Genomic DNA, 53,000 nt, shown 5'->3' with positions numbered 1-53,000 from the left:
TGATTTTAAATGTAAAAATGTACATGCATTTCTATTAGGTCGATCAAGACCTAATACATCAATTATGCCCAAACAATTTGACTTGAAAGAAATATGATAAATCTAAATAAATAAAAGGATGTAGGTCAAATGTCATTTACCACAAAAAGCCATGAAATTCGTTGGAAACAATTTTGAAGATGTTATCCACAAACGTTTCAATACTACATGTTTGTTTTTTAAATGTGACCTTATTATTGATCAAAGGAATTGGCCATGGAGACACACCATATGAAAGCAGGGCGCAATCAGACGCCCTTGATAAAACTATCATTTGTAGGCAGAAAATTGACAATTCTTTCCCAAATTAACGACCCCTTTTCTAAAAATAACACTTCTGCATCGGAGTACAAATGGTTAGATGGATTAGAAGAGTTTGTTCCTAATTCAAAATGATATTATTATGTATTATTATTAAATCCAGCAATTGAAATTGTCACTAGTCCAATACTCCTTGCCAATCTGTCCAATTGTTTAGGTATCACAAGGACTAGAAGAAATTTGCCATTTTAAAACGTTTTGCTATATGTCATTGTACGGACGGGTGAAGATAGACTTGGCAAGACTCTAAGGCAATTATTATATATAGTTTAAATCATAGTTTCTGGATTATGTAAATAATAAAAACAAGTTGTCCGCATAAACGTCTGGCGTCTTTGTACTGTCCCCTTATCGAGACTTGCTTATTATAAGGATAAGTTACTACATATCTATGGACTTATCTTTCAGTACAGACTTTAGGCAAGACCAGATTGGACTACAAATGTTTGTTTCTATTGCTGATATATTACATATATTTTACAGCCGCTTCTTATAACCGTAGCTTTGTATGCAAAAAACATTATGCTAGTGTCATACTTTGTAAGTACTTTAATCATAGGCGATAGAAAATTGATCATACGGTGAAAGCTGACTTTCTGCAACCGATTGACCGCGTCTGTGAAGATAATAATGACCTTATCAGCATATAGAAAATCCCCCGACCAGTAGGAGACGTCAATACCTGTCACAATGACTGTCGAGAGTGGGCGGACGAACACAAGCGTGTTAAGTGCAACGGATCGAGAGATCGAAACATATCAAGAGAACAGTTCAGTGGTTAAACAAACGGATTCCGCGTTAACGAGATTGAGCTAACGATAGTGATTATGATAATAAGATCCAATTTAGTAATTATTAGCTTTCAAAACAAACATACGTTCGGTTCAGAAGTAAAAATAACAATAAAAGACTGTTCTCAAAATAATTAGTCCGTACCGCAATTTTGCATTTTTGGAACTATCAACAAGGTAATTACATAAAACGTCCTTGGTAGTAGGATAGTGCTAAGAGAGTATAACCGATGCACGTCATTGTTGGTAGGATAGTACAAAAAGGGTAACCGATGAACGTCCTTGTTGGTAGGTGAACGTCCTTGTTGGTAGGATAGTGCTAAGAGGGTAACCGGTGGACGTCCTTGTTGGCAGGAGAGTGCTAAGAGGGTAACCAATGAACGTCATTGTTGGTAGGATAGTGCTAAGAGGGTAACCGGTGGACGTCCTTGTTGGTAGGATAGTGCTTAGAGGGTAACCGATGAACGTCCTTGTTGGTAGGTGAACGTCTTTGTTGGTAGGACAGTGCTAAGAGGGTAACCGAAGAACGTCCTTGTTGGTAGGATAGTGCTAAGAGGGTAACCGGTTAACGTCCTTGTTGGTAGGATAGTGCTTAGAGGGTAAACGGTGAACGTCCTTGTTGGTAGGATAGTGCTAAGAGGGTAACCGATGAACGTCCTTGTTAGTAGGATAGTGCTTAGAGGGTAACCGGTGGACGTCCTTGTTAGTAGGATAGTGCTAAGAGGGTAACCGATAAACGTCCTTGTTGGTAGGATAGTGCTAAGAGGGTAACCGGTGAACGTCCTTGTTGGTAGGATAGTGCTTAGAGGGTAAACGGTGAACGTCCTTGTTGGTAGGATAGTGCTTAGAGGGTAAACGGTGAACGTCCAAGTTGGTAGGATTGTGCTAAGAGGGTAACCGATGGACGTCCTTGTTGGTAGGATAGTGCTAAGAGGGTAACCGAAGAACGTCCTTGTTGGTAGGATAGTGCTTAGAGGGTCAACGGTGAACGTCTTTGTTGGTAGGATAGTGCTAAGAGGGTAACCTGTGGACGTCCTTGTTGGTAGGGTAGTGCTAAGAGGGTAACCGATGAACGTCCTTGTTGGTAGGATAGTACAAAAAGGGTAACCAATGAACGTCCTTGTTGGTAGGTGAACGTCCTTGTTGGTAGGTGAACGTCCTTGTTGGTAGGATAGTGCTAAGAGGGTAAACAGTGAACATCCTTGTTGGTGGGATTGTGCTAAGAGGGTAACCGATGAACGTTCTTGGTAGGATAGTGCTTAGAGGGTAACCGGTGGACGTCCTTATTGGTAGGATAGTGCTTAGAGGGTAACCGATAGACATCCTTGTTGGTAGGATAGTGCTAAGAGGGTAACCGATGGACCTCATTGTTGTGGGATTGTGCTAAGAGGGTAACCGGTGAACGTCCTTGTTGTGGGATAGTGCTTAGAGGGTAAAGGATGAACGTCCTTGTTGGTAGGATAGTGCTTAGAGGGTAACCGGTGAACGTCCTTGTTAATAGGATAGTGCTTAGAGGGTAACCGGTGAACGTCCTTGCTGGTGGGATTGTGCTAAGGGGGTAACCGATGAACGTCCTTGTTGGTAGGATAGTGCTTAGAGGGTAACCTGTGGACGTCCTTGTTGGTAGGATAGTGCTAAGAGGGTAACCGATAGACATCCTTGTTGGTAGGATAGTGCTAAGAGGGTAACCGATGGACCTCATTGTTGTGGGATTGTGCTAAGAGGGTAACCGGTGAACGCCCTTGTTGGTAGGATAGTGTTAAGAGGGTAACCTGTGAACGTCCTTGTTGACAGGATTGTGCTAAGAAAGTTTCCAATGTATGTCTTTGTTTGTAGGATTGTGCTGAAAGGGCAACCGGTGAGAGTCCTTGTTAGTAGGATAGTGCTAATGGGGTAACCGAAGAACGCCCTTGTTAGTAGGATAGTGCTAATGGGGTAACCGAAGAACACCCTTGCTAGTAGGATAGTGCTAAGAGGATAACCGATGAACGTCCTTTGGACAGGATTGTGCAAAGAGGGTAATCGCAGAACGCCCTTGTTGGTAGGATAGTGCTAAGAGGGTAACCGGTGAACGTCCTTGTTGGCGGGATAGTGCTAAGAGGGTAACCGGTGAACGTCCTTGTTGGCGGGATAGTGCTAAGAGGGTAACCGGTGAACGTCCTTGTTGGCGGGATAGTGCTAAGAGGGTAACCGGTGAACGTCCTTGTTAGTAGGATAGTGCTAAGACGGTTATCGATGAACGTCCTAGTTGGTAGGATAGTGCTAAGAGGGTAACGGATGGACGTCCTAGTTGGCAGGATAGTGCTAAGAGGGTAATGGATGAACGTCCTAGTTGGTAGGATAGTGCTTAGAGGGTAAAGGATGAACGTCCTAGTTGGTAGGATAGTGCTTAGACGGTTATCGATGAACGCCTTTGTTGGCAGGGCAGTGCTAAGAGTCTCCCATTGTTTCGAGGTCACTGATTTTGATTTAACAGATTTCGCTGACCACTTTAATCTGGAAACAATGTGTGAAACTCATCTCCGGAGAGCATGAAAAGCCCGTGTTTGTCGTTGTAGTTGAGCTGACTTCAGAAGGTAAACAAACAGAATTAATGACTATCTTATAGACTGGCTCTACCCTGAAGATATACGTATTACATCCGACTATGTGATGGACTAATATATATGATGTAGAGTGGTTATCCTTTTATGATGTCCCCTGCAGTCCTGTGTTACATATTGTTCTGTGTTGTAAATATACTAGTATAGAGATACTATACGGCTAGATTCCCCCGGGCTATATGGAGCTGTTGAACTGGCGGTGTGTGCTATTATAAACTCTCATATGAAGTCTCAGAACTGGTTGAAATGGTTGAATATTGAATGACCACACAAAGCGGATGATAACAATGAAATGAACTGTGCCAATCTAAATAAAAAGGAAATGGTGTTATCCTTATATAAGCTGGGAAGCGATAGAATAACCTTTAAATCCATACGTCCATGTCAGGTTTCTATTTCCAAATAATAGTAATTATGTATTGACGTATTCCCACCCAGCAAGGCTCGGTGAAGCGTAGCCCTTTACCAATCATCTTCAAAATCGTTTACCGTCACCAACACTCTAACATGTATCCCATGGGTATTCGGAAATAAGTATCGATTTTGAATCCGACGACGAGAGTCAATAGAACAGCGGATGCAGAACGGTTGTCTGAGGTAACGATGGAGATAAGCAACTTAAGGCGACGACAGTAAACAAACCAGCATCTCCATCCTTGCCCTGAAGACACAGACATCAGCGACAGCGCCACGCATGCACAGGTAGGTGCTAACTTCATTGTCTGTGACACAGAGATATATGTATAGGGTATTCTTTGATTATGCCGTACCCACCTTTTTTGTGGTTAGATTTTAAATAGTGGCATCGTACTTTTCATTTCATGTTTTAAACCATATATTTGATTCCGCTGTATGTATATCAGTGTGTACTGATTGAAATGTCACGAATTTAGCATGAACTGAACACGGAACATGATAATAAGGACATTAAACATGGCGTGGGTTAAAAGTCAAACCTCAACAACGCTAACGCTGTTTGATTCGCTTTGCGCATGAACAACATAGAACAGTCCATGAATCCCTAACTTTCAAGACAGTGATGTCTTCTTAAAAAAATAATAATGTGTTGTAACCTGCCACCTTGACGGCTGAACACGACGCACACATCGGTAGTCAGTTGAGTTTTCTCTGAGACTTTAACGCCAGTGATCCTGTTTGTAACGTTGAAGACACAGTATAGATATCATTCTAACAGAAGAATGGTATCGACGTGACCTCGGGCCAGTCAACAGTCCTCTTCCACACTAGAATACGCTAATGACCCATGTAGGAGTCAATAAATATTTGACCTTTATATAAAGTTGGAACTAACGAGGCGTCAATAAATAAAGGCTGGTGTAAAGTTGACAAAACAAAGAGTATAATTTATTTAGTTTTCTTAAACAGGTAGTAGATCATCAGGCACGTGAAGTGTACACACATTTAAGCTATAGAATAATTGACCGGGCCATCAAAGGCACTGGGGTAAGGTGCCACGCGTATGATGCGTAACCTTGACGACGCCGGTAGGTGACAATCTCTCAGAAGAGGTTTGGTCAAAAACGGGACATATCTGAACTCTAAGCCCTCCTTTCTAGAAATCCATTTGTGTATTGTATACTGAACAAAATAAATTGCGAATAATGACTACTTTGGTGAATATGTTTGTAGTGACGATGAGCACACCATTTCATGAACATGTCTCCCAAAATATTCATGATCCCTGACATTTTTGTTCAGTATATTTCAAAGAGGCAATTCTCAGTAGATCAATGAGACGCGGTTTTCAGTATTTGAGTGAGAAATTCTTCTAATATCTCAGTGAGACACGGTTTTCAGTATTTGAGTGAAAGTCTTCTAAGTGTCTCAGTGAGACACGGCACTTAGTATTTGCGTGAGAGATTCTTCTTAGTATCTCACTGAGACACGGTTCTCAGTATTTGTGTGAGAGATTCTTCTCTGTAGATCAATGAGACACGGTTCTCAGTATTTGAGTGAGAGATACTTCTCTGTAGATCACTGAGACACGGTTCTCAGTATTTGAGTGAGAGATACTTCTCTGTAGATCACTGAGACACGGTTCTCAGTATTTGAGTGAGAGATACTTCTCTGTAGATCACTGAGACACGGTTCTCAGTATTTGAGTGAGAGATACTTCTCTGTAGATCACTGAGACACGGTTCTCAGTATTTGAGTGAGAGATACTTCTCTGTAGATCACTGAGACACGGTTCTCAGTATTTGAGTGAGAGATACTTCTCTGTAGATCAATGAGACACGGTTCTCATTATCCAAAAGAACAATTGTTGTGTAGGGGACATGTCCAGCTACTCGCCATTTCTTAAAAATAATGTAGCCGAGGCCGATTATGTTTAAGGAATGGAGAGTTACGAGGATAATCCCCTTTTTAAACGAATCCCCATCTACACATGACAAAAGGTTCTCTTGTTGAAATATTTGAAACATAAAGCAGAACTCTTTGTAACCTTTATTTATAAAGTTCAAGTCGCCCTTCCGCGATGAATGTGTTCTCTGTCGTTATTTAAATTAATTCAAATATTTGTTCAAGAAAATGAAGAATTAACCACCGTCAGTTCTTGCAAAATAACGGAGCAATTCAACACTAGCAGGAATGTTTGTTTGCTTTATCTTTAACACCACGCTCAGCAATATTCCAGCTAAATGTATGCGACGCTGGTCTGTAAGTAATCGAGTCTGAACCAGACAATCCAGTGATTGACATCATGAGCATCGGTCTACGCAACTGAGATACGGTGACATGCATCAACCAAGTCAACTCACACCCCTTAAGACAAGCATGGGTTGCTGAAAACCTATCCTTTACCCGGGTCTTCACGGGGGTCACAGATGTATTTGAACATCATCTTCTTGAGATACAGTTGGCAGTATCTCAATGAGACACATTTCTTACTTCTCAGTATGTCAATGCGACTTAGTTCTCCGTATAGCAACGAGACACAGTTCTCAATATTCCAATGAGACAGATCTCAGTACATATCAGTCTCACTTATCAGTGAGAAACATTTTCACTTATCAATGAGACAGCTCTCACTTCTCAATGAGACATTTTTCGACTTGGTTGAGGCATGTCATCGATCTTACATTGCGAGGATTAATGCTCATGATATCAATCACTGGATTGTCTGGTCCAGACTCGATTATTCATAGACTGCCGTCGTAAAGCCGGAATATTGCTGAGTGCGGCGTTAACCAACAAACCAACCAACCAACCAACATTGTTCTCACTTATCAGTATCTCAATGAGACATTTTTCGCTGCTCAATGGGGCATAAATCTGTTTCTCAATGAGACACAACTCTGTTGTTCATTATATCTGCATTGAAAGGAGATGCATTTTAAATGATTACGAGCATCAACTTACGATTCAGTTATATGATTCAGGTGTACATACTAACGCTTGCCTTTTCTGTGTTTATCGCCATAGCTACAGGCAATACGGGCCACTGTAAGCCAGGAAGATAGGCAGTCAATACCTTCTGATCCGTAAAGCACAATAGGACAGCATTATTGTTTAATGCGTCTTGGCGCACCGATGCATGACGGCGTGGGGTTGTTGATAGGTATAGTTACATCCTTCATATGTATACGTGTGTGTGTGTGTTACCAGGACAAACAACAACCACAGTCCCGGGAGTTCCACACACAATGGGACGTGTATTAATTGTGATTGGCGTATTCCACGACGCAAAAGGCATATTTGTCACAGGAGGCAATTAACATAATATATAGCTATTGTACATCTAGGGTCATGGACGTCCCAGTCGTCTAAGACGTCGCAAATTGTAGTGCAGAGTAGCTTCCCAGAAGCGTATAAAAAAATATGATCTTGGGTTCGAATCCCTGTTCTTGCTGATTATGTTTCTCGGCTTGTCAGCACCATACCCGTTCTCGTGGACCGCCTCCGTGGTCTAGTGGTAGAGCGACCGCTCGGTGAGCGGAAGTTCCGGGGTTCGATCGCCGGTCGGGTCATACCAAAGACGTTAAAAGATGGTACTTGTTGTTACCCTGCCTGGCGTTCGGCATTAAGGGGCTAAAACAAGGACTGGTCGGCTCGGAATCAGTATACTGTGTCTGAGTGGGGTGTTTATGTTAAACTGTAGCATGGTATTTCTGTCGGCTAGCACTATAAAATCGGCTTTAGTCCGAACTAGGACAAGCAGCCTCACAGACACGTCCATGCACGTCGCTATTTAAGTAATATAATCTTGGACGCGACGTTAAACCCCATTTCACCTCACCTCACCCCGTTCTCGTGGGTAAACATCCACGACATGCATCAGGTCGGGCTTTCCTCCCCACATTATGCTGACACGTCGAGAAACCCAACTCACTCACTATAACAGCAAGTGGTGGCACGTGGTCCTGTGCACAGCGCACAGATCACAAATCCGGTGAAGTGAAGCATCGTCGGCCTCGGAGAGTAGCTTGATGAGTGACCACGTTAAGCAGCTTGACTCCTGAGAGTTTCTAGGGCTTCGGTCCTGCCCCCACACTGAAGCACATGTACCACATGTGGTGTCTCCTTAGGCAAGTGACTTTGTTCGAAATGTGCCTCTGTTCACCCAGCAGTGAGTGGGTACCCGGTGGCTGTTAACCTTCTAGCACCTCACAGGCAGCTTGGGTTGTATACTCCCCAGGGAGCTGAGAATGAAAACCGAGTGCATACTGATCCATTGACCGGGGTAATAATAGTGTAGCACTATGAGCATCCACTTGGTGAATGGAATTATTATAAATGCACTTATTGCAATTATTGCAATTATTATTATTATTATTATTATTATTATTATTATTATTATTATTATTATTATTATTATAAAACACTCATGGCGATGATAAGGGTGCACTGTCAGACAGTCGTTATTGCTTCTCTACACTGTATGTACGTCGTTACAAGAATCTTCTGTACACTGGTGCCCGTTGTCCCCCTTGTTGTCGTACCGATTTTGGAATATGCAATATTCCAGCTATATGACGGCGGTCTGTAAATAATCGAGTCTGGACCAGACAATCCAGTGATTAATATCATGAGCATCGATCCACGCAACTGGGATCGATGACATGCATCAACCAAGTCAGCGACCCTGACCACCCGATCCAGTTAGTCGCCTTTTACAACAAGCATAGTCACCTTTTACGGCAAGCATGGGTTGCTGAAGACCTATTCTACCCTGGATCTTCACGGGTCCACAACATTAACAGATGGATCAATGTGTGCTGGGTAGCAGCTTACATGATTACATAGAAGATGTAGCTACTGTGCTGTGTCGGTTACCTCTCATTCTGCCTACAGTTTATACTACACATCAGTTTTCTTTGTTCCATATGATCGAATGTTTACTGAATACCTTTAATAAATTATATAAAGAAATGTGAATACGTACCAACCTATCTTGTATCACAACATGCAGTGAGAACTGGCTTCTAGTGTAAACATATCACCCACCGTATCGAATTTGATAACCTATGGCTTCTGGCACCTGGCAATATATAAGTAGAAGTCGAGAAGGGATGATCATTTCGAGTCTATATGAAACATGGCATTTCTGCAGAAAGTAGAATTTAGATCTTCACAGATTGGTGGCCAAAGGGCGGGTTATGATGGTTTTCCATATAGACTGGATGTTCGGGGTCAGAGTGCTACACATTTGACATGTGTATTTCCTGACTGTAATGGACGCTTCTGCACAGTCTGTGAACATCTCAAGTGGGTATCTGCTCATATTGACCCCCAGATAGAAGACACAACAGTCTTTCGTCTTACGAGTACCCGCAGAACACGAAGCAGGGATGAAGTTCTGCCATTGCATCAGAATCACAGAGAGGAAATGCTGTAAGAGAGGAAGAAACAGCAATTACCCCTTCCTCCAATTCAGAGTATTGATGCCGGCTTCTACAGACACAGACGAAAGACCCAGCCAACATTAACCACAAAACTGGCTGAAGTAGACCCCCCAGGACAGCGGACAACAACCACTCCAGCGAACACTCCCTTCATAATCACGAAGGATAGTGCTGATGACGTCTAGTTTTCACCTCAGATCAGATGTTGAACATGATGCAAGCTGCTGACACATTATTTCTGGATGGTACATCTTATGTATGACTAGGTCTTGCAGGTCTCACCGTACCCTCGAAGAATGTAAGACTCTTGTAAGACTATCAGCATGTTTGCCACTTTTGCCCCTTGACCAAGATGTATGGTTTGAAATTTTAGAGGAACGCCCAGATCATCTACCCAGGGAAACTGAGGTTACCGATTATGTGACAACAACATAGGTCGATGATGGCTCATCATTTAGAGCGACGACGTGGAACCAGTCTGGCAACATTGAACCGAGGACCAATAACCATCTTGAGGAATGGCATTCCAAGTTGAACCGATCTCTTTCAAAGGCCCACTCCAATGTGTTTGAACTGATCTATAAGTCTAAGACAAGAGAAGAGAGAGCTCGGAACAATGAGCCCAACTCGACCATGGAGTAGTACGTAAAAGAGTTTATAGACAGGTCGACTCCCACCTTGGTCGCCAGAGAGAACAGCTGCAGCAAGGAAGGAAGACTCCCATACAGTTCCTTGAAGATGCCAGAATTTTGCGGAAGTTAAATTTAATTTGAATTGTGACTTGACTTATTTTATGTGGAGATGTCTTAAATGAACATAAATAGAATTGTTATTGTTCATTTAAGCCATCTTAACATAAAATTAACGCAAATAAAGTAATCTTAAACGCGACGCTAATCCTTATTTCACCTAAGCCCATTGTTTTACAAAATAAAATATTTAAACACCGTATACAGATAAACACAGTGAGTCGGGAACCTTTCGAGAAGCTCTGGATTCCGGAGGATTGCTGTAGAGAACGTCTATATAAACACAAAGGTTTTGTTTGTCAGGCTTGACTCCTGAGAGTTTCTAGGGCTGTCAACCCTACATCAAAAGGGTACCAGGTAGTATGAGATGGTAATGTGACTGTTAACCTTTAAGTGCCTCATAATGCCGCATGGGTTCTGGAGAATACAGGGGAGTTCAATGAATACGTGTTCACTGTACAGAAGATCAGTGTAACGACGTACACTCTAGAGACGTTCTCGTGGACAAATCAGCATTTTTAAGTGTAGGCAGAGCAAGACGTCCCCATATCACACAAAGCTTAGCAAATTACGTAACCAGATAACCCGTGTGCAGAGTAACAGCTTGGTACATTATGCTAACAGATCGCTTGTGTGCAGAGTAACAGCTCGGTACATTATGCTAACAGATCAGCCGTGTGCAGAGTAACAGCTCGGTACATTATGCTAACAGATCAGCCGTGTGCAGAGTAACAGCTCGGTACATTATGCTAACAGATCGCTTGTGTGCAGAGTAACAGCTCGGTACATTATGCTAACAGATCAGCCGTGTGCAGAGTAACAGCTCGGAACATTATGCTAACAGATCGCTTGTGTGCAGAGTAACAGCTCGGTACATTATGCTAACAGATCGCTTGTGTGCAGAGTAACAGCTCGGTACATTATGCTAACAGATCAGCCGTGTGCAGAGTAACAGCTCGGAACATTATGCTAACAGATCGCTTGTGTGCAGAGTAACAGCTCGGTACATTATGCTAACAGATCGCTTGTGTGCAGAGTAACAGCTCGGTACATTATGCTAACAGATCAGCCGTGTGCAGAGTAACAGCTCGGTACATTATGCTAACAGATCACCCGTGTGCAGTGTAACAGCTCGGTACATTATGCTAACAGATCACCCGTGTGCAGAGTAACAGCTCGGTACATTATGCTAACAGATCAGCCGTGTGCAGAGTAACAGCTCGGAACATTATGCTAACAGATCACCCGTGTGCAGTGTAACAGCTCGGTACATAATGCTAACAGATCACCCGTGTGCAATGTACCATTTACATCACGCTAACAAACCACCCGTAGCTGCTAACGCAACGTTAATCTGAAGGTATTTATTATGACGTCATAAAGGTCGACACATTTTCTTTCGAAACTAGTTACTTCTTCTGGAAAATGTATCCGAATCTAACTTTTGTTTTAGACAAGTTGTCATAGATCCCCCGTATAAACTGGAATGTGGCTTAACATCCGACGGGAACAGTACTTTATGTGATTCTCAATTAACTGGAGATGAATTTCATTATTTATTTAAATGATGACACTTTGTGTAAGAACCTAAATCATTCTTTAAACTACAATATAACTGTACCTGGTCCAAACTTGCAAACTACCGTTTTACATCTTACATGTAGGAGCTTACATTGCGCTAACATATCCTCTCTGTCCAGAATGATAGCTTACATTGCGTTAACATACCCCCTATATGCAAAAAATTGTAAAAGATGTCATTTAATTTTTCGCTGCAATATTAAACACCAGGAAAAAATAGATAAATGTACAATTCTTCAAGTTATAACTTACACCATAGTTGTGTGAACGTAGAATTTTGAGACACAGTGTCGATCAATATCGATAACGGCACCTGAAAAGGTTTCTTTGCCTGAGGGATTTGCCCGTTTTGTACACGGGTATTATAAGATATTATATTATGTAAACTTGGCATCATGCGTTATCGAAATTTTATTGAGCCACAATAGTCTTCTGTTTACGATATCATAAAAACAGTGTCAATGTTGACAGAGAATTTAGTTTTGTTTGATGAGTTCTAACATCCCTCCATCAATCGATAATGCAAACATTTTATTAACTGTGCCATTTTGAATATTGATATGATAAGATGCACTTTAGTTGTCTCGTGATGTGGCGATGTTGTACTTACTCTTAACCGACAAACCGTATCCAAATATTGCAATGTTGTAACGATTATATTTTACATTGCGCATATTTGCTATGAAAAGACATTATATAGACCGCAGAACAGCGGATTGAAAAAAGTAACATCCAAACAATACTTGGAAATCCTCGGAGTAGGCACGTGTCACTTGAGGCTTAACACGACTCTTGCTTAAAAGTTGTTAAATCGTGACTTTCAAGACTTTAGTGAGGCTTTTACAATCTTTTTTTATGGGAGACATGTGAAGGACATTAACTTTCCAAATTTGACGCCTTAGTCAAATCTGACGATCTGAAAAGTTTTAGGCCTACATTACCATTTATGTATTTCAGCAATACTTTAAGGTCACAGGCCCATAGTACATAGTGTATAGAATACAGAAGCAGTTGCATAGTTTGTAATGATGACTTTATAATAACGTTGCTTGGTATATGGGCAATGAAAAGTCTCGAGTAATCTTGTTTGTTTACTTGATATGAGAAAAATTATATTTATTTTGATGTACATACTATTGTCGTTTCATACATTCTTTTCTTATTTCATTATATATACAGCAAATTAATAAAAAATCATATTCATCTTCAACCTCATACTTGCACATCCTGTTCAGGATGGCAGACGGTCGATGTACACAAAAATGGGGATTAACAAATAGGATTAGCATCTAATAAATAGATGTCATGGCTCCAGGGTAATGAGCCTTTGCAATCAAATTGTCTTCAGACAATGGATGTCGTAAATCAGTCGCTATGACAGTACACATAAGTTAGAGTCTGCCTGATCGATAATATATTCACCTCCAAACGAAACGCGAAACCATAGAAACATTTAAAACATGTACGTTAAGAAAAGATGTTTCCAATTTGTACCAATTAATGAAAAAACTAAGTCAGTCGACTGTTACCACAGAGTGTCTCTATTCTTGTAACAGTATGCTGCAGCTGATTTCCAAACTTTGCACGTTCATCGTGCACGAGACAAATGGTGCATCTCATGGATCCATGACGTCAAATGTGATGCGTTCATGAGCATCGATTCACACAACATAACAGTTTGTTCTTTTGTGCATCGAAACAAAATAATGTCTATTGAATATGAGTAAGTCTTCATATATTAACCACCACGTAAGGTATTCGCGTTTCCTTTTGCGGTGAGTATACAAACACAAGGTCAGTCATAATGTAATTTAGAACTCTGTCATACCTGACATCTCCTTATTCGGTATTCCCCCCTATGTCCTGGTCCCATGGATAATTCCGCTCTGAGTAATCCGATATAAAAACGCAATGCCGTCATTACAAGAACAATTTAATAAGCACCCAAACAGCGTTTAGTTCTCAACACGATGTGAGCCAGGAAATGTGAATGAACACACATGAACTCTTGTAGTGTCCTCCCTAACCGTAGTCATCTTAAAGTCACAAATTATACGGTTGAGTGCACCCCTAATGTCCTACCTTTAACCAGAGACCATATAATAGAGGGACGGCCCTCCCCAACAGTTTATCACTAACCGTCAGTGCTACGGTCCGGCATGTAACTGATACACCCCGACACCCTGCTGTTAACCTCTATTATATGGTCTCTGCTTTAACCTTATAGATTAGGAATGGACTCGTTTCATATACAATGATATTAGAATAAGAAAATACAATATATAGTTTAAATATTTATTTTAGACATTAATCAATTTCACACAAAGCCATAATGTTATTCATTCATTCATTAACATTCATATCAGAATGGAAATCTAATGTTCAGTACTATAATTCATTCATTCATTCATTCATTCATTCATTCATTCATACGCATAACAATGGTAATGTAACTTTTCCTTCTAACTTTAGCAAATGTCAAGCTGCATCTAAATACTACATGGGCGTTTTCTGTCCTGTGATAAGTTGGGAGTAAGTTAGGCGTTACAGTTTGTCCCTGCATAATCTGATTGTGTTCCTCCAGTGGACATTCTCTCCTCTTGCTCCATTTTCGGCATACAAAAAGAAAACGTACAACTTTCTGGATAACAACTTCAGGTTTATTACATATAGCAACGTTTCGATGTAAATCCTTACACCGTTATTAGGCTGGGGTGACAGCAACCAAGTATATGCATAATATGTCGTGATAAGGAGATTATCATTGACAACAAAAGATAAGAGATAACAAGCAGCATACAGATAATTGGATGAAGCCAAATGTAGTGTGGGAATAACACATATCATTCTGGTAATGAAGTACTTGGGTAGTGAGACCATATATACAGTTAGGATAAGGATTAAACAGTTGTGACGAGCTGATTGGATCCTAATTAAAATCATGGTTTATTCCTTTATTAGCTATTCATAGACAGACGAGATGTACTACACATTAGCAGAGAGCAAGGGTATTACGAGGGCTGGTCAAAAAGTTCTAAGCCTGACTAACCTTCAACTATGGGCCATAACAATGTGAACTAGTCAGTGTGATACATTGTGTGAGTAGTTCATTGTAAGTGTATGTGGTCTGTTGAGACCGTTTCTATATTAGTGACAGCCAGTTGAATGTAATAGGGGTCCAAATGGACACAGAAATGGAAAAGAAGGAGTACCGAGCAGTCATCGAGTTTAACCTCAGAGAAAGGTACTCACCAATAAATGCATGTTTGTTTGTTGTTTAACGGCCCACTCAGCAATATTCCAGAGGTATAACGACAGTCTGTAAAGAATCGAGTCTGGACCATACAATCAAGTGATTGATGTCATGAGCATCGATTCACGCAATTTGGATACTATGACATGCAGCGAGCCTGATCACCCGAACCCGTTAGTCGCCTCCTGCGACACGGCAAGCATGGGTTGCTAAAGACCTATTCTACCCCGGATCTTCACAGATCAGAAATTCATGACCGCATGTCACAAGAGAATGGGGATAAGTTGCTGAACTTGAGGAAGACACAGGCCTAAACCATGGATCCACTGAAACTATTATTCATGAACATTTACAGATGAATAAGATATCTGCTCGTTGGATGCCAAAGTTTTTTCAATTCTGATCTTAAGGAAAAAAGAACTGACATTACCAGCAAAAATTTACAGCTAATTGAGGAGGATTTCGTCAAATCCAAAAAGAGATTAGTAACGAGTGATGAAACATGGGTCTCGACTATGATACCCAGTCAAAACGTCAATCCATGGAATGGCATCATTCCACTTCTCCGGCACCAAAGAAATTCAAGTCTTCAAGATCAGTGAAGAAAGTTTTCTTTGTACATTTCTTAATAACACGATTACCGGTGCCTACTATGCTGATTTGCTATATCGAGAAATTCTATCAAAGAAAAGCGGCGAGGAATGCTGACTGCTGGGGTTCTACTACTTCATGACAATGCCTCTTCTCACACCTCTCGACTTGCAAAGACTGCTGTGCGACAATATGGATTCGAAGACCTTCCTCACCCTCCATACTCGCCAGACCTGGCATCAAATGATTTCTGCCTGTTTCCTTACTGAAAGAACACCTTCGTGGAAAGCGCTCTGACGACAACGATGACCTCAAAGTTTGTCGTGGATGGGTTTTTCAGGGTGGCTTCAGAAAACACCTTCCTGACTGGAATTGAAAAGCTTCATTTTCGATATGAGAAGTGTGTTGAAAAGCAGGGGAATTATGTTGAAACATAAAATTAAAGACACTTTCACAATTGTTGGGTTTGTTTGTTAGGCTTCGAACGTTTTGACCAGCCCTCGTACACCTCGTCTGCCACTGAAGCTTTAGTGAGGCCGTGAATGCTGTAACCTTGATCAACCAACTTAATTATCAAGGCTGTACATAGCTGGTAAAGATTACAACCAGTGACATTAAGTCATAATATTCAAGAGTCGGTTGACGCTCTTTGAAATCTTGGTTGAGAGAGTATGCTCGATTGTATCTCAAACGTTGTGAAGGTTGAAGATGCTGGAATATTGCACAACATGAAGGGAAAGTTGACTATGTGCAAGTTGAAGTCATTCCTCTTGTCATACAGTCTCGTGGAGAGTGTTTTGGCACTCTGAGTCTTTATGCATAGATCTAAATATGAAACAGATGAGGCGGTCACCTTAATGTCTAGTTCACGTGGGTAAATCAGTTGAAGGGTATCGGCTATTTGATGGTTATTGAACGATATCATATTATCGATATACCTGAAGCTGAAGGTAAACTTCTTAGCCAAATTACCTTGTCTTGACTTTGGTAATCGGAGCAGAAATTCCGGCTCAGAGGCACAGGGAAACAGACCAGCATTTCACATATTGTTTTCTCAGTAAACTTCAGATGGCAATTGCTTTCATTCTTGACAAATTGTACTGAACCTCTGGAGAAACCAATAATGAGCAAAGGGATTTTATCGAAAAAATTGTATAGCCCCCGAAAAATCTTTAAAAATATAATTTTGCTTCATTTTGTTGAAAAAGAGAGATTATCTGCCACAAAAATTACATTGTTTCAATATGTGTTTTTTTGTTGTCTAAAAAACATATATTGGCTCATAGTTTTAATTAAACTATTTATCTGCTTTTGCAGCTGCAGCCGAAAATATCATGTCCCAATACAAAATCCTAGTCGGGCGGTTGGGTCGAAGTTACATAATTGAATGTTGCTATCTCATAGAACAACACGGAGCTGAAGTATTGGCGACAGGGTCGTAGTTACATAAATAAATGTTGCTGATGCTTGGTAACTATAGACGCCATGTCAGCTGTGTTATCAGTTTTTGTAGTATGCTCAATACCTCATTAAACAGCATTGTCATCGGCTTCGTAAACAGTTGTGGAATCCTTGTTGACTACATCGTTGCATTTTTCCAGTGAATAAATTTTCTTAACCCATAGATTTTTGTTTGTTTTGTTTGTTTGTTGTTTAACGCCGCACTCAGCAATATTCCAGCTATATGGCGGTGGTCTGTAAAATAATCGAGTCTGGACCAGACAATCCAGTGATCGACATCATGAGCATCGATCCACACAATTGGGATCGATGACATGCATCAGCCAAGTCAGCAATCCTGACCACCCGTTCCCGTTAGTCGCCTTTTACGGCAAGCATAGTCGCCTTTTACGGCAAGCATGAGTTGCTGAAGACCTATAACCCATAGATCGTATAGTGGTAGTTATATCACCCTTCAGGGACCATTACACTCAATATTTAATTTATAGCATATTGATTAAATTCTTATCGCGCTGAAAGCATAATGAATAAGGACATGGCCTGTGCCGATTTTATTCCAATATTTCACATATGTCGCCGTCGCTGCTTACGTGGGTCTCTCCAGTCAAGGATGCCACCTGACAACTATTAAGTCATTTCTTTGAAGCATGTCTAATGGGGAGAACACACAACTTATCAATAAATCAATATACGAGTACAGAGCTAAACAAAGTATCAGTTGTTTTCAGAAATAACACTAATCATTACCAGGTTAAATTTTGAATGACATGCTGTAAAAACCTGTGTCGTCTCTCTCGAAGCCGTTTACAACATGGGTGCTGTGTGACAGCATGCTGCAGGAGATGCCATGTTACAAGACGCGTCATCAACCTGTAGATCAGTGGATTAACGTGGCAGTAGATACAATATATTAGGTAAAAATAAAACAAATTCCTTTTGAAATAAAAATGCCAACAAAACTTGAAATTTTGAAATGTTGACTTTTTGAAAGATAAACAGTTTGCATTGATAAGAATGGTAAATTTCCAAATTCGACGCATCAGTGACCAAAATTATGTCTGATGTAACATTCCCTGTTTTGACTTGTACCATATGTTCTGTGTTTGCTCAGGTAAGCAATTGATTTGTTTTTGTTTGTGATGGGTGCCGCCGGTTGTGTAGGATACGCTTATCTTTCCTAGAACGCCTGGTATCATCGCTATGTGTGTGTGTGTGTGTGTGTGTGTGTGTGTGTGTGTGTGTGTGTGTGTGTGTGTGTGTGTGTGTGTGTGTGTGTGTGTGTGTGTGTGTGTGTGTGTGTGTGTGTTTGTGTATTTATATATTTATGTATGGGTGTGTGTTTGTTTGTTTATTATTATTGTTATATACAGATTAACATATAAAATGCATCAAAAAAGGTTTGGGTGATCCTGGCATAGTCAGCTTTGTTAAGCTTAGGGCCCTTGCCCCCTCTACACGCAGCCCAGACAGCGAATGGGACTTCTCCCAGGAAGCGCTGCCTAGTCGGGAGAACTCGCACCCAGAACTGTTCGGGCATTTTATTATCGTCTTCGACATACTTGTGGTTTTGACACAGAGGTCCATCCATGGTACGACCAGGAATATGTAGAGGGCGCCATGGCAAATGATAAATACAAAATCCTTTGGAATAGGTCCGTATACAGCCTCAGACGTGTCAAGGCCTGATGTTGTCCTTTTTCATAAATCCAGTGAAATTGAATTTTCTGTCCCTTTTGACACTAATGCCGTTGACAAGATTCAGGTAAAACATGTCAAATATGCAGATCTCGCTTTCGAAATGTCACGCTTGCATCCCAAATACCAAGTTGTCTGACTCCCCATTGTTCTCAGTGCCTTAGGTTTGATACCTCCCAATCTGTTGACTGACTGTAGGAGAGTACCCGGGTTTGCTACCAGGAATACAACCCTTCTGACAATCTGGGTGATGCAGAAGGCTGCAGTGTTGGGGAGTCTTCACATTCTCCCAAAGGTTCTGGGTGGGTTCGACAAGGCAGCGCTTCATGGGAGAAGTCCCATTCGCTGTCTGGGCTGCGTGTAGAGGGGGCAAGGGCCCTGAGCTGATGATGAGCCTAACCAGTCTGACTTTGTCAGGATACCCAAATCCTCTTTGCTGCATTTTTAAAATTTTAATCTGTAAATTTCTCTGTTTAAAAAATGAAATCAAATAGAAAATAAATAAATAAATAAATAAATAAATAAATAAATAAATAAATAAATAAATAAATAAATAAATAAATAAATAAATAAATAATATGACAGTCCTGCACCGCATACATGAGCTTGATTTGACGACATCAGTACATAATGTACTCCTGTCCTCGACAGTGTTTCCACAACAACACTCTGTTAGTACGCTGTTCTTTGTTGCATTGGACGTCAACAAACAAACACTATTTTTGTTCTGCATATTGCTTCACTTTGAGTAGCACGATTAAACAACATTGATCAGTATGCATGATTTTGTCCATTTAAGTTCAACTCTACAGCACGTTCTTAGTGCGTTTCTCTCGAGAAGGCGGGTGTCGTTGTTAAATCACCCACGATCCGAGGAGAAGACAGAGCGAATAGCAAGAGATCAATATCGTTCATTATGTAATTCCATCAGGTGAATTGCTAGGAAAGTAAAATCGATACTTACGCTTGTCGCACGGTCGCACGGCAAACCGTTAATGTCATCAGCAAAATACTCTGTTGTACTGTCAAAATTCAAAAACATTGACACAACATCTGATATGCACATATATTATATCTGAATAGAAGTGGATATATATGGGAACATATACACCCATGTTTGATGGTGGCTAAGAAGGAAAAAACAAAGAGTAGTTAATCGATGGTAATGTAGTTGATAGGGGTATCATAGTTTCGATTTGAACCTTATTTTGTTATGTTTGGGCGACTGTTTTCACCCTAGCTAGTAAGGCTTTGATAACGTTTGTAATGTTTTAGTCAAATCCAATTTTGAGGTGTATATTTTCTTTTGTCCGTCAGTGTATCTGCTGTAATTGCTCAGAAACATATTCTGTTCATTGACATTTATAAATATTAAAAACTATATAAATATATGTTGTATCACTCAAAATAAAACTTACTAGATGGGTCGTGTGACATACCGGATGTCCGAAGAAAATATATAATTGTTCGAATGTGTAAGTTTTGTTCATAACAAAAGTAATTATTTTCAAGTGATCTTTGTTCCAGGTGGCACTATGGCTAATCCTGTTATATCAACACATGAGATCAAGGAGAATATTCTGAAGTGTGACAGATGCGAGCAGCAGTTTGACAGCGAGGACAAGATACCACGTGTGTTGCCATGCCAACACAGCTTCTGTTCTCAGTGCTTGGATGACGTGTGGACGATGGGATCTAAACTCAGTTGCCCGTCTTGCGACCAACTGTGGGATGTCCGTGAGTCGGTGGAGGAAACCTTCCCCGTGGAATACGTTGCCATGAAGTTCGTCGTATTTGTGGAACTGAAGGGAAGGAAAGGGAGGCGACTCTGCACCGACTGTTCCGAGAAGTCGCCAGCAACACACCACTGCCTTAATTGTCAGCTGTACATTTGTGAAGAGGGACTGAGGGCCCACAAACGCTTCTACAAACAGAAAGCCCACAAAATTCTCTCTATTGCAGAAATACTGAAGCTGCCCGAGAACTATCTGACACAAACCGAGACATGCGCCCTACACCCTGGGTCGACGCTGGATCTGTTCTGTGAGAAGCCAGGCTGCATGAAAGCCGTGTGCCCGTCATGCGCCATTGTTGAGCACAAAGAGCGGGATGGGCACGAGATTAGGGATGTCCAAGACGTCGTGAAGGATGAGAAGAGGGCGGTGTCGGAGGCACTGGAGGAACTGAAAGAGAGGCAGGAGAGAACAGAGACGGAGAAGTCAGAGTTGGAAAGGGACTTGTTTCATCTGAATATTGAGAGCAAGAAGTTGGAGGCACAAATTGAACGTTATTTCGATGTTTTCATTGAACAGGCCGAGGAACAGAAGGAAGTGCTGAAGAACAGTCTACACGTTGCTATAGCAGATGAAAGAGATCATATGAGTGCGTGTCTCACTGCCTTCAAAACAACAGCTCAAACAGAGACAGACTACGCAGACTACTGCAGGAAAGTGATGGAAGAGGCGAAACCAGGCAACTTCCTCCAGGAAAACGAAAACATAAAACAGAAACTAAATGCTCTGATCACTGCTCCGCTTCCAGCTAAGCCGGACAGAAAGGAGGTTTTTGTTGACCTGACATCACTGAGCGACATAACAAAAAAGATGGCCAAAGTGGGCGAGATAATCTACTTGGATAACACGATGCTGCAGTGGAAGGTTATCATTGAGATTACAGACTCCCTACAGGACGAAGAGGACATGGTGATTGTGAGAGTCTTTCTCAAATATATGGGCAACGTCATCGTCGTGCCTAAGCCTGCTAGCATCAAGGCTGTGATAGAAGACTCCTCAGGATTGACCATCAGCCGGGTACTGGAACATCTTGGTGATATGGGTGACGCTGCATCCACACGCAGTGACGAAGTGGACTCTCCGGATGCAAGGCGTCATCATTCTACAAAGAACAACAAACGACACGTCCACAGTAACGGCGATAGTGGCTACCACAACGGTGACTTGTCAGGGGATGGCAGGGGCGCACTGGATCCGGATAGATATGAAGAAAATGTCACTCCTACTGAACAGGATGTTGGGAATATAAGGTACACTCCAATCTCTAGGAACAGGACCAGCCTGAAACAAACTGGGTCACAGAAATCTATCGGAGTTGCGTCGTCGGTCGATCTGCAAGATGTGGGAAAGGGCAAACAGCGAAGCAGGCCAAGCTACAGACAGATGGAGAGTGTAGACTCGAAGGTCTCCTTTAACGACGATGTGATGGCAAACGGCGTCCACACAAGCCCCCGTGGAGCAGACGATAGGAACGGTTTCCACCCGCCTGGGTCGCTACATGAAGGCAGATCGAGGTCCGGAGCTACCAATAGGACAGGCAATGTCAAGGTAAAGGACGTTTAGTCGCTTTTCGTGTACTCGTGGGTTCCAGAAACTTGCGGATAGGCTCACGCTCGCGAACCGCACCCCTTTTTGGCCGTTAACAAGGGCGGTCGGTTAACAGGACATAAAGGAAGATATCAAGTTTATGAAAATGAAACAATCCAGTGATTATGAAGCCTTTCATACGGTTTACTTATGTACTCAATTTAAGGAAACTCCATCTTTTGAAAACTAATAAGCTTAACTTAACTTAGGTGAAAGGTCGTCTTATTAATAGTGCGTGTCAGAGTCACGAGTTCGCCAATCACTGGCCCGCTGGATATCAAACCTTTTATCTACTGTAAGAATCTGGTACTCTCCTATCATAAAATGGTCGCCTAGATCGATGTTTCCCTATCTGAATGTTTTATATTTCCATTACAAAATTTAAGTCTATACGTGTATACGGACAATTTTAAAATTTGTACAAATCGTATTTTTTTGTATAATATAGAAACTATCATTTTGTCATCAGGAAAGATTCCTTAAGTTTCCAGCGATGGATAAATCTAACGTACAAAGAGAATAGGGAACACCATGCTTTAGACAAAATGGATAAATAATATTCGGAAAAGGAATGAGACATTTGAGTTACATAGTGATGAGAATAAAATCGTCTGACAAAAAGACATCAACTTTAAAGGTTTATTTGATAAATAGTACATCTTGAATAGAGCTACAACCCGTTTAAGAAACGGTGATATAATATTAAATTTTGGTTGATACGTATCTGTCATTCATTCAGTTATAATAATGCAAACGTTAATATGCAGGTTTTACAAATAGTGATCATTACCTTGACCTTCTCATCACAGCGTGACCTTGAGGCAACCTTTGAACTCCGCTTTTCTCCCAGGCATCCTGGCCCACACAAGGTGAATTTCCGACTTGGTGGGTACGCGGTGGAAGATGACGCCTTCACGTTCGACAGCAAGGAGCCTGGTAACTACTCTTATTATGCACACCATTCAGTGTAGGAATGTGTCCCTTTTCCCCAAGATACAATCCATCTCGTCACCAGCTTCCATTCCCGAATTACTTCGACCGTTCAACAGGTTTTCTATACTCTCAGGGGCGGTCGGGTAGCCTAGTGGTTTAAGCGTTCGCTCGTCACGCCGAAGACCCGGGTTCGATTCCCGACATGGGTACAATGTGTGAAGCCCATTTCTGGTGTCCCCCGGCGTGATATTGCTGGAATATTGCTAAAAGCGGCGTAAAACCGTACTCACTCACTCACTCACTCACTCACTCACTCACTCTATACTCTCATATCAGCCGTCATATAGCTGGAATACTGCTGAGTGCGGCGTTAAACAACAAACCAACCAACCAACTCATATCACTGCTGGCTGATACTCGTCGTTCCATAATAAAAGGTCTTCAAGTATTTCGTTGTAGGATTTTTAGCGAACATCTAAATCTCAGGGGATGGTCGGGTAATCTAGTGGCTCGCTCGTCATGCCGAAGACCCACAAGGGTACCGGTACAATGTGTGAAGCCCATTTCTGGTGTACCCCCGCCGTGATATTGCTGGAATAGTGCTAAAAGCAGCGTAAAATACAACTCACTCACTCTACATCTCCCACTGGCTACTTATAAGACCCGTGAAGATCCGGGATAGAATAGGTCTTCAGCAACCAATGCTTGCCATAAAAGGCGACCATGCTTGTCGTTAAAGGCGACTGACGGAATCGGGTGTTCAGGCTCGCTGACTTGGTTGATGCATGTCATCAATCTTAATTGGGTGGATCGATGCTCATGATATTAATCACTGGATTGTCTGGTCCAGACACAATTATTTACAGACCGCCGTCATATAGCTGGAATATTGCTGAGTGCGGCGTTAAACAACAAACAAACAAAACTTATCATAAAATACATTCTATACAAGAATCTAATTCTTAATCACTTACGTCCAACGACGTGTACTTTATCAATTGATAGTACACTTTGAATGAAGATTTGAAAGGACAACGCTGGCGTTTTCGTGGGGGACGCCGTAGTTATTGTCCAAAATGATGCAATTGATCTTTTACTATACATCAGGTAAGAGCTTGACATGCCAGTGAAAATGTAGTAAAATATGATGAGAAAGTAATAAATAACAGTAAATTTATATCGTTCTTTCAGCAGAGGAGAACGCCATGGATCGATCTCTTCACTTTCTGACATGGGAGGGCGAGTCTGAGGTGCTTGTCAAGTCAGTCAAACGTCAGTGTGCAATTCTGAGTTATGTTTCACAGTTGTATCAAACACACATGTCAATTTGGCACCATATATGACCAAGCATCAAATATGCCACAGTTCAAAACAAACACAGGTTTCATTTAGGACCATATGTGGCCAAACATGAAATATACCGCAGTTGAAGGAAATTTATGATGCCGTATGTGACCAAACGTCAAATTTACCACAGTTGGAACGAACACAAATTTCATTTGTCACAATATGTGACTAAACATCAAACATACAACAGTTGCAACAAACACACGACTCATGCAGTACCGTATGTGACCAAACATCAAATATGCAACTGTAAAATCAAGCACACATTTCACGTTGGACAATATGTGACCAAACATAAAAAAATACCACAGTTGAAGTATGCACAATTCATATTAGGGCCATTTGTGACCAAACATTATCAGATATACTACAATTGTTACAAGCACAGATTTTATTTGGAACTACATGTGACCTAATATTACCACAGGCTGATGTATTTGCTACTTAGTGGACGAGAAGTAAAACTGTGAACGCTAACATATACACCGATCTACGACACTATAGTATGAACACATAAAGCATGTTTCGCTGACTTCATAGCTTGGTGTGCTTGTAATGTTCAATGTCGACATGACAGGTCTTCTTTTGTGTCTCATTAGTGCCCCACATCACCTTATCGGAGGACAAGTTGAACCGCGAGCAGTGTACCATCACCACATCCGGCAAGCTCGTCAAATCACCTTCACAAAGGGGAGGTAAGTAAGCTAGACTATACATAGCACAGCAGAATACCTGCTGTAAATAGCGGAACAAACCAATCACCATCGCTATGTATAAGGCTCTCATTTTCCAATGTTGCAATGTCTGACAGGATTCTTCTCCTTAACACGTGTACGCATGTTCCATTATTCATCCCCCCCCCCCCCCCCCCCCAACAAGCAAGAAATAATTATGAGAGTGTCAGGCTCTGTGACTTGCTTGTCATCGTGGCTCATAATATCAATTACTGATTGTCTGGTCAAAATCCGAAGCCATCAGATAGCTGGAATATTGCTGAGTGCTGTGTAAGCATGCATGCTTGCTTGTTTGACTTAACTCTTCAGCTGAAATTATCTCGCGACATTTAACTTAATAAAATCGATCAACGAAACTGTGACTTGCATGTTTTATCATCTAATAAAACAACTCTCTGTTATTATGTCTAGGCTCGGCTGGCTTCAGCAACTATTGTGGAACTACCGGAAGTCGGTGTTTTTCTGGGAAGGGCGTCCATTATTGGAATGTCACATGTAATGTCCGAGTCCTGGCGAAGGTCTCGTCGTTTGGAAAGATGATACTTGAGGCCGCTGTAGCCCACGGCGACGTCTTGGACAACTCCTACTGCGTGTGGGAGACGCCTCGAGCATGGAGCCTTGTCGTCAGCATCTGCTCAACACACAAAGCTATTTGTGTCAAGGTTGTCTGTAACTCCAAGGTCTTGTTTGACACTCCCGTCATGCAGTGCGAGGAGGAAGCAACAATCGACCTTGACATGGGCGTCATGTTAAACCTGGATCAACGCAGTCTCACGTTCCTGGATGGAAGAACTGGTGACGTCATGTGGACCTTCGAGGATATCGACACCACTAAATCACTGTGGCCAGTATTTGGTGTCTACAACAGATACCACTTCAGCGTAGAACTCGGGGTCACTTCCGGTGATAAGCTCGAGCTGAACTCGGAGATGTCAAAGGTTGTAGAAGCACTTTTGTGAGCAGAACGCTACGGAAAATCTATCTCTTGCTATGCACCTTCTTCGCGATTGTTTCAGGAGCGCGAATGGATTCATTCAGACATGATGATCACTAAACATCTCCCCAAGATGTTCCCAATTCTTTCATATTATATACTTCATCTGTCATGCCATGACATTAATTTGAGTAATATTAAAGAATCCGATAATCCTAAAATTATGTGAGCAGTATTGATAGTATTTTAGGAAACTGGTTTCTACAATAACACAACTATAACGAACTCCCTGTAAAGAAACAGTGCACATAACCTTCACTTTGGATCACAAATTCTGATTGTTTGAAGCATCAAGATATCATTGAATGTGTTCATATCATACTGTATTATATAAGTGTTCCAAACTGGTGCCTGTCATTGTGATATATTCTGTATGAGAACGATGCTAACCCAAGCAGTTGGCAAGAGGCTCTAGATTGGCAGTCCCAGGAGGTTTGATTTTAGTCACTAAAAAACCTCTTTGTTTGTTTACTCGCTTTCCTTATATGATAATTATATGAATAGGACTTCTCCCAGGAAGTGCTGCCTTGTCGAACTCACCGAAAACTTTTGGGAGAATGTGAAGACTCCCCAACAATGCAGCCTTCTGCATTACCCAGATTGTCAGAAGGGTTGTATTCCTGGCAGCAAACCCGGGTACTCTCCCACAATCAGTCAACAGATTGGGAGGAACCAAACCTAAGGCATCGAGAACAATGGGGAGTCGGACAACTTGGTATTTGGGATGCAAGCGTGCCATATTTAAAGCGAGGTCTGCATATTTGACATGTTTTACCTGACGCCTGGATACGTCTGAGGCTGTATACGGGACTATTCCAAAGAATTTGGTATTGATAATTTTCCATGACGTCCTCTACATATTCCTGGTCGTACCATGGATGGACCTCAAAACCACAAGCATGGCGAAGACGGTAATAAAAAGATCGAGCCGCACCATCATGTCGCTTAAGATACTGTCTTTGTGCTTAATCTGGGCATCTACTGACAATGTGTTGAACAGTCTCATTAAATTCATTAGATTTTGATGCAAAATCACACATTGACGGTTTCGAGTTTGTAGTGACTGGTCCTGAGCAGCAAACAGAATGCCTTCTGTTTCACTTTTAAGGCATATTATTATTATTATTATTATTATTATTATAACGCGAATCTATCAAAGTGGTGACCCTAATCACATGGCTGAAGGAGGCACTAAACCATCGACTACAGTATCGGTTTAGTCAAGAGCGCCTAAGCACAATAACTAACTAACATATAAATAACCAACGATATTGTTATTATCAATCAAGTAATCAGTAAGGGAAAAAGGAATTAGAATATGCTCTATTTTTTACCATTTGCGTTACTGGCCTCAAACATGGCCCAAGGCCTGCAACACTATAAATAGTTTTTTAAAATAATTTTTCGAGTTTTGAGAGTTTCGTCGGTCGGTTAACCAACTGATAAGAAAAAAACAATCAATCGCCTTACACATGTAGGCAACCTTGAATACTTCGTATTTTCCGCATTGTTTAACGTTTGACTAAGTCCACACGAATCGAGCGCTCTCGACACGGAAGTACTAGACCCTTGACATTCGTTTCGTAAAAAAACATTCTCTTTGTTATACTGTAAATCTTGAAATTAATACAGGCATGCAATAAATGTCAAAGAAATGTGAGAGTTCACTGCTTGCCACATTTCTATCTGGGCATACTTGAATTTTTGCCACGTCAGCTTCATGGAACATACTGCCCATGACAAGCCAAGACTTGAGGCCAGTACAGACGTATTTGTAAACTGTTGGGAATGTAATTTGTCTGAGTTATCATAAATCCTACTTCCTATTTCCTACTTAATAAAACGTGGTTTCCTTGTCTGTGGGGAATTACACTTTGTCGTTGCGCGAACACGTAACTACTATTTGTGGTTCCTTATTTTCGGAATTCATCAAGCCTGCCCAGTATTGACGTTATAGCAATGTTGCTTGGCACACCAACCGAGCGTGCACCAAAGCAATAAAATCCCTTTCTCCAAAGAAACTTTATGTCAACATGTGAAATGCATCTTTGTATTAAAGAAGTAATTTTCTTGATATCAATTTCAAAGAATGTACATTGTTAAATATGTGTTGTTTGTTTTGAACAATATTTTAGTATATACAATCACGTATTTTGACAATTAATAAAGTCTTTTTCTCCAAAGAAGCTCCTTGTCAGTTTGTCTTGATAATCACTTTAAAGAAACTATAGACTTCTAGGCAAGACAATTATATTAAAAACAAATATGTCATATTCAAGAAGATAACTTCAAGACCCCCACTGTCATTGTTGCATTCCTATACGTCAGTTAATCGTATCTCGGCGGCGTGGTTCGCTGCTCATAATATCAGTCACTGGATTGTCTTGTCCAGACTCAATAAATTACCGTCTGTCGACATATAGCTGAAACATTGCTCAGTGCGGCGTTAAACAACAAACAACAACCAGACAAACAAAATGTTATTATTGTAATGAATAAATACTAAAACTATGTATTCGGTTCCAATTTGATTTAGCGCTGCTTAATCTACATGTAACCTAGCTCTTCATGAAAAACACACCGTGTTTAACTTCTACCATGACAACATCAAACGCGAACTCTTTGATGTTAGCAAGTATACACCTAGTCGAAAGTATCGCACCACCAAATTTGAAGTGTATGCGAGCTCACTTTCAGTGTAGAGATTTACAAATGGCACGCTGTGTGTTGACACATCATCTGCCTGCAGAATGGTGGCCACATTAACTGCCCAACCTTGTGGCGTTAATGCGAACCGTATGCACATCTGAGGGGTCTCTATAGAGAAATTCATGTTTGATGACAGAAGGTCTTTACTACTATATATTTGGAATGAAAGTTCAACCAATTTAAAAGTCTGTCTTTTGGATCGACTGAAATGCATGAGCGTACTATCCCAGAAAACCAATTATGCAAAAGCATTGGCATGTCTATTGTCACCGTGTTGAACAATAGTCAGACTGTTATCAGCTGACTCATTAGAAAGCACACATTGACTGGACATGTGAGGGACTTCAGGACGTCCACGAAGGACCAGTGGCAGAGAGGGCAGTTTCCGTTTGCCAGGCAAAACGGTTACTAACTTCAACTTGCACTGTTCTTCGTCATCACTGGCACGCCCACATCAGAGTATCACTTAGCACCACCAGGCGTCGACTAAATGCAGCAGGATTAAAGGCCAGAAGTCCAATAAGACGTCCACTCCTCTCGCCCCAATACATGCATCATCGTTTAGCCTGGTGACAGGCTCGAGCACACTGGAACTTGGGGCCACTGAGGTGAGTGAGTGAGTGAGTTGGGTTTAACGCCGCTTTTAACATTATTCCAGTTTTATCACGGCGTGTCAGCTTAATGTGGGAGAAAAGCTCGAAGTGATGCAGGTCTCAGACGTTTACCACTTCGGTGAAACCCACGAGCACGGGTATGGTGCTGACGAACCTAGAAACATAATCGGGGCGAACCGGGATTCGAACCCACAATCATAGGTTTCTGGCGTGTCCAGGGGACGCAACTCTGCACAGCGAATCACGGCGCCTTAGACGACTGGGCCACCCGTGCCCCCGGGGCCACTGAGGAGGATTAATTGGTCTGAGAAGAGTAGGTTTTATTGCACCACACTGATGGTAGGAATCGTGTCTGGAGTAACACTTTGATTGCTTTTGTTTCGCCTTCCAGCTTCTCCTTACCTCTCTCTTCTGATTATCAAAAGATCTTGGTGGTGCGATACTTTTGACAAGATGAACAAATTGAATGAAACGACATGAGTCAAATGTTTTGTGTGGGTTGTCGATCAGAACAACAGGAATCACCGACAACAGCCTTTAAACAAAATATATATGAAATATAAAATAATATATGCTGTATTCCGACCTATTTGAACACGATCGGCTATGTCCGGTTACAGATAGGGTGAGGTTAGCCGAAAGTATTCTGGCGTCTCATAACTATTTTCACGCAAAATATATGAGTGAGTGAGTGAGTGAGTAACGCCGCTATTAACATTATTACAGTTATAGCACGGCGTGTCAGCTTAATGGGGGAGGAAAGCCCGAAGTGATTCAGGTCTTAGACGTTTACTACTTCGGTGAAACCCACGAGCACGGGTATGGTGCTGACAAACCTAGAAACATAATCGGGGCGAACCGGGATTCGAACCCACAATCATAGGTTTCTGGCGTGCCCAAGGGACGCAACTCTGCCCAGCAAATCGCGGAGCCTTAGACGACTGGGCCACCTGTGCCCCTGTCTAGTCATGAAGAAGCTTACATGGCCGTATAAAACAAGTGAGATGAAAAAAAACAAAACAAGGTTATATTTTACAGAGAGGAATATATGTGATCAGGAATTAGGCTCTTGAAAACATTTGTCTGTTTACACAAATCATAGTTAGAGAGATTTTTTAATAACAGATTGGATGGATATGTCAAACCAGAAACACCCATTCCTATATCCTCCTTCATGTTCCACTTCGTGACGTGGGATAATGAATATTTAAGGCCCAAGGGACGCAATTCTGCACAGCGAATCGCGGCGCCTTAGACGACTGGGCCACCCGTGCCCCCCAAAATATATGAAAAGAAAAGATAATTAGTTATAATTAGTTATAATTAGTTATAATTCTTCACTTAATGCCCACTGACAATGAAAAAAGTTCCATTTATCAATATTAGCTCCCGATAATTAAAGAGTGGGTGAGTATAGTTTTATGCCGCTATTGCAACAATATCAGGATGGTGGACACCGGGAATGGGTTTCGCACAATTAGCCATGTGTTGAATCGAACTGGGCCTTGGGTGTGACAAGCGAACGCTTAAACCATTAGGCTACCCACCGCCCAAGGGATAAATAGTTGTAATTAACAACACTCAGCATCGTCAGAGAATACCAAGGATCCTCCACACCCTTTCATCTTTGTTTCCTTAAGGTGTATGCTTGTGTATAACTTATTACTTATTATATTGGGGAGGTCGGGTAGCCTAGTGGTTAAAGCGTTCGCTCGTCACGCCGAAGACCCGGGTTCGATTCCCGACATGGGTACAATGTATGGAGCCCATTTCTGGTGTCCCCCGCCGTGATATTGCTGGAATATTGCTAAAAGCGGCGTAAAACCATAGTCAGTCAATAGTCACTTATTATATTACTGATATGTAAATTGAACAACAGTCCAATGCATGGCCACGTTGTTTGGGTATCATCGTGTTTGAATAAATTGCGACACGTGGCACCTTTTTTGCAAACACCTGGTGTCACCACATATGTTTTACCACTATTTTCCCGCTTACGTTTAATGGAATCTGTTTCGGCAGATATTCGAGACTGCAGTGTGACATGCTGAAACAACCGAGAGCAGATACTCCAGTGATGGAAGGCCAATACCCCCGTAATTCAGCGCTCTGCATACACCTGGATAACCGAGGGCCCACTGACCCATCTATAAAGGCATGTTTCATGGATGGGCAATTTGGAGATAACCTTTTCTAATATGGAATCTACGCTCGAAACCTCTTAATTTGAAAACACACTAGGTTTATCTCCAAATTGTCCATGCACGATTCCGTGTATACACTGAAAAGTGAATTTATAGATGGGTCAATGGGCCAAGTCTAAAATGTAAAACAACTTCCTTAGACAGAGGATCAAGGTTTGTGTTCCGTAAACTTTATGAAGCCAACATAGACAAAGGCGCAAACCTATCGAAACGCGTTGTGGTCAGGCGGTCGTATGTATCAAGCCTTCATTTTATCTCAGCATGGGAAAAGGAACGAGTGACTCGGTGATCCAAGGCGCAGCAATTCGCCATATAGAGTTTCGTCCCTTAGCCGTGCCAGTATCTGCTGTTTTAGTACCAGATAACCTTTATCTGTCAGGGCCGCGTCCGTGCTCTGTGGAATTTTGAAAATGGACAACATCTTCGACCCTGCGTTACCATTGGTTTTCCTTCCACATTAAACAGACACAGATAACACCAGACACTGTTCAAAGCGGCAAAACTCACTCTTATAATGTATTGATCAAACATTTTGGATGTACGTTATTGACAACACGAACGCCACAATATTGATGACATGCAGAGGTATATTTATTCGAGATAATGAAAAGATATTAGACGTTGGTCAGAGTTAATCGAATTCCAGTATCAGTATAAAGGTGTCGCCTTTACAGCAGATCTGTCCTTACATCTTGTTGCTAACAAGAGTTGGGAGGTGTGGCAGATGGGTGGTGGAGCTGCTGGTGTCGTCGCGGTAGACGGTGGTGCGGCTGAGGATGGCCTTGACGATGAGGATGATACAGAGGAGGAGCACCAATACGAGCGCGACGGACAGCGCCACCACAGTGGTGATCATCTCGGAGTCCATAGCACATTCCGCCGTGTCTTCTTTCTTCTGGACAGCTGAAAAGAGCGCCGCATGTATCAAAGATAGACACCCAATTCTCATGTTAGAAGATTGTATTTTTTCCAAAAGGCGAATGCGCAAATCTGACAAACATGCTATCTCGACAAGAAAAATTATGGTAAATGCATTTTAGTAACCACGCACTTAAAACATATAAGCCGTGCCAAGAGTTTAGATTACGAATGTCGAGAAAGTCCCTTCCAGTTTCCATAGTCTAGTACAACAACCCACTCAGCTGTTATGAATCTAAACGACGTGCACCATTCATCAAATGTTCATGCTCTGTTATTTTGAAAAAAATACACAAACAACACGCAGCGTCTTATTCTGCCAAACCAAATTACACTGACAGGCCGATTACCTTTCGGGACTTTCATATAAAATACCGGGAAAAAGAAAGTATGCACTTGAAAATTGTGTTTGACCCCTAAGTTAACAAAACGTTTCCATTTTGAAAATAATCGTCAAAACACTGCAACATTAAACAGAACTATGAAACCGAACCAAATGCAGCACCATCAAATAAACTTTGTTTGTTTGTTTCATTTCAGTTGGCAGTTTACATAGGAATATTACAAGAGAGAGAGATGCAATTTTGTATGTGTGTGTATGTGAGAGAGAGAGAGATAGAGAGAGAGAGACAGAGAGAGAGAGAGGGGGGGAGGGGGAGAGAGAAAGAGAGAGGTAGGGGAGAGAGAGAGGGAGGGAGGGAGAGAGAGAGAGACAGGGGAGAGAGAGACAGGGAGGTGGGAGAGAGAGAGAGAGAGAGAGAGAGAGAGAGGGAGAGAGAGAGAGAGAGAGGGGGGGGGGAGGGGGAGGAGGAGGAGGGGTTACACTGCGTGTGCGCTCGTACCCGTGGTGTCTGACGTTTGGCGCTCTCCGATAGTGTACATCCCCCGGAGCACCTTGTTTTCACTCCCCTCAGCCTGTCGCTTTCGTCGTCCATATCCCGTGTTCTCTCCAGCTGTGCAGTTTACCTGCAACGCATTCATTCACGTTATTCACAGGTACTCACAGATAACTGAGTTCCAGAATCCGCCCATCCAACATTTCTTATATGAGTAAAAAATGATTAAAGCATGGAAAACGAGTCAGAAGGGGAAGGAGAAGGGTAGAACTCTTTTTCTTGAATTTTATTAAAAACTTATTTTCTCTCATTTCGTCTTAATTCAAAGAACTCCGACCTTTTTTTGTATCACTTATTAATTATACATATTAAGTGGATGGGAAAATAGAGCAGAAAATTTGAAACCAGAATTAAAAAAGATATTCCGTTTTACCCTAAGCACTGATATAAATTCAAAGTACATTCATGAAGGTGTGTTTAGCGGTTCTTGGACAAAAAAATTAGTTGGAGTGAGTGTGGTCTTACGCCGCTTGTCGCAATATCCCAACAATATCACGGCGGAGGAAACCAGAAAAAGCTTTCGCATCGTACCCATGTGGAGAATCAACTCGGCCATCAGGCATGATGAGCCACAATGTTAGCCACGAGGCTACCCCACTACCCCTACACTGTATTCTGTAGTCACGTGACACAGGGAACGTACCGGGGCACATGCCGACGCTCTCTGGCAGGTTCTGATGGCGCACGTGACGTCGACAGAAGAACCATAGATGAATTTGAAGGCCGAGAAGCCGAAAGTGACCTCCGGTCCTCCGGTAACCGTGCCGTTCAGGTCGTTGACCATTAGCAGACCCAGGTCGGTTGACTTGCAGCTATGGACGAGACATGACATATTTAGTCGTCAGGGCGCTACATGTATTAGTGAAAGAGTTGAAGTTAAGTCCGCTTTATAAACATGCATCAAATTATCGTACCAACAAAGATCCCGACTGCCGAAGCAATTGCCGTATGTTAAGGTTTGTATCTATCTATTCATTTCGTATTTATCTTGACTGGTGTCATCTAATTCCGGTTACAATATTGTTCGTCTTACCACCATCGATAACTGTTCAACCAAGACACTTTTTTCAGTTGTCCGGACAATTCAATATCCGGACGATTTTGACTGAAAATGACGCTGGCAGGACCCACGGTATACATATTTAAAACAGATGATGTTGTATGACACTTACCTGCCTTCTATGAATGTAGCATCCTTATAGTTTACGTTATCGGCCGCCAGGGTATTGGTGGCCACACACCTCTCTACTCGGATGCTATCAAAGCCTGGGACGAAAACAAACTTGTTACTATAACTTTGCATCATTACACAGCACGCCGATAAACTATTGACAAGGATTCGGCACAACCACGGCATCTAGGTCAGGTCGCCACTCCAAGCAATGCTATATTATTACACTAATGTCGCATTCAGGGTTACCCGTGTGCTTTAGGACATGACACCTCAGAGCATTTTCGTCAACTAGCATCCATTAGCTGAATGTGTGCTGAATGTGGTAAAGATATACATTATAGGTATATTAGTATATCACTAGGAGACTGTAGCATACACAGTTATATCCCCGAAGGGATTCAGGCGAAGAATAATTCCTTGGTATATGTTTGGCCTCAGAAGATGCATTGTGTCACCTGTATGCATGGGGCTGTTCCCTATTGAATCACTGCCCATGACAAAAAACACTGCCTTGATTTGCTCTGTCTGGCTCCTGTGGGGGTGATCCCAACAACCTATGCTCTTTGTACGAGGCCATCAAATGGATCGGGAAGCACGTTAGGTAAATTGTACGGCGATTCTCGTCGTGTCATCGTTCCCTGACGGGCTTGGACGTTGCACATACTATCAATCATTGGATTGTCCGGTCAAAAATAGCCGTGCCATATAGCTTGACTATTGCTGAATGCGGCGTAAAATCAACAAAGTAGACTGTGGCATAAAATGGCATTCACTGATTCCCAGTGATTTACTTACGTTTAAGTCCCTCGTCCGAGAGTGAGATGTTGATGAGTACGAGGTCCCCGAGCTGAAGGGGGGAGGTGACGGCAGAACCATTCACGTACAGAGCCATGTCCACATCCGAGTCCAGGGGGGTGTTCCCCAGAGTACGACTGTCGAGGTCACTACGGGGAGACAAGCCAAGTTGAAATGCAACAAGCTCCTTATCTTTTGAACAAACCCAATTACTCATTCAATTAGTATTAGTGTACAGTACATACATCCTGTGCACTCAAAAGGACCCACGTGGTCGATCACCAGTTGATGGAAACAGAAAGACGTACATGTTAAAACGTGTGGTGTATCCCCGGGCAAGAGTGCCTCTGTTCACCCAGCAGGGAATAGGTACCCGATATGTCAGGTGGATGTATAAACCCTCTAAGGCCCGAAGGCAACTTGGGTTGTATACTCCCAAGAGAGTTGAGAATGATGATTGGAAGGTAAACAGATCCCCTGGTCAGTGAACACATAAAACCGCATTTGAGCTGAAACTAGTACCTGCTGAATACATGTTATGATATGATATGATATGATATGATATGATATGACAAAGTATGAAGATATATGAAAACTGTTATGGATAACATGTCGTTTCATGGCTACTTTTTACCCCTTCATTTGGTGAATTCTATTGATGAAGGGGCAAGACGAAGCCCAGAAACGTCACAAAGAAAGGTGACTGCACCTGTTGTTATCCTTAAAAGTTTCATGTCTTCAACTTCTAAATGCCAATCAAAGACTTGATATATCATATACAAGGTAACAATTGGAATTGTCCTAATATTTTCAATGTATGCTCATATCAATCAAGAATCACCCCAGTAGGGAAAACACGTTAGGTCATGAGACGTGGGACAGATCTGCCTCAGGCCCCGTAATAAGAATATTTTTTAGGGGCGGTTGGGTGGTCTATTGGTTAAAGCATTCGCTCGTCACGCCGAAGACCCGGGTTCCATTCCCGACATGGGTACAATGTGTGAAGCCCATTTCTGGTGTCCCCCGCCGTGATATTACTGGAATATTGCTAAAAGCGGCGTAAAACCATACTCACTCACTCAATATATGTTTACCCCCAAGTGAAGAGATATATAATGGTTGCAAGAAAAAGGTCTTTCTTCAACAAAGCCACGACTGTTATTTTATGCAATTACTACTTTTGTGAGGCAACTTAAATATTTGCCGCCTTCATATGGCCGGAGTGGTGCAGGGTGCAGCGCTGGGCAACACAAACTTACTTTATTATCAAATCGTGTTAGTGGCTGTTGCTACTAGTACAGCAGGACGTGAGTACCCACTTCGTTAACACACTGAATTTCAGTGGTCCAGTCATATAATTTTCATTTGCCTTTAAAGCCCTATGGAATCTGTTTGGGCAGAATATCGAGAATGATCGTTCTCTTGGGTATTGAATTTACAGATGAAGGTTAATCTGTTCAGTAAATGATTATGTACTTATAAGGGCATGTTACCTGTCTATGACCGTAACATTGACGGCACCGATGGTTTTGTTGATGGTGTCACCAGCCCCACAGACAGCGCAAATCCTCTGGTCACGTGACGTGAATGTATTTGGGTTGAAGAGAACGTAGAAACATCTAGTCGAGGTTCCTGCCTGTAAAGGAGAGTGTGCGAGTGAGTGGTGAAGGAAGTTCTTCCTACATGTTAGGAAATCAACGTGTCATCCGAGGCCCATATGACCAGCGTTTGAAATGTATGTATCATTAGGCTGCCAGATCTACATTTATTACTCAGGTAATGAAAAAAAATACCATTCATGTCACTATATACATATATGATGAGGTGTTATAAATATGGCCTCGTTTTAATGTATTTTCTAACGTGTGAACTAATAGTAAATGCTGTTCCTAGATGACACAGAGTAAAATACCCTTGAAATTGTGTATGACAAGATTAAGATTTAGTACATTGTATATGTAACATGTATAGGCTTCATTCTCTCATAAATATGTTTATATGTCTAATGACTATACTGTTGCGTTACGAACACTATTTTAAGGAAATCATTCATATAAGTAACTATGTTTGCATAACATACGAATAATCCTCGCTCCGACATCCCCCAACCTCAAAATATTAAATAGTCAATTCCCAAGTAAATTCAGGGTTATGAATTTTAAGTCATACACAGTCTGCCGGAACTGAATAAGTCCCCGAGGACAATACAATAATATGCAAGCGTTTTAAAGGTTGGGTGATGTTCAGAATTATGAGGGGGGCACGGGTGGCCCAGTCGTCTAAAGCGCCGCGATTCGCTGTGCAGAGTTTCGTCCCTTGGGCACGCTAGAAATCTATGATTGTGGGTTCGAATCCCGGTTCGCCCCAATAAGGTTTGTCAGCACCATACCCGTGCTCGTGGGTTTCACCGAACTGGTAAACGTCTAAGACCTGAATCACTACGGGCTTTCCTCCCACATTAAGCTGACACGCCGCGATATAACTGGAATACTGTTTAAAGCGGCGTGAAACCCAACTCACTCACTCACTCAGAATTATGACATATTTAAACGCCAGTCTTCATATTCAGTTGAATACTATAATTAGCCCAAAGTTTTAATTCTATGACTTTTCTCGAGTTTCTACAGAATAACATTTGTTTGACTTTCTGAGAAGATGTACAGACCTGAAACACACACGTGTATGGTAAATAATAATGGTGATCTAATATGATCTCTGTCTATGTGTTAGTACAGTAAACTACGTTTATAACGAAAACGCTTATAACGAACTGGCGGATACAACAAACTGGTCTTTTTGGTACCGACCATTGGCTGTATGTGTTGCATATATGCTTATAACGACTACGGTTATATGCTTATAACGAACTAAAATTAGTGGTCCCTTTGATATTAATGAGTGAGTGAGTTACTACGTGTTCTGCCATAGTTTGCTGTTGAAACAGTTTAATAAATATTAAATCAGTCAATTGATTATTCTGTCGATGACATCGACTTGTTGGTAAGCAGCATTCTTTGAAAGAAGGGTGGAATCGTTTTGACTGACATACATGCACATCGTAAGTATTTTAACAACATTCTCGGGAAGAACGGATTCGTAATAACTATGCCTACATCGTAAGTACTATAACAAAAATCTCGGAAGCACGGTGGACTGGTTCTGGCTGACTGTACTCACAGCGCTGTCAAAGGTAGCGTTGCCGCAGTCGGCGTTTATGTCTGTGATGTTGATCTGATGGACTCCTGCGTTATCGGTAAAGGTACAATCTGCCATTCCTTGGCTCCCCTCCACGAATATGGTTCCCGTGAAGCTGGGTACAAACGGCGTGATGTCAAGGGTCATTAAATCTGGGCTGCAAGTCACTTCATCTGAGGAAGAAATACAAAGCGTGAGGCATCAACGTTCTATGTTGTTAAGCTGTAACCATCTGGTGAGATAGAGGAGGTTCTCAGCATACAGCAGCACAGACAGATGGTGATGTGATCTCCTTATTTGAATAGGTCTTCAGCAACCTATGCTTGCCGAAAAAGGCGATTATGCTTGTAGTAAGAGGCGACTGACGGGTTTAGGTGGTCAGGCTCGCTGACTTGGTTGATGCATTTCATCGTATCCCAATTGCGTGGATGGATGCTCATGATGTCAATCACTGGAGTGTCTGGTCCAGACTTGATTATTTACAGACCGCCGTCATATAGCTGGAATATTGCTGAGTGCAGCGTTGAACAACAAACAAACAGTGCAATAACTGGTGACGAGCCCTTAATTATTCTGCTAAATTGACATATGTAAGATGTTGGAATTCCCTATATATCAGGAAAATTAATAAATGGTGACGAACTTCTTATCTTTCTATTACCTTGACAAATGGTGAGAAATAGAATGGCTACTATTATACAGTAAACTGATATATGGTAAGGAACTCCTTATTATTCACTTGAATGTGACAAATGGTGAGATATGGCATCTCCTTATTATACAGTAAAGTGATAAATGGTCATATTGCATCTTCTTATTATACAGTAAATTGATACGTGAGATCGTACATACAGCGGAGAGTGCTACAGTCAGTCCCGATGTACTCCTCTGGACAAAGGCACGTGTATGATGTTCCATTGCTGTGACAGGTGCCCCCGTTCTGACAAGTAGAAGTCGAATTGCAGTTCCCCTGGTCTACCTCAGCTGTAAAAGTAAATGCGATAAATATAATGTACACGTGTAATCTCCGCGTCTGTATAGGACAAATATTGATCTTTAGCTTTGTTTGACAGTGAAAAACGCTAATTCGTTGTAAAGCATTTGCTTATCGAGTAGTAATCTCTAGTACAGTAGTTGGGACTTTTGAAATACATGTAGTTATTTTTAGTCGTTTGTACGCTAATATCGATGTTTATTAAATAATATTCTACTGTAGCTATATTCTAAGAAGTTAACTTTGGTAACGGATTCCATCTGATTAGTACAAACCTATGTTGACAGTTGCGCGCCTTTAGCGAACCAAGATTCTGATCTTTGGCTGGAATCCCAGATTCGCATTGATGATGATACTCAGTTAGTCAGTACCACACCCTTGCCCGTGGGATTTGACAAACGGGGATACGTCTAAGGTCTAAGGCCTCATGATTGTTTTGGGATCTCTCACACAACTTACCCATGACGGCGCCTCAGTCATGCATTGTGAAGGTGTCCGGGTCTATTCTGACAGGTAGAGTGTGACACAACTTACCCATGACGGCGCCTCAGTCATATACTGTGAAGGTGTCCGGGTCTATTCTGACAGGTAGAGTGTGACACAACTTACCCATGACGGCGCCTCAGTCATATACTGTGAAGGTGTCCGGGTCTATTCTGACAGGTAGAGTGTGACACAACGTACCTGTGATGGCGCCTCGGTCATACACTGTGAAGGTGTCCGGGTCTATTCAGACATGTAGGGTGTGACGCTACTTTCCTGTGACGGCGCTACAGTCATATATTGTGAAGGTGGCCGGGTCTATTCAGACATGTAGGGTGTGACGCTACTTACCTGTGACGGCGCTACAGTCGTATCCTGTGAAGGTTGCGGCGCACGCACACACTCCAGAATCAAGGTCGCAACTACCACCATTTTGACATAGACCGTCACTCCGACCACAGTGGAAGTCCCCATTCACTAGGAATACAAAGGAGTAGATAAGACACATGTTAACGCCCTGGAATTATCTTCAGTCTGTTCTGTGCATGGCATATAGATCCATATCTCTAACTGCTGGTATGGGAGCCTGTCTGTTGCAAATAAATCTAAAATACATAAAATATTAAATACAGCATGCCAAACCTTAGGTACCCAATTTCAACACATCAGCGAAACTTATGAGCAGCAAATTGTCAAAAAGGCGCGTAGGATACTAAATGACAGCAGTCATATACTTCATATCAGTTTCCACCTTCTGCTGATACTGAAAACGAACTGGGCCCGGAAACCATTCATACCAGTCAGTATAAGTCATCTAAATGTTTATCTGTTTGATACTTTTTAACAGTTCGCTGTACACAAATCTTAGCCTGTCGTTCTCCATTTATTAAAGTTTACTCTTGTTGTGATATAAATATATATACTTTTGAAATACCATTCCTTGTCGTCACTGTCAATTTTCTACACGTTTGTACTCGTGGTTATAGTAGTAAGTGTCCTATATTCTTATGTACATATTTTAATATCAGATATTTTAGTGCTACTCAACTGTGCAAAATGAATTTTCCTTGGTATGATTAAGTTTTATCTTATTTTAATCTTATCTTATCTCTTATAGGTTGTGATTACGAGTGAATTATGTCGGCAGTATTTCGGCTATAGTGTGCCAGGGTAGGATTACATAAACTCTCAAGACAAGAAACTATACACTTGTAAATTGGATGTGTCAAAACAATTACAAACGTTGTCAAAACGGCAAAACAGTCGCCGAAACACTGCAAACGTAACGTCCAAAATACAACTATGATACCTTTACTTAATACAGCACCTTCGAATAACCCGTTCTTGTTTGTTTCAGTTTTAGCCTGCATCAAATATGGGTGTATACCCTTTGCCCGGCAGTAATGCTATTGATATAATAACTAAACAACACTTACCCCCGAATAGCAGCCATTAAACATATAGTAGTGTTCGTGCTCAACATATCGCCGCGAATAGCTGCAAAATTGCTGATGCGGCGTTAAGCAATATTCACTCACTCACTCACTCGTACTTAACATAAACATGCCTTGAACAGCACTATAACTGTGTGTATAACAGATGCTGAAGACCTATTCTATACGTGGCAAGGACAATCACAGAGCTAGAGACCCGTGAAGGTCCGGGGTAGAATAGGTCTTCAGCAACCAATGCTTGCCGTGAAAGGCGACTATGCTTGTCGTAAGTGGCGACTGACGGGATCGGGTGGTCAGGCTCGCTGACGTGGTTGATGCATGTCATCGTATCCCGATTGCGTGGATCGATGCTCGTGATGTCAATCACTGGATTGTCTGTTCCAGACTCGATTATTTACAGACCGCCGTCATACAGCTGTAACATTGCTGTTTGCGGCGTTAAACAACAAACAAACAAACAAACAAACAGACAGACAGACAAACAAACAAACAGACAGACAAACAAACACAGAGCTGGAAGCGAGGCCACTGAGGCGTAAAACGTCAGATGATGATATATAACACGGACATGCAATTCTGACAATTGTGATGTGATGTCACTTTGACCAATATTTTTCTCCGTTGGACAGTTAAAACTTTATGAATCTTTATGAATCTTTATGTATCTTTATGTACCAAGATTAAGAATACAGTCACCGACAAAGAAGTAACCTACCAGATGCTACCAGGAGCGCCGCCACGGCAAGGAGAGGAATGCTCAACTTCATGCTGGTGTGCAGATGTCTCGACCAGAAGAAAAGGCTGGCATGGAAAACATTACATCAGGTGTGAGATCAGTGAGACTGGAAGGTTGGTTGGTTGGTTTGTTGTTTAACGCCGCACTCAGCAATATTCCAGCTATATGTAAATAATCGAGTCGGGACAAGACAATCCAGTGATTAATATCATGAGCATCGATCCACGCAATTGGGATCGATGACATTCATCAACCAAGTCAGCGAGCCTGACCACCCGATCCCATTAGTCGCCTTTTACGACAAACATAGTCACCGTTTACGGCAAGCATAGTCACCGTGTACGGCAAGCATGGGTTGCTGAAGACGTGACAGGAAGGAGATGTGTATACCTCATTGCGATCTTACTCACAGTGAGTGAGTGAGTTTGCTTTTTCGCCGCTTTGAGCAAAGTTCCAGCAATATCACGTCGGGGAACACTAATAATGGGCTCACACATTGTACCCATTTTGGGAATGGAACCCGCGTCTTCGGCGTGACGAGCGAACGCTTTAACCATTAGGCTACCCGACCGCCCTTAGGTGGTATCGGTTTCGAATCCAAGATTCACGCCGATTGTGACTCTTTCTTTCAATCCATTCGTCTATGCCCTGCGTCACTGGCTTTCTTTCATCGTTAAAAGGGGCACGAGTGGCCCAGTCGTCTAAGGCGCCGCGATTCGCTGTGCAGAGTTGCGTCCCTTGGGCACGCCTGAAACCTATGATTGTGGGTTCGAATCCCCGATTATGTTTCAAGGTTTGTCAACACCATACCCGTGCTCATGGGTTTCACCGAAGTGTTAACGTCTGAGACCTACATCACTTGGGGCTTCCCTCCCACATTAAGCTGACACGCCGCGATGTAACTGGAATACTGTGAAAAGCGGCGTTAAACCCAACTCACTCACACTCATCATTATGAACTATGTTACGCATAGTTGACATGTGGGATTATTTGGAAAAGAAAAAATAGGACCCACAAGAAAGCAGCTTTTGTAGACGTGGCAAGAGGTGATACGGATTCTTAATTCATGAATATTATGGATAAAAGAGAAAGTTCTTGCACCGGCACAAAACATGCACGTCTCGAATATGTACGTAATATACTTTTTTGGCGACAAACAATTACTCCAAAAGACATACTTGCTTACCCAGAGATTGCTTGCAACCCACCCATACACAATATCATAGAGAGTTAGTAAGTAGAGATTTGCGCCAGTTCAAACAATATTTCGGAAACATCACGGCGGGAGACACTTGAAATGGTAGTCATACATTTGTAGGAAATTGTAGGAATCGATAGAATAATAATAACAACAATAAGAAATAAATAAAAATGATAGTAATCATCATCATCAGCATCATCATCATCATCATCATCATCTACACCATTTGAATAAGACATAGACAATTGTACTTACCGCTGCAGACGTTTGCCGTGAAGAAAGACGACTGGCTTCACCGCACGAGTGCTTACTGGACTGGCGTCTTCTTATGTGCGTCTTCTTATGCGTGTCGGCAATACTAGATATATTAATAACTTTTTCGCTTTTATACCAGTTTAGTAAATATATCACGTGGTAGGAACATGCAGTTCGATTTGTCTTATATTGCTGGTCAGAATAGGGGAATGATAACTCGAGTCACATGGGGACACAGCCCCGCCCCCCTGCAGGTTCAGCGGGCCATGACTATAGCGGTACACTCACAGATTTGCACAAGATTCGCACACCAGTGGGAAAGTTACTCTTTTAACTGAACCAAGAAAGATCGATGATTTAATTTCAATATAAGCAAAAGACAGAACATACCACTTTTTGTATATAGCTTGACGTCACTTTGTTTGATCCGCTTGGCAAAGTTATATTGCTCTTAAATATTTGTGTCGACAGGGGTAGAATGTGTCTCTTTTGGTTCGAATATTCATAAAAATGATTGTTTGATTGATTGTTCAATGACGCACTCAGCAAAACTCTAACTAAATAAATGTAAGTAATCAAGTCTGGAACAGACAATCCGGTGACTGACATCATGATCATCGATCTACGCAATTAGGATACGGTGACATGCAATCATTCAAGTCACCGAGCCTGACCACCCGATCTATTTAATCGCCAGGCACAAGTTGTTGCAATTGGGGACCTATGTTCTTACCCCGAATCCCACAGAGTCGAATATTGGTTAAGATCAATTTCACCAAGGCCTAATTGCAAAAAGAAGGTATTTTGAGGTTCACCGATGGCTAGGCATAAACCCCGATTCGTGTCAACATCATCTCGACATAATCGTCAACTCAGAAATATATCTTCACAGTAGATGAACTGCCGTTATTGCTCAAATATGACCATTATAAATTTTATTAGCTATGCCACTGTGCAACCGACCCGTGAAGATTCGGGGGTAGAATCGGTCTTCAGCAACCCATGCTTGCCGTAAAAGGCGACTATGCTTGTCGTAAAAAGCGACTAACGGGATCGGGTGGTCAGGCTCGCTGACTTGGTTGATGAATGTCATCGATCCCAATTGCGTGGATCGATGCTCATGATATTAATCACTAGATTGTCTGGTCCCGACTCGATTATTTACAGACCGCCGTCATATAGTGCGGCGTAAAACAACCAACCAACCACTGTGCAACCGCATCTAGAATTCCGAATGATCCAGATGCTTTTAGTCCGTCTAACTCACATACCTAGCTTTTAGACTGTTGGTTGGCATAGTGCTAATTGCCCTGTTAACCTGACGCCGCTTTGAACAGTCTCTCTGTGTGAACACGTACAGCGTGTCGTGCCAGCTGCATCGGAAGTGGTGCAGTTGTGGAGTGAGTGAGTGAGTGAGTTTGATTTTACGCCGCTTTTAGCAATATTCCAGCAATATCACGGCGGGGGACACCAGAAATGGGATTTACACATTGTACCCATGTCGGGAATCGAACCCGGGTCTTCGGCGTGACGAGCGAACGCATTAACCACTAGGCTATCCGACCGCCCCGCAGGTTGTGGAAAGTTGATGCCACTTTGGTAAACAGACCACGAGTATGGGTATGGTGGTAACAAACCAAGAACATAATCAGGGCGATTCTGGGATTCGGACACGTCACGTCACGTCACGTCACGTCAAATATCACGTCACGGAATGATGAAGGCGACTGGTATTGCTAGTACAGCATATGCAGAGAGTGTCAAGCATGTAGATACGTACCGCCAACCCTCGATATGGCCAGTCTGGCGCCCCGCGCTACATAGAACAGCATATGATAATAAAGTTTGGTCTACTTCATGGTGAACTACATGATAAGGTTAACGAATGATGTAACGAATTTCGTTTGACCGCTCAACCACTTGACCACCGAGGCGGTTTGGGATAGAGAGAGGCTATGTAGTGTACATAATACGGGATACGGCTGTGTGTGAGAGAGAAGTGTTACGTAGAGTGATATCGTACAGGGTATAGTTGGGGGATAGAAATAGGCTATAAAGAGTGATATAAACTGCCGGGCAAAAGAAAGAAAGTTTGACCGCTCAACCACAAGACAACCGAGGCGGTTTGGGATAGAGAGAGGCTATGTAGTGTACATAATACAGGATACGGCTGTGTGTGAGAGAGAAGTGTTACGTAGAGTGATATCGTACAGGGTATAGTTGGGGGATAGAAATAGGCTATAAAGAGTGATATAAACAGCCGAGCAAAAGAAAGTATACACTTGAAAGTGAGGTTTGAACAAGATATTATAAACGTTTTCGAAACGTTACTAGGCTTGAAACGGTCGCCGAAACATTGCAAACTGAAGGTCCAGAACACAGCTATATATAGTACCCGTATCAAATACATCAAAATCGAATAAACATTTCTTGTTAAATTCAGTTTTAGACACCGTCAAACATGGGCTTATACTTTTTTTGCCCTTGCTGTAAATGGTGACGCTATTTTCCAGGGCATTAATATTTGCAGAAGCCAGATGTGCTAAGGATTCGTCCACAATATACAAGTATGATTGTGTTAGGATAGAATACATCTTTACATGACAACGTTGCAAGGCTATTCGGATCTGAAAAACCAAGTGTCCGACATCGAGAGCATCGTTGACCAGTGTCAGGGTAGGATGCCACCAGCCAAACCTCTGCAGCACGTGGCTTCATCTCTGTGGGGGGAATAGGTCCCCAGACTAAAGACGATCGGATGGGTGAAAGGTGTCACTTGGATGATCCTGTGTAATCATACCAAGCGATGGAGATAGCTGCTCATGTCCGGCGATGGAGATAGTTGCTCATGTCCGGCGATGGAGATAGTTGCTTATGTCCCGGCGATAGAGATAGTTGCTCATGTCCGGCGATGGTAATAGTTGCTCATGTCCCGGCGATGGTGACAGTCGATCATGTCCCGGCGATGGTAATAGTTGCTCATGTCCCGGCGATGGTGACAGTTGCTCATGTCCGGCGATGGTAATAGTTGCTCATGTCCCGGCGATGGTGACAGTTGCTCATGTCCGGCGATGGAGATAGTTGCTCATGTCCCGGCGATGGTGATAGTTGCTCATGTCCCGGCGATGGTGACAGTTGCTCATGTCCCAGCGAGGGTTACAGTTGCTCATGTCCCGGCGATGGTGATAGTTGCTCATGTCCCGGCGATGGTGATAGTTGCTCATGCTATCAGCAATCGGGCAAACCAAATTCAACGATTTACAGGCATCCTTTAGCACGTCTACAGTGGTTTATTATGTCTTTATTTCTCCAGTTTTCTGAAATGAAGAGTTATTTGGGCCCCTATTATATATTAAAAGGCAATTTAACAAAAGCTATCTTAAACTATATTAACGAAAAGGAATAAGGAAACGCTTAGTTTTAGACACATTAAACTGATGTGATATCATGGGTTACCAAACTTGTTTACCAAAGACATGTTGGAAACAATCCACACAAACACATCTCAATATTTGATTCTGACGTGTTGAATTTGTATGCACATTATTCCAAATGTACTGACGTAAAATCTTATTTTCCTATATTTTTCATTGTTTCCTCGTTTCCATCAGTATGTTTTCATTTCTGGGACTAAACTAAAAGTTGGTCAGCAGACACTCAGACATTTGAGTGTGTGTGTATGTGTGTGTATGTGTGTGTGTTTGTTGTCTGGACCAGACAATCCAGTGATTGACATCATGAGCATCGATCCACGCACATGGGATACTATGACATGCATCAACCAAGTCAACGAGCCTTACCACCCGATCCCGTTAGTCCCCTCTTACGACAAGCATAGTCGCCTTTTACGGCAAACATGGGTTGCTGAAAACTTTTTCTACCCCGAGATCTTCACGGGTCCTTGACATATGAAATATTAGACTGCGGCTGATAAGTACATTCACTCACTGACTCCAACCCCGCCCTTCAACGAACTCTACCTCAGTCCGCTCATACAACACACGAGGGAACTATACCCCAGCACATACCCAGCTGGATGTACCCTTTAAACAACATTATATAAATAAGTAATTGTCATGTCGATGTAAACTCGAGACGTAACATGATAGCATAGCCTTCATTACCTCCACGTTGATGCACCCGAGGGCCTGAGAATTTAGGTTATCACAGCTGTGTTGCGTCGTTGCCATGGCAACATTTGTGAGTGAAGTTTTTGTAACCCAAATTAAGGGCAAACTAAATGTAAAATTAAAATCACGCATTGTAGAATTCTTTTCTGTGTGCAACAGAACGTAATTCACCGGAAGAGTACATTTACATTATAGCGAAAAGAATGCAAACGTTATTGTACACAAACACATCACATTACAACGTCATGAATAATATACCGTGAGAATAATATACACACCCGATTTGATTTTAATATTTATTAAATAGATGTATATTTTTTCGATTTGATGTTAATGTCTTTAACATAATGTTATTATAACAGTGCAATTTCAAAGGCAAATACATATTGAAAACATGGATTTATTTCACGCGATAGAGAGGTGAGGGTGTATTGTTACAAACACAGAGTAGACAGGCTGGGTTAAAACCCATTCCTTTAGGTGGGCTATGACGGGTATATGACGGGTGTGTTGCACTGTTCTTACATGCTGGGGCTAATACTTCTCTCCACCAACATCAGGTATTTAAAATGACACCATCCGCAAACTGTGGGAACCTTATGTACTCTTGTATATTTAACATGTGGTATTTACCTGTGACTGTGAACATGTAGTGATTTCAGTGTTGATTCTAGGTATCCAGTGTTGTGTAGAAAGAGTTCTAATAGGGGTGAATGAATGAATGAACGAATGAATGAATGAATGACGTGTTAGGGTGTCCTACAGACAATTCCGCCGGCATATTGATGGCAGCAACGTAAATGAATGGTTAGAAAGAATGAACTAATGAGCATTGATGAGAAATAGGCTGAATGAATGAATGAATGAAATGGAACGAATGAATGAATTAATGAATGAAAAAATGAATGAAAAAATGAATGAATGAATGACGTGTTAGGTTGTCCTACAGATAATTCAATTTAAACCGCCGACATATTGATGGCAACAACTTAAATGAATCACAGCGTAAATCAACAAAGGTGCGAATCAATCAGTGTAAATCATTAACTAATTTAAGCATTCACATTCGGTGGTAACGCAAATCACATTCACCATTGTTCCTTTTATTTACAAAATAGTCAATACATAGAGAATATTTCATCCCTCATCCATATATTTAAATATCTCCTTTTCCCCCCGTCACGAGATGAGAGAGACGAGATGGAATATCCTATTTATTATACAATTATACTATTTGTGTAGTTGTCTACCAGAAAATTTAAATACTTCATTACAAATGTAAAACCCTGAAACGAGAAATTTCAGTATTTTCATTTTAGCTGTTGACATTTTCGCCATATTCGGAACGTTAATGGCCATTTTTTTCGATTTCTGCAAAATAAGTTTCAGCTTCCTATTATGCGGTCCGGGACGTGCCTTCTGTTGACGGAGGAGTATGTAACAAGGTGTGGAGTCATCCCACAGAAGACATCCATAACTTGTCAGCTTGCTGATGGGGTTAGCCTCTTTGGTCATGTGGACAAGGCGTCGGATAAAAACGTGCCTGGTTCGAATCCCATCTCTGGTATGGTGAAACCGAACCAATGATCGATATTAGGACACAATCTGGGCCTCGAACCCGTGATCATTGGATGACAGTACATTGAAATGGTAAAACTGTATTTATTGGTTGTTTTGCTCTCAAACTTGATAATTCTTTATAATTTGACTACTCGATCGCGTGCAACAGTCATGTTTGAACAAGAAATCCATTTTGAGATAAACAACACCAGCTAATTTCTTAACCGCATGCTGTCAAAATATAGGAAGAGAAGCCCATGCCAAGGGGAGGTAACTTTTCATTAACCACTCAGTCTGCAGTGGTCACACGCCTTCAGTGTCCCACATCCTGATTAACCCAACAGCTTCTAAAACTTGGTTTACATACCATGATTCAAGGTCCCTCTACAGAAGTGTTCCTAGTCACTGTTGGCATACATGTCAAAAACCAAAAATAATATTGTACCTACAGACAAGACATCCAGTATTAGTCCCATATGTGTGAAATATGAGATCAGTATCGTTTCATGAGAGAAATATCTGAGACAGAGACAGTATTGTTCCCAAGGGAGAGCAATCTGTGACAGACAGTACCCTTCCCACGCAAGGGAGAGAAACAGTATTATTGTGACCAAAAGGAACATATGTATTTGGCAGTTTTATTGCAACAAGAAGTCAATCCGATACAGAGTCATATCTGAAAATTACTGGACTGGTAGTATTGATCCAGCTAGAGATCAACATTGATATGGCACTTTTGTTTTTCAACAAAAAGTTGGATACTGTTGATTGCTTTTTCACTGGAGGAAACTTGGCACCATCAATGAAACGTCCATTGCATAAATGGAAAGCATTTCATTATAATTCGTGGCCTGAAGCTTTACCTAAAACACAGTCTTGTCTTGTACAGTCTGTGTGCATGTTTATATATCATGTTGGTGTTTCGCCAATCTACTTGCATGTCTCGCTACTGCCTAACTTGGTGACCACAGACACGTTTACAGGGAAATCCCATCTTCACAACCATTTTCCCCTCTTTCTGCTTTCGGGTTGATGTCACAGCGTCAACCACCATAATCTGCTTAACGTCTGCTCCTTGCTTCCGTGTAACCTCAACCATCTTCATCAGCCTGACCTTTGCATGGTTGTTTGTCGAGCTGAGCCTTGCAGGAGATACTGTAGCACAACCAGCACCGTATGTCTCGCCTTGACATTCGGTTTTAATTGGTAAATGAGGGTCTCTGTATCCTGAACGAATGAAACCATCATTCGGGAGACTGGCATCATGGACAGGAGACTGGGAGGTATTCAAGAAGCTTTTATCATCATCACCTGTTGACGTGTTCAACACACTCTGATCATCACCGCTACTAGGAGGATTTACAGAAGTTGTCTTCTTCCCTCTCCGCCACCTGCTGAGTGGATTACATTCTTTGCACCTACAGCTCAAGACCTCAATGTGGTCTCGGTGTTGTTTGAACTGGACATTCGACATCGGACGTCTCTTGTAAGAGTCGCTGGTTCCGATCTGTTCTGTACTAAGTGATGTGGAGAGGCACCTACACTCCTCTACGCCAATAAAGTGCTCCACCACCTTATCTATAGATGTCCGCTTTGGCAAACTATTTGCAAGCTGGAGCGATATTTTCCAGTCCTCCTCCAGCGGCCCAATGACCAGGCATAATGCATAAGCAGGAAGTGGATGTTTGGCGGAGTAGGGTTCCAGTAATGCAGACTCTGTGTACAGATAGGGTCTTTGGGGGTCATCCTTTACCATGCCAGTTGGCGTCACGAGGAAGAACCCAGAACATATTTGGCTGGTGAAGATCGTGGTGACAACATGGTCATCCGAGTATGAGAGGTAAGCGGGAAGGCTGGACGGTACACCGTGTTCACTTTTGAGGAAGGAGTCTTGATTCGTGAAGTAAATTGTAAAAATAGTTGTCCTCTGTGATGTTGTAAAGGTGTTTGTGACGTTAATCTGTGCCCCAGCTGCATAGAAGAGCTGGTCCACACCCTGAAACCAATGTCTCTGTATGTTTGATGTGTTCTTACATTCTGACTTCACGCTTCTTTGCAATCCAATCGACCCAAGAACTGTTGTTATTGGACACCCAGCCATTATTTGTGAATTATGTGCGTTTGGCTTGGTATTTGACGTGTCATTTGAATAACAAAGCTTTTCTTCTGGTGACCTCAAGTTCATGCCAGTTATTTCAATGTTTGGTTTACCTCCACTGCCTTTTGGTAGCTTTTTATCTCTGTGTGTTATTGGTCGGCAATGGTCAGATAAACAACATGACGTCTTTGTCTTTGGTCTTTTCTGCATTACATTGATACCGACTGATCCTGCTGATTGATGGGCTTTGGTTACTGAATTACCATCAGAGGTAGATGGTGCTTCAGTGCACTCCTGTTTAACAAGCCGTTTTTGTGATTTGACTTTACCAGAACATTTGTTTGGTATCATAAGAACCGTTTTCGATGCTTCAGTTTGCAGAATGACTTTAAAGGGCTGCTGCATACTGTCTTTAGATTGCTTGTTGTCTCTGGCAAGGTACTGTGAGAGCAAGGATGTCATCCTGTTATCAACGGTGCTTCCTGGAAGCTGATCTGGCTCCTGCTTTATTGTAACTTTTCCACCTTTCCCCAAGTTTCGTCTCTTTTCGGAACAGCTAGCTTCAACTTTAGACTTTGATAACGAGTCAGGTTTGACATCTGCTTTTGTCGCCTGAGTTGTGGAATTGTGGCATTTATTTCGTCCTTTGCATGACATTGTCATATTTGTTTGCTTCTCCCTTGACTGCTGATATGTGGCATTTTGTTGCTGGTGATCCAGTGTTAGCTTGTCGGGTAAGGACTTCCTCGTCCCCATGTCTATGTAACAGTCCTTCAACTGAACAGGCCATGGGCTTGCTGTTTTTTTGTTGTCCTTGCGTTGTTTACATATACGACTTATACAACAAAGAATATCGCTGAAACCAAAACCATGCTCACATTCTGCACTAGTAGCAGGGTTGGTGGCGTTGTCTTTATCAGAATGGCAGGTCGGTGTTATTTTCTTACCAATACTTTCATCTGATTTCCTACTCGTGGAACTACACCCGGTCTTTTGTCTATGCTTTGTCCCACAAGCTATAGTTTCCTTACCTCTGTGCACTTCATCTCTCGGAGGTAGTTCAGCTTTTCGTTTCGGCCTCATGATGACAACTGGGATTGTGTCAGAACTATCCTTAATGCGGCTGACCAACTTCTCTGAGGTGCCCATCAACTGGTCAGCCTGCAGGCTCAGCGGACTTTTCTTAGACTTTGGTTGAATAGCTACTAACCCCTTCTGTATTCCTTCCTTCATATTGGCCTGGCCAA

At 42.0% G+C, this 53,000-nt stretch overlaps 2 protein-coding genes across 2 annotated transcripts; one reads left to right on the top strand and one right to left on the bottom strand.

Annotated features, from left to right (window-relative positions):
- Positions 1–4,390: 4,390 nt before the first annotated feature.
- LOC139465283 (uncharacterized) lies at positions 4,391–28,374 on the top strand. Its single transcript, XM_071246963.1, has 6 exons — positions 4,391–4,456; positions 20,476–22,289; positions 23,138–23,264; positions 24,453–24,533; positions 25,208–25,303; positions 25,754–28,374. The coding sequence occupies exons 2-6, from the start codon at positions 20,484–20,486 to the stop codon at positions 26,299–26,301; spliced, it is 2,658 nt and encodes an 885-aa protein (XP_071103064.1). The 5' UTR covers positions 4,391–4,456; positions 20,476–20,483; the 3' UTR covers positions 26,302–28,374.
- Positions 28,375–32,446: 4,072 nt separating this feature from the next.
- Positions 32,447–44,051, bottom strand: LOC139465282 (EGF-like domain-containing protein 2). Its single transcript, XM_071246962.1, has 11 exons — positions 43,966–44,051; positions 42,488–42,573; positions 40,670–40,795; positions 39,694–39,825; positions 38,824–39,014; positions 37,140–37,282; positions 35,647–35,795; positions 34,850–34,943; positions 34,321–34,489; positions 33,624–33,747; positions 32,447–32,766 (listed from the first exon to the last, which is right to left on the bottom strand). The coding sequence occupies exons 2-11, from the start codon at positions 42,537–42,539 to the stop codon at positions 32,549–32,551; spliced, it is 1,398 nt and encodes a 465-aa protein (XP_071103063.1). The 5' UTR covers positions 42,540–42,573; positions 43,966–44,051; the 3' UTR covers positions 32,447–32,548.
- Between the last annotated feature and the right edge of the window lie 8,949 nt (positions 44,052–53,000).

The sequence above is a fragment of the Haliotis cracherodii genome, unplaced genomic scaffold, assembly GCF_022045235.1.
Source record: "Haliotis cracherodii isolate W230 unplaced genomic scaffold, xgHalCrac1.p SCAF_18, whole genome shotgun sequence".
NCBI lineage: Eukaryota > Metazoa > Mollusca > Gastropoda > Lepetellida > Haliotidae > Haliotis > Haliotis cracherodii.
The sequence above is the reverse complement of the archived record's forward strand: the minus strand, read 5'-3'. Positions and strand labels throughout refer to the sequence as shown.

Bases quoted from the DNA above. Each gene is read 5' to 3' on its own strand.
- LOC139465283 (XM_071246963.1), top strand. From the start codon at position 20,484: ATGGCTAATCCTGTTATATCAACACATGAGATCAAGGAGAATATTCTG. The intron at 22,290-23,137 runs GTAAAGGACGTT...TTCTCATCACAG, and splicing joins ATAGGACAGGCAATGTCAAG to CGTGACCTTGAGGCAACCTT. The intron at 25,304-25,753 runs GTAAGTAAGCTA...TATTATGTCTAG, and splicing joins ATCACCTTCACAAAGGGGAG to GCTCGGCTGGCTTCAGCAAC.
- LOC139465282 (XM_071246962.1), bottom strand. From the start codon at position 42,539: ATGAAGTTGAGCATTCCTCTCCTTGCCGTGGCGGCGCTCCTGGTAGCA. The intron at 39,826-40,669 runs GTAAGTAGCGTC...TTACTTTTACAG, and splicing joins CGACTGTAGCGCCGTCACAG to CTGAGGTAGACCAGGGGAAC. The intron at 34,490-34,849 runs GTAAGTGTCATA...TCTCGTCCATAG, and splicing joins GCTACATTCATAGAAGGCAG to CTGCAAGTCAACCGACCTGG.